The sequence below is a fragment of the Polyodon spathula genome, chromosome 5, assembly GCF_017654505.1.
Source record: "Polyodon spathula isolate WHYD16114869_AA chromosome 5, ASM1765450v1, whole genome shotgun sequence".
Classification (NCBI taxonomy): Eukaryota; Metazoa; Chordata; class Actinopteri; order Acipenseriformes; family Polyodontidae; genus Polyodon; species Polyodon spathula.
Genome location: NC_054538.1, coordinates 31457888 through 31518835, shown reverse-complemented (window position 1 = coordinate 31518835; position 60948 = coordinate 31457888). Strand labels below are relative to the sequence as shown.

General features: G+C 36.2%; 2 protein-coding genes and 1 non-coding gene across 10 annotated transcripts in view; all 3 read left to right on the top strand.

Annotated features, from left to right (window-relative positions):
• The first annotated feature begins 15802 nt into the window (after window positions 1-15802).
• Window positions 15803-19026, top strand: LOC121315841 (syntaxin-11-like). Of its 2 annotated transcripts, none has more exons than XM_041250331.1 (2): window positions 15803-15916; window positions 17246-19026. In XM_041250331.1, exon 2 carries the CDS (start codon window positions 17251-17253, stop codon window positions 18118-18120), a length of 870 nt encoding a protein of 289 aa, XP_041106265.1. In that variant the 5' UTR covers window positions 15803-15916; window positions 17246-17250; the 3' UTR covers window positions 18121-19026. The 2 variants fall into 2 exon arrangements, with proteins under 2 accessions (XP_041106265.1, XP_041106264.1); XM_041250330.1 differs by having other exon boundaries at window positions 15803-15920.
• An 18094-nt stretch (window positions 19027-37120) lies between these two features.
• On the top strand, window positions 37121-37203 carry trnal-uaa. Its single transcript has one exon. It is a non-coding gene; the product is annotated as a tRNA-Leu (tRNA).
• Window positions 37204-50316: 13113 nt separating this feature from the next.
• The window catches only part of LOC121315838 (utrophin-like), a 245099-nt gene continuing 234467 nt past the window's right edge, over window positions 50317-60948 (top strand). For 4 of the 7 annotated variants that reach the window (XM_041250318.1, XM_041250319.1, XM_041250321.1 and 1 more), the window contains exons 1-2: window positions 50320-50654; window positions 52190-52372. In XM_041250318.1, coding sequence (XP_041106252.1) covers window positions 52291-52372 — 82 coding nt within the window. In that variant the 5' untranslated portion in view covers window positions 50320-50654; window positions 52190-52290. Of the gene's footprint in view, window positions 50655-52189; window positions 52373-60948 lie in introns of all 7 variants that reach the window. The other 3 variants (XM_041250320.1, XM_041250322.1, XM_041250323.1) reach the window with 2 other exon arrangements.

The following is a 60948-nucleotide window of genomic DNA, read 5'->3' as shown; positions in this document are numbered from 1 at the left end:
GAAAGTGCAGATAGGGAAATTTTATTTTGAAACTGGAAAAGCACTGGTCATCTAGCAGTGTTTTTTTGTTTTGTTTTGTTTTTTAAATCGGTTGTATAAAATGATAAACTTTTAAAATGATTTGAAAATTTAAAAAAAAAATGAAACTAAAATGAAATTCATGAAAATGTTAGATTACACAGTTGCACTGAGTTTTTAAGGTTATCTTTTAAACTATGAATATTAAAAGTACAAAAAATGTTTTTTTTTTTTTTTTTTTTTTTTTTAATTACACCAAAAGTGTTGTTTCTATTGGTTAAAATATGGTGCAGTTGCTCACATATTTCACATACGTCTCTGATTCTAACTCTGCTTTATCTATGGGTATCAATTCTAATTTGCGCTAATATGGTGTAGCTGACTTTTAAGCAAACTTTCTGGTGCTGTTCATAGTTTCTAAAGTTAATTTCAAAATGTTGTAAACCTTTCATTTTGTTGAAGATAATATTGGTACTGTGCATGCACTAATAAATGGCAAACAGTTACTCTTATTTTTGTTGTCCTGTAAAATTATGAAAATGTGACTTACCCACCTCTGCTTTAGGGATATGGGATAAAGGAAAAAAAGGGGAAGAAGTTTAAGGCCCAAAGCAAGATTAAATTAGGGAAGGGTGGAATAGAAATGACGAGGTTGCATTTAATAAGGCTTCTTATTGGACATTCAGCACTTAAAGAACACTTATATAGGCTTGGAGTGCATGAGAGTAGGTTATGTAGTGTAGTTTCACTTACACTACATTAACACAATGTAGTGTAAATAAAACAGTGGGGTATATGATGGTTGAATGTGTTAGATATAGGGAGATGAGAGAAGGTATTTGGAAAGATTTTAGGGCCTTCAATATTTTGAATAATTTTTTTAGAGATGGTATATGTGATGGAGGTAAAATAGATAAAGGTATTATTGGAAGTATTGGAAAATATTAGAAAAACCAGAAGATTTAAAAATATAAGATAATTTAAATACGTGTTAACAGCAGGTTTAATTGACAAACCTGAACAGTAGGCGACAATACGTTTCGACAAACTTGGTGGCCGTAAACCAAACAGAAGATCGAATCTTGACTGCAAAAAACTGTCTCATTTGATGGTTTAGCCTGGGAATTGCAAATTATGGAAAAGTCAATAAAAGAACACATTTCTATGGGTTCCTTTATTTATCGGTGGGGAAAATACCCAAATGGTTATGCTAGTAGACATCTGCAAATAAGTTTAAGGAGATCTGCAGACAAGTTCATTTTGGAAGGTTAGTAGTAGGGCAAACTCAGTGTGATCGGGTTCACCCCCCAGTCAGGAAAGTGTGTGCTTATAGGGAGTGTAGCAGTTTTGATTGTTGAAATCTAAATACATTTGACCACCCTATTAGTAGTATTGAAGATGGATTTATCAGAAGAAAAAAAATGACTTGTTATTGGCACGTTTTCTCAAAGTCTGATATTTTGTGATGTCAACACAATTTGAATTATGACTGTAGTCTAGATGAAATTGTGGAGCATTCCAGCCTTTATATATCTTAACCTTTATATTAAAAGAAATTATGTTTATAATATATATATATAATTATATATATATATATAATATATATATTATATATATAATCATATATATTATATATATTATATATAAAAGTATCTGTGAGAACTATTTTTGCATCCTTAGCACTTAATTACACACCTAGAATTCACTAATTATCAGTCGACTAGTGTTCAGCGATCTTACAAGGCAACGATTATTATGCAATTTTAAATTTGCAATGTGACACATTTCTGCTGGAGACCGTATTTGTCATGTGCCATACTGTCGCTGCAAAAAATTGTCTCATTTGAAAAGTTGATGGAGACAGTTTTCTGCTCCCTAATGTACTGTAAATGCACTAATTATCAGTACAGTGTTGTCCGATCTTGCAAGACAGTGAATGTTAAACAATTTAAACACTCTAATTGCATGCAGTTTCGTTTTGCTTGAGCCTCTCGCTCTGGTTACGTCGAGCTCGGTGCAGTTTGAGCCTTTCGTCCGCAGCACGTCAGCAGTCAGTCCTGTCTCTCTCATACATGAGTCAGAGTGCCTTAAATGCAGCTGAGTCTACTATTTCATACAGGTGTAAGCACTTAAGCAAACATTTAGAGAGAGGGGTGTGCCGTTAAGTTCATCACACTTCACGTGACATGCACCCCATCCCATTTACAGCAGTTCAGAACAAGCGTTCACCTTAGATCAGTGGTCCTCTGTCGTGCCCGTGGCAGCTGTTATTAAATTATGAGTTTGTGAACACATTTCTGGCGGGTCGTAGCGTGGGAAAATAAATACAGCTTTAAACACGTTTTCCAATAATAGCCTCACAGCAGTCTGATAGCGCTGCTCGCTTATGCTGTGCTTGTACCTACCAACTTTTTTTTTTCCGGAATGGCTTTTGCGATACGATCAACCAATTAAATATCTGCATTGTCTCGCAGTTAGGGGACATAAACTGTGTCTGTTTCACGTACAGGTACTGACAGTAAGTTTAACCAATAGGAAAGTCAAATATCTGCCAACTTTTACGCAGCTGTCCAATCATAAGCAAGCAGAGGCCGTTCACAGTATTTTGCATGATAATTGAAGGCGCCTGAGTAGCCAATGGGAAAGTGAAAGCTCTGAAAGCTGTCCAATCATTCGTAAGCAGAGGCGGGTGTTAATATGCCGGGTTAGCACTGAATTTCGCAGACTGTTATTAAGAAAAATAATACATTTCAGTATTTAGAATTTAATTTTTTATCTCCTATTTTTTTTTATTTCACCAGACAAGGGAAATAACATGGTATATTTAGTTACGAATCCACTTTCTCGGAATAATTGTACTGGAGATGAGTGATCTTTAAAACAGAGTAGTGTTGACAAATGTGTCCAATTGAAACAAAGCGAGACGCTATCTGTACTTTTTTATTTTAGTTTATTCACGGTTATCTGTGTAAACATGCTATTAAAAAAATATTTGCATTGCGTATTTTATGTAAATTATTTAAAGAATAAGCTAAGTACGCACAATTACTACCTGAGACTTGGCCTTATTAGCGTGAGCCAAGAATAACCCACTAAAACTTAAAAATGTATATATACATATGTCGCGAGAAGGCACTGTGTAAGATGAGGACCTATGCAATAGTCAGCGTGCCCGCAAACCTCCAAGTAAGATCAATTTTTGCCCGAGCCAAAATTACTTTGAGGACCACTGCCTTAGATAATGCTGTTTTCTATGTTCCTATGCAGGCCAGGAACATTCTACAGGTAATTGTGATGATGCTCCATTCTAGGTCCCTTGTTGTTTTTCATATATATGCTACCGTTGGGTGACATTATCTGCAGACACACGGAATGAACTTCCATTGCTATGCTGATGATACCCAGCTCTATATATGCCCCTAAAGCCAGGAATTTCTGTTTGGGTGTTATTAGCCACTTGCCTTACAGACATCAAACATTGGATATCACAGAATTTTCTGATGTTGAATTCAGATATAACAGAGGTTATGCTAGTGGGCTCACAGAACCAACTAAAAGAAATGTGGGATTACATGAGCTCGACCCTTGCAGTCTCTCATCAAAACTTAAACTAGAAATTAAGAGTTTGGGGGTCATCTTTGATCCTGATCTCTCATTTGAGACATATTAGGGAAATTGCTAAAGTATCATTTGAGAAATATAGCCAAACTTAGACCAATTATTTCTGTATCTGTTGCTGAGAGACTAATGCATGCTTTTCTTTAATCTAGAAATAATTATGGTAATACACTTTTCTTCTGGTGTCCCAAAACGTGTGGTATCCCACTTGCAGCTTGTTCAGAATACCTCTGCTAGAATTCTGAAGAAAACCAGAAAAAGTGAACATATTACCCCTGTTTTGCCTCTCTGCACTGGCTCCCTGTGCAGTATAGAATTGATTTCAAGATTTTGCTATAGAATGGATTACCACCTAGTTATTTGCAGGAGTTACTGACCTTGTATCTTCCAAACCACGCTCTGAGATCACAGGATGTGGGGCTGCTGGTTATTCCTGTGGTCAACAAAAGCAACACGGGAAGTAGGGCTTTTTCTTGCAGCGCTCCTAAATTATGGAATGCTCTGCCTTCGTTTGTCAGGGAAGCTGGGGCCATTACAGTTTTCAAGTCAAGACTAAACGCACTTTTATGAAATGGCTTTCTTATCTTAGTCTGTTTTAATGTAACTTTTAAAATTGCTGCATTTGTATTGTGTATACTGTTATTTAAATGGTCTAATTATGGCGGTTGTACATGTGACTTGCTATACAAATATATTGTGGTTTGTTCTTTCTGCTATGTACTGTAAGTGCTTTGTGATCTTTTTGTATAAAGAGCGCTATATAAATGCAATAAATAAAATAAATAAATCAAATGAAAGGCTCAGATATAAACAGTCTTTTCCATTATGCATCTGTCTACACACAGCTTTATGTGAATCTTAGAGCCCATCTCTCCATCTTTTATAAATTAGCTAACCTTGTTCAGTCAATATGAAAGATAATGGCAACATTTTAGTGACCTAAATAGTGGCGGATCTAAACGGCATCACCATTAATTATTAAACCTGCTCTTTGGACTTCATTTGTTATATTTTCTGATAACTTGAGATAAACCGATGGAAAATAATATATTGCCATTTATTTTGTCAAAAGTCTCAGCATATGTTTTAAGGCTACAAATTCCAGTTTTTACTGAGGTTGCACTGAGAGAAATAAATATTTTAACAAAGTAAAGCCCTCTGCCTCCCTCCAGTTGTTAATACGTGTACCGAGTTTAATCCTCTGATAGTAATTCATTTAGTAGTTCTATACAGGGCCAGCTCCTGGTCATGCCCTGATCATTGTTTTCCTGTCAGTGGGTGTCCAGATCTATTTTTATGGAAGAGGAAGCAAGATGAATAAAGTCTCAAATTAAGAACCATGCATGCCCTTGGGACTGATGTGTGATATTGTAATGCATTTTAGAGCATCAGATTGAATTCCTTGAAGCAAAGTCAGGTTTTCTTAAGTAACTTTATGTAAAACAGGCTATCCTGTATGAAGCCCTTGCTTCAAAGAGTAAATGGAGTTTGTTGAGTAGAAAGACTTTTTGGCTAATCATTTTGGGGTTGAGTGTTTAAGTTATTGATGTTCAATAGTACTGTGTTTTTACAATCCATTTACAAGTACAAAGATAGAAGGTGCCCACATGACTCGGGATTCCAGAAATTAGATCTGCTGTCTTGTACAGTTTGCTTTCAATTTGTGGCTATGCAGCCTGGTTACAACACTAGGAGCTGTTTTAAAGAATGTTCTGACTTTTTTTTGCAGTTGCCCTCAACCTTTTTATATTTGCAACCATTCTTTGTGGTTATTGCAATTTATCACATACTGTTATATTTTCCTAAGTCGTATTAATGCCTATTCTCCTAAGTTGAGGAGCTGTACTTCAATTCTAGTAACCATAGATACCAGTAGTATAGGCTAGATCAGCCAAAGTCATCACCATCTGTGATCTAACACTGTGGCTCAAGTTTGTTTTAGTTTTGCTGGCAATTCACTGCTGTGGATAAGATGGCTTACTAATATAAAGACACTCTGGCTGATCCACCCCACACTACACAAGTCTGTGGACAGCAACTACAACTGTAGAGTAACTTTTGAACATACCTAGCATTTTAACACAGATTTAGGAAATAAAACACTTCTTTTTTTTTTCTGAGAAATTACCTCTCCAAATGATCAACATCATAGAGGCAAAATTAAAACAGAAAAAATGTAATTTTAAAGCTGTTTATTCTTTAATGATCTACAAAGGGATTCTTCTACTTTCTATATTCCTTGTGAATTGTTCACTAGGTTTGATTCATTTATTAATACAGTATCACTAGAATGTTTTCATAATACAATATATTAGATTGAGGTCAGCACTGTAATTAAAATCTGTTTTAATGTGTCCTATGTGTAATGCAATTTGTACAAGCTCTTTTTTTGTTTAACAGTTTTTGCTGGCCATCCTGTTTCAGTGCACTTGCAAATGTATTTTTATGCATACAGTACTAAATTCAATTACCGGTATGTAGCTCTTTAGTGACCTACAGTGGCTAATGGTGGTTTTGTATAAAACTCTTTTGTACCCTCTTTTAAAACCAGGCTGGACTTCTGTAAACGTACATAAGTTTCCTTGAGAAATTTTAAATTTTTGAAAAGCTTTGACTTCTGTAAAAAATGTTTTATGTGTTTATTTCAAACATTGAACCGGGAACCTGCGCATAGCTTATTTTTATGAGAGGGCTTTTCTTAACTATTTCATAACCCTTTGTATGTGGGCTACAAATCTGTACCAAAAACCGTTCTATTCAATTTGATACTCGCTTTTCTTCATTAGCCGTTTCTGTGAACCTTTGTATGTCCTGTTTTAATTCTCTCCTCATGTACATGGAAGGCTAACCATAACTTTTAAGATTGTATTTTTAGACAGTCATCGGATATTTTTTTTTCCCCCCAAAATAAGGGTTATGCTTTGTTTTATATAATAACCTAAATGTTCCCATAAGCCATTGACAATGTGTTTCTAAATTTAAGATGTCTTGTTTTCCCTAAACTACATCAAGACAAAGACAGCATGAGGAAGTGAATTGAAGGAGAAGGCTGTGTGAAAACGTGGTAGGAAAGCTACCATAAGTTTGCTGCAAAATGTGAACTGCTAAATTGATTAAGCATTTAAGTAGCACTCTACTGAATGTGTATGAATGGCACATGTAGGACATTGTTTAGTAGATGAAGCCAGTTTACAGTCACTTTACTGGTTTTATTTTTTCACATTCCCCAGGTCACAGCAGTATTACGGGGTACAGTCATCCAAAAAGTTACCGTCTCTTATAATGAGGACGAATGATAGTGTTTTTGTTTCCTCATCTGCTTGTGGGTCTGGATTTTGTGCCTTATTGTTGATGTCGGTAGCTGAATGCTGATTAGTTTTGAACAATAGCAGCGGTGGGCCGACTAATCAGATTAACATGAGCAATGACACTGTTGTTAAGAGCACTAGTGAGACGGTAAACAAACCTACTGTAACTATGATGTGATAGGTGTTACAGAAACGTGGTTGTCTGAGAGTGATGGGGACGAATATAATATTTGTGGGTATACACTGTATAGGAAAGACAGGCAGGACAGAAGAGGAGGAGGGGTAGCGCTATACATAAGAAACAGTCTTGAAGCCCAGGTGTTAAACCTGGAAAAAGAAAATAAAACCGAATCAATATGGGTCAGAATAACAGACAAAAATTCAAAGGGCATAATAATAGGAACATGCTATAGACCGCCAGATTCAGACGGTGAGCACAATAATCTGTTATACAATGACATTAGAAATGCGTGTAGCAAAGGAGAAGCCATACTAATGGGGGATTTCAACTTCCCCCAAATAAAATGGGAAAACCCGGTGGGTAGCGCGAAGGATGAAATAGAAATGGTGGAAATGACAATTGACTGCTTCCCAACACAATTTGTCAAGGCACCAACTAGAGGGGAGGCATGCCTTGATTTAGTCTTTTCAAATAACGAAGATAGAATAACTAAAACAGAGGTCAGAGAACCACTGGCAAACTCAGACCACAACATGGTCTCATTTGAAGTGTTTTTTAAATCCCCAAAAGTAATGACTAAAGCTAAGGTTTACAATTTTAGAAAAGCAAACTATGAAGGTATGAAACGGAGACTAACAGAAGTAGATTGGAGTAAAATAGAGAAAGGAAGGATGGTTGTTTTTCAAAAATGTAGTACTAGAGGCGCAAAACAATTATATCCCTAAAGTAGACAAATCTAAATGTAAAACTACATTGCCAAAATGGTTTAATAGATCAATTAAAAAAAAAATATTCAGCGAAAAAAGGCACTTTACAGAGCATTAAAAAAGGACCAAAAAGAAAGTACGCAGAAAGAGTACACAGAACTGCAAACGCAAGTCAAAAAGGAAGTTAGAAAGGCCAAGAGAGAAATAGAAATGAACATTGCTAAGGGAGCTAAAACCAATTCCAAAATGTTTTTCCAATATTACAACAGCAAGCGAACATTCAAAGAGGAGGTTAAATGTTTAAGAGATACAAATGGCAAAATCGTAGATGAAGAAAAAAAAATAGCAAATATATTAAATGATTACTTTTCACAAGTTTTTACAAAGGAAGATACTGACAACATGCCCCACATGTCATCCAGTTCCTATCCAGTTTTAAATAACTTTAGCATAACTGAGGCAGAAGTGTTAAAGGGACTAGGAGCTCTTAAAATAAACAAATCCCCTGGGCCGGATGAGATCCTCCCAGTAGTACTCAAAGAAATGAAAGAAGTAATTTACAAACCACTAACCAAGATCATGCAGCAGTCTCTTGACACAGGGGTGGTACCGACAGACTGGAAAATTGCAAACGTAATACCGATCCACAAAAAGGGAAACAAAACTGAACCAGGTAACTACAGACCAGTAAGCCTGACTTCTATTATATGCAAACTTATGGAAACTATAATAAGATCCAAAATGGAAAATTACCTATATGGTAACAGGGTCCTGGGAGACAGTCAACATGGTTTTAGGAAAGGGAGATCGTGTCTTACTAACTTGCTTGATTTTTTTGAGGATGCAACATCGATAATGGATAATTGCAAAGCATATGACATGGTTTATTTAGATTTCCAGAAAGCTTTTGACAAAGTCCCGCACAAAAGATTAATTCTCAAACTGAACGCAGTTGGGATTCAAGGAAACGCATGTACATGGATTAGGGAGTGGTTAACATGTAGAAAACAGAAAGTACTGATTAGAGGAGAAACCTCAGAATGGAGTGAGGTAATCAGTGGTGTACCACAGGGATCAGTATTAGGTCCTCTGCTATTCCTAATCTACATTAATGATTTAGATTCTGGTATAGTAAGCAAACTTGTTAAATTTGCAGACGACACAAAAGTAGGAGGAGTGGCAAACACTGTTGCAGCAGCAAAGGTCATTCAAAATGATCTAGACAAGATTCAGAACTGGGCAGACACATGGCAAATGACATTTAACAGAGAAAAGTGTAAGGTACTGCACGCAGGAAATAAAAATGTACATTATAAATATCATATGGGAGATACTGAAATTGGAGAAGGAATCTATGAAAAAGACCTAGGAGTTTTTGTTGACTCAGAAATGTCTTCATCTAGACAATGTGGGGAAGCTATAAAAAAAAGGCTAACAAGATGCTCAGATACATTGTGAAAAGTGTTGAATTTAAATCAAGGGAAGTAATGTTAAAACTGTACACTGCACTAGTAAGACCTCATCTTGAATATTGTGTGCAGTTCTGGTCACCTCGCTATAAAAAAGATATTGCTGCTCTAGAAAGAGTGCAAAGAAGAGCGACCAGAATTATTCCGGGCTTAAAAGGCATGTCATATGCAGACAGGCTAAAAGAATTGAATCTGTTCAGTCTTGAACAAAGAAGACTACGTGGCGACCTAATTCAAGCATTCAAAATTCTAAAAGGTATTGACAGTGTCGACCCAAGGGACTTTTTCAGCCTGAAAAAAGAAACAAGGACCAGGGGTCACAAATGGAGTTTAGACAAAGGGGCATTCAGAACAGAAAATAGGAGGCACTTTTTTACACAGAGAATTGTGAGGTCTGGAATCAACTCCCCAGTAATGTTTGTTGAAGCTGACACCCTGGGATCCTTCAAGAAGCTGCTTGATGAGATTTTGGGATCAATAAGCTACTAACAACCAAATGAGCAAGATGGGCCGAATGGCCTCCTCTCGTTTGTAAACTTTCTTATGTTCTTATGGACACTGATTTATTTGTTTTTGTTCCCAGCCTCTGTCCATTACACCCACTGTCCCTCCTCCACTATCCTCCAGCTTCAGTGTGGTGAAGAGCATAAAATCAACCCATTTTAATAAAATATTGGGTGTTAAATTTAACGTCTTGTGTTAAAAGGATACTTTAGACAAAGGAGGCTAAACTGTATTATATCTTGGTTTCTCAATATAAGGTATCTTTTACAAATTTGTCTGATAATTTGGCTCGCTGAACAAGTCTGGCGGTATGACTTCATCTCAGTGTTCAGAAACAATTCTTGCAAAGGCAGCTTATCAAATAGCTTTCATAAAGCAGACTTACTGTGTGTATGTATACATTCTCTCTTAGGATGCCTAGTTATGTGTTGCTGTTTCGGTTTAAAAAACCATAGATGGTTTCCAAATTAAAGGATATATACACACACGCACAACATTTTGACCCTTTGTTCTCAAGGTAATAACAACAATTTCATAAGCAAATAGGAAATAGGTGGGGCTGGATGGGTCTCTGGACTGGATTAGTAATGGGATATGAAGTCTTTCACCTAGAGATTACATCTAATATCGCCTTTCAAAACAAAATCCGTCCCCAACAAACAATGCTGACCTTTTGTTCAACTTATACATTCCTGTTTAAACTGTTATCTGCCATTCTATCTTCTACTTTTTAGTTTTAGTTTTTTTTTCTTAGATTCACATCCTTAAACCTAAGGAAACAGCTAATGAACAGCATTACTATACAAGTGAAAGATCATACTTAAATTGTGCGGAATCTGCAACATTTGCACAATTCATGTATGATCCTTTATAGGGCTGGGACATATGAGGTTCGGTTTTTAATTTAATTTAAATTTATTTATTTTCCACTAAAACCATGTGCTTTAGAATGCATAAGAGCCTGATAGACTTGCAGCCATCAACTTTTACATACATTTTGGTGTATTTTTAAAGTTCAGCTTGGGCAGAGCTACAGGAATGTTTGGAGAGTTCAATACTGTGAGTGACTGCACACTGTGTGTTGCTAAATTTGAAATGTTCCTGCACGTAACTCCTTTTTGCTAAATGAGGTTAGCATATAAAAGGAGTTGTAATGGTGGTAAAGGTTGTATTTTAAACTAGAAATTAGAATGTCGCTCATTGCCGAGTCTGACCTAAGAGGGGTAATAATTAGGGTTTTAAAAAGATTGTATTTCCTTTCATCATAACATCATCCTTACAATTCCCTTGTCATTGTGTTAAGGTTTTTTTGGTTGAAGCCAGTTCATTGTAATCGCACTATAAATTGCTCACTACCTGAGCAGCAGTAGAACCACACTGAACTTCATACTCACTCTGTTGCACATAAGATTCTATGTGGTTTCCCAATACTTGGTGCACAGCAAGTGGGTGTACAGTGTGGTGGAAGAATACATGGATTGCCAATGAGAAAGGCTTTTATTTTATTTATTTATTTAACTTGGGCGTGCACCTTTTTAATTGGCTACTTTTCTGCACCAACCTTTGCAAGCATTTGCATTAGTACAAAAGTAGTAAGGCATTCATTTAATTCTGATACACCTTGGTACAATTTGCATGCCTGATCATGATCTGTACAATCTTGTCCACAGAGACTGCACATTGCACAGTTAATGACAGAGGCCTGCCCACAACTTTACATAGGAAACCTTAGACCGATGCTTTCATTTCCTTTTGACACAAACTATCTTTCCCCTGTCTGTAAATGACCTGTAGTATCGGATGGTATGCAGTAAAGCTTCAAAACAAATTGACACATTGACCCAGTAACATCACCATTTCTCTGTTCCTTTTTATAGTACTGCTCTTTACTTTTCAAACCGGGGAAAAACTGTGAAACTTCAAACTGATAATGATGCAATGCCTTGCTCAAGCAATGTTTCCTCGATTGATTTTTCACATCCATGTTTTGTGAAGCAAAAGACTTAAGGGGCACCAACTGGAAGGAGGTTACAACCAAAATCTTCTCGGAGATTGGCGTCCACATTTACATGAACAACCTTGCTGGGGATTTGTAACAACTGCTGTTAAAGGTAATGTATATATAAAAAATCTCTCTCCCAAAACCATTAAAAAAATGTTATGTAAAACTTAATAGCTATAGCTACAGGGCACATACTGGATGGTGAAATTGCCTTCCTTTCCAGTGTAACATGCTCAACTTTATCTTGGGTTTTACCCACACAGAAAATATGTCAACTCCTCTTCCACAGGTCGTAATATATTGTAACCCTAATACTGTGTTTCTGTTGTAAACATTTTTGGTTTTACGTTGAAACCATTCTACAGAACCTTCCGTTGCTTGCTTTGTAAGAAGTTAAACATGTTTAAGATCCCAGAGAAAGCCCTTTGGGTACTATAAAGGGTCTATAAAGAACACCCAATGCAGGACCTGGTTTACTAAGCTAGTCCAGAACTCATTTTGTGTGCTCCTTTTTTTATTCTTTTGCCATGACATGCAGAAGTGAGTTGGTGTTTTACAAATACATTTTTTTGGGGGCTTTGAAATGAACATGGTTAAGCCATTTGAAATTTAAACAGACTTGCTGATCCTCTTGCTGTCATTATTTTTAAACAACAACAGTACAGTGTTAATATTGTGTTGCCTGGTGATGGACAGCAAGGGTGTGTACGGCACTGCACAATTCAAGTTCAAACAAGATCTCATCTTTTTATGACGCACTTTACAGTATGGTGTTAAGTTGGTTGGCAGAGAAATCACAAAATGCTTGGTTATTAAAGATGAATTGTGAAGTAAATTGCTGCCTGTTGTGTTTATTTGAAGTACAGTTGATTTAAAGTTCAATAAAGCCGTGTCTGTAAAAAATCTGATAGACCTATTCAATGATTCTTTGAATAATTGCCTCGACTGCAGTAACAAAATGCAGTAGGCACTATTATCTAAACTTCCCTGGATGCACACATTTTGTTTTACGATTCAGGTGTCTTGGATAATCGGGGTTGCACGGAATATTTTCAATGCATAAGGAGACATGACATTTGTTTGATAACACTATGTAACACAATTTTTGTTCCTGGGTAGTAAGTGTTATTTCCTAATTGCTTATGCCTCAAAAGTATAGAAAATGGTTATTCCCCACAGACTTTGCTTTTGTGACCAGGACAGTGATATTTCAAAATATCACTATTTCCAATGGGAAAACGGGCAAATGCGTGTCTTTTCATTCACATTTAATAGGCCATGTTGACAAAGCATTTACACTAGAGTAGTTTACATTGATCTTACAAGGGCATTGATGTTTCAAAGCTTCAGAGTAATACCACTGTCAGAACTCATGGACCTCAGACATTTCTTCCAATAGTTTTATAACATTAGCAATTTATTTTTCCTTTTATGCAAAAAGTTTCAAATGTTGATTCATGAAAGAACAATGTTGTACAGCTCAGAATTTCATGTTTCATTCTTGCCCCCAAAAGGTTTGATGGAAGTATCTGGGTGGGGGGAGGGAGTCGCAATGAAGCATGGCTAATGGGTATTACTTATGGGTCCATTCCTTTAGCTCACAGTGTATAATTAAAATCTCTCAGTGAAAATATTATCTCTTCTAGCTTTTCTAATGGCCTCTAGGGCTTGCTTTACTTGATGATTACTTTAGCTGCAAAATGTTCACTATTTAATGTTTTGTAACTAGTACTTTAGGAATAAAATTATTATTTTTCTTTCAGAAAACTTGACCTACAAGTTTAAAAATAGACTGTTGGGCTAATCCAGTTACTCCAGTTTCGATGCCACGCTTCAATAGTTAGTTAGAAAGATGCAATGGGGGTTGCCCCAGAGACTAAATGTAGATCCTATTAAAATCAAGATCCTATGATGCAGTGTCACAAAACCCTGTGTGACATTTTCCAAGGTTATCGTTACAGTACATGTTATTGAATTGAATGAACTATTCATACTAAAATACTCTGGTGGATGAGAAAGGCTTCACCTTCTGTTAAACCAGATCGTCCAAGATTATTGCTTGCTAGCAAACTTCTTAACCAAGGTACCATGGGTCACGCAATTCTGCAGTTTTATTTCGTTTTTACTAAAAAGGGTAAATAGCATATTGGAGAAAATAAGACCTTGATAGCTGTGGTCCAGAGTCACTCCATACTTCCTTGTTAACTGTGACCATAAACCCTTATAGCTAGTTTCACAGACCCTGATTAGCGCTAATGTTGGTCTACCTAATGTAAAGTATTGTAAGATTAGAAGTGGTCAGGGTCTGTGAAACCAACTATTTAGAGTTTTAAAACGGCAAAGATATTGGTGAATCAAATAAGGAACTGAATGTGGAATCAGATTTCAGAATGTCATGCCACGTAAGTTCATACAAAATAACATTTTCAAACGGTACCAATAATGGAAGAATTATTCAGATGAGTCGCAGCAAGTACGGCAGATATACCCACAACAAAATCAGATATTTATGTATTGAATGATGAAACCCAATATAAACAACGGGAACAAGAAATACGCTGTCACAAAGATGGATCAGTTCTTCTTGTTCAAACACCGCTGTTTAAATTATTAAACTGGGCCTGCCCTGGTGTTTTACATTTCAAAGACAAAAAATAATTGCAGGGACTCTCATGCTGTCATTGGTTTTCATAACCATCTTAAAAAATGCCCCTGGATTATTGATCTAAACCAGTGGTTTTCAGTCCCGGTCCTCAGGGACCCCTACATCTTCTGGTTTTCATTCCAACTGAGCTTTCAGTTACTTAACTAAACCCTTAATTGAACTAATAATTAGCTTAATTGGGCCTTTTTAATTGATTTCTGCTTTTAATCAATTGGAGATTTCAACTGGACTATAAAATGTTAACTTAATCTGCAACTATTTTAGGAGTTGATAATAATTTAAAAAGGCCTAATTATGCTGGTCATTAATTCAATTAAGGGTTTAGTGAAGTGACTGAGAGATCAGATGGAATGAAAAGCAGAAGATACAGGGGTCCTCCAGGACCAGGGTTGAAAACCACTGATCTATACTCTGGCAGTATTTAAAACTCTTACTACAATACAAGGAATTTTGTACAGACTAATTCACTGATGTTTAGTAATTTAACAAGTATACACAAGGGATCGCTCTATCTTGATAATAAGATTCTAGATAGAATTATCACTGACAATCTGGACAAAAAGGTTAAAAGTTTACTGAATTTAGTTTTCCAAAAATAAACATCATTGGAATATAAAGTATGCAATGACACTTCTGGCTGGGAGCCACATTAAACCATGGTGGAAGAGTATTGTGTGGTGTTTTGCAGTCAGGGGACGTTAAAGGTGTCCACAACAGGAAAATTAAATTTGCCACAGATATTTAGATTTTCAAAGCAGGCAAACTAAAAAGTAGGTTGCAAAGTGTTTGATCTGGACCACATTTGGTGGACTACTAGATAGGAACACATTAGTGGCCAACACTTTCTATCCATTTCAAAATATAAATCTTAGTGCAAAAATCTTTTCACTCCTCTTCTTTTTTTTTTTGTAACTATCAGTTTTTTTTATTTATTTTAATCTTGTCAAAAAATGCATAATGAACCAAAAGCTTATCTTGTAAACTGAGATATCATAACGCTGTTAATGATAACCAGTTGGAAAACACGGTTTCACAATGATTTTCACCCACTTGCATGAATAAACTTGCATATTTCTGGATCGGAAGTATGTTTCACTTCCCTTTTCTCAGAGTAGCGATCAACATAACAGTTGAGGTTCTTATTGGCAGTCGCAACTGGCAGTTTCAGTATCTTCATGGCTGACAAGCAATACATTGAAAGATAATTGATTCAGTTTCTATCTGCCAAACTATACGCAGAAGTCAGGACTCGCAGCTTGGGTTACACAATACATAACTCCACCCACAGTGTATGAGCAGGGCGCTGTTAAAGAGAGTTCCTACCCTGACGTCAATTAATCCAGTGCTTGGGAGGTGAAGTGTAGAGCAGTTGAGGATGGAATGCTGAGTTTGTCTTCGCACAGATTGTTATAAAAGTGTTCTGCTGATCAGTGTACAGTTCATGGCAGGTATTTTTTATTTTTTATATTCTTTAAAGTTCCAAGTACGCTTTATAGTTTAAGTAGGTAACACTGTTAAATCGTTAGCACCTGCAGTCGTTTCTCGCATGATCTCAGCGAGTTAATGTGTGCTGTAATCTGTTTATGCGATAATTCTAACAGGAGAAAAAAATAATTTATTATTATTATTATTATTATTATTATTTTATCAACAGTATTAACTAATTCTGAGTATATTCAGAAGAAACGGGTATATTCAGTAGAAAATAAATTGAGGTAATTACCCTAATAACCCCATGTGGTTGTGTAGGTTTCAAATTCTTGTATTTCAAGAAAGCTTTCAGTACGAATATGCGGGCTCTGGGAAATCCGCACCTCTTCTTGTAGAGATTTATACTCATCACTTTAAGGGGGTGTTAATGGTGCACCTGCTGTATAATACATATATTAACATATGCATTCTCTGAAAAACCCGCAAAGATTTACCATTACAAAAAACTGAGTAAATAGAAATGTAATTGTCAGTTGCCTCTTCAACACTTAATCACTTAAACGATTTCAAGTGAAACTTGAAAGGTCAAGTGAAAGATTTATTTTTATTTTTTCTTGTAGATAACTAGTTGAGTTTTTGTTTTTCTCGCTGTCAATTCCAGTTGCACAGAAATCCACAACACAAAAAAAACCGGTTGAATTAAAACATGACTTCCTCGTTTTGGCATGTATGGCATTAAGGAAATAATCACGTTACACGAAGATACGAATTGGTGTGCAGTCGTATATTTTGCATTAAGACTGTGTAGAGAATATTTTGCATGTATTTTTACGACTGATCCTTCTTGAGAGTGTTCTCCATCTTGTTTTGTCATGGTTGTATTTTTAGAAATTGAATCATGCAATTAATTGTCGCTTTGAAACCAACCCATCCCTTTGTTGGGCTGAATTTGTTTAAATGCCAGCCTTTATGTGGGGGAGTGCACAGGTGTGTATTTTCATTAAAAATAATGTCTTGCTGAACAGGCACAAGATCTGAACATAGTATTTTTAAGGCATACCTCTGTCAATAAATTATAATTATGTGCATTTAGATTTTACTATATTTTGGTTGTATGCATAAGGATTACAATTAAATTAAGGAATAATATTAAAATGCCTCCCTGAGGGCTACGAGTATGATCTGAATAAGGGGATACACTCTTTTGGATGATGAAACCATTGTTTCTAAGGGTTTACAGTAAGAGCCATTTATAGACTTAAATCCCAGATTAGCACAATTTGAGAAAGCTGTGTTTTTTTGAGGGGGTGAAATATAACATCTTTGCCATCTTCAATTGCAGGGAAAATGAAAGACCGATTTAATGATCTGTTGGAGATCTCCAAGAATTCCTCTCTGGAGAAATGTCCAGATGAAGTGGACGATAATGTGGAGGTGGTGCAAGAGACCATCGTCTTCGATGAGGACCACATCTTGGAAGAAGTGTATAAAGAGGTGCAGTCAGTGCGCCGGGAGAATGAGATGCTCAGAGTGGACATCAAAAGGATGGGCAAGCAGAACAACCGCTTCCTGACTTCTATGCGGCGCATTAGTAGTATCAAGCGAGACTCCAGCGCCGTTGCCCGGGATATCAAGACCAGGGGGGAAGGCATCTACAAGCGGCTCCAGAAGATGGAAGCCTTTAGTAAGGATACAGAGGCCAGGTATGGTGTCAACTCTGCTCTGTCACGCATAGTGCGGGCACAGCACCTTTCCCTATTGCGCGGCTTCCGAGATGCTATGTTTGAATACAACGAGGCTGAGATGCTACAACGGGAGAACTGCAAGACCCGTATCCAGAGGCAGCTGGAGATCATGGGCAAGGATATCTCGGGGGAACAAATCGAAGACATGATCGAGAATGGCAAGTGGGATGTCTTCTCTGGAAACCTGCTGACGGATGGCAAGGTGGCCCGCTCAGCCCTTAACGAAATAGAGAACAGGCACAAAGAGCTGCTGGAGCTGGAGAGCCGCGTCAGGGATGTTCACGACTTGTTCCTGCAGATGGCCTTGTTGGTGGAGGAACAAGGAGACAGGCTGAACAACATTGAGACCAACGTATTGGAAACAGTGAATTACTTGGGGGAGGCCAGGACTCAGATCAAGAAAGCTGTGGAGTACAGGAAAAAGAACCCTTGTAGGAAGCTATTCTGCTGCTGTTTCCCTTGCTGTCAGTGAGTGAATGGTCTGTGGATTTTGTTTTTCTACATGAGGGTACCCCCATATCTAGTGGTGACTTAAAGTGGGCACAACAAAGAATGTGTATTGCTGTGCACTCCTACCAGGAATCCTGTAAAAAGGGGAAGCTGTATCAAAACCGGAAGTATGTTCATTGTTTGGTGGTTCTGTGCAATGGTACTGACAAAGGGGCAACAGAAAGTGTTTAAATGTGTTCATAGTAATGTTAACAGACTACTAACAAAATCTGAATGATAATACAGTAAAGTGCACTTAGTTGCTTGGAACTTATTTCTAGACTGAAAGCTACAAAGGAACCTGTTAAACTCTGTTTCTTCAGATTACTACGTTTGTTGTGATTTCCAGTAGTGAGCTCTAGAAATGTTTATCTGCCTTTCCGTGCCATGTAAATGGTTTCATGTGTGTCATTCAGAAGTAATATTTAATATGCAATTATTTACTGTACTATACATAGTAGGACCTTTGGCATCCAGATGCATTTCTAACTACAGGAAGTCAACTGTAGAAAGGTCTTTAATAACGTCCTGCTTTTTTAACACTGTACTTTCATAAATGTAAAGCTAATTAATTTTTTTCAGACAAATAAAAGCAGCATAAAGTTAACAACTAAAAAAAAAAAAAAGTAGTTGATATTTTGAAGATGAACTTGCTTGTGAGAAAACAGTACAAAAATTGATCCCTGATGGGGAAAATCCATATCCATTTGATAGCATGGCTCATTGATACAAAAAAGGGGTTCAAAGGACAATTTTCTCTGAATGTTTGACTTGTTTAATACATTTTAAATGTGCATTTTGTAAATATGCAATTGTGTTAAATGTTTGCAAGGTTTTATGTTTATCCCAGACCCTGAAAAAAAGGTAATTTAATAAAATTAGTTTCTGATGTGTTTGCCCACTCATCTAGTGTTTGTTAAAAATAAGGGAGTTATGAGTTGGTTCCCAGCTCCTCCCAGAACTACATTTTGATGGCCCTTGGAGGAAGCGGTAGTGACCAGCCAGTGCAAAATATAGAGTCTTCAAATGACCTGAGCAAGTTAAACCTAAACACATATAATTCAGCCAGTGTAGTATCCTTTTTAGCAATCTGTTCCTGTCACATAATGCAGTGTCAGAAGAGACAACCAATGGCTTTGATAGACAGTACTACAGACATTGGGCATACGAAGCAGCAGGGAAAACAGGTATGATGCTGTACAAGTAGGATGGAGCATGTTAGATTATCTTATAAAACCATAGCGATGATTCCCAAAGAAGGTTCTGACTGCAGCTATAATCTCAATCATTTTGAATATTACTGGATTGCTCCTGGCTTGGACTCAAACCCTTTAAATGAATAATAAAAAAAAAAACCCTGCATTTTATTGTTATTATTTTATTGTTTTATTCTTACATATTGTTATTATGCGTGACAGCAGGTAACAAATAAAACAAAAGCAGTGTGGGTGTGTGTGAGAGAGAAACTGAGAGTTTCTTTCCAAATTATTATTACCTGATTTTTTTTTTTTTTAGCCTTCTAAGGGATTACTATCACTATTTAAGTTTAAAAGGTTACAGATAATGAATAATTGCATAAATCTTACCTCCTGTGCACGTGCATTCGATATGTATTCCTCACATGCAGTATTGACAGTACCTTAAAAGAGAAGAGAAAGTAACCAGGGTGTTTTAGTCCTTTACAGTCATTGAATTTGAAAGTGTATTTTTGACATAATAACATGTTAAATTCCTCAGATTTTCAGGTTTTCTTTACTGGGCATTTGAGGGCATATATTTGTTTTGACTTTGGCATTGTTTAGATCAACCTGTACATCGCCAGGAGAAGCGACAGTTAGCGCTTTTTACAGCATTGGGAATCGACCAGGATTACACTGACTACGTGGTTATCCTCGGATTACCTATATATATATATAATATATATATATATATATATATATATATATATATATATATATATACACACAATACATACACACACGGTTGATGCAGTCCAGGACGATTCTGTGTTATGGTGAAGTGCTGCAAAAAATTCAGCTGCAGTTTAACCCAGTTGGGTAATGATCAAGCCCTACCCTCAAGTGTAGTTAGTTTTAATAAGTAGGGAGTCTGCAGCACTTTTATTAGCCTTGATGAAGTTTAATCCCATGGTGATGCCAAGCTGGGAAACAAGACTTGTCACTTTTGCCCCCCAAAGCTGTAACAGGAAACATTTTTGAATATTTTGAATGAGGTAGGAGTCCCAAAACATCAACAAAAAAAACCTGCTGAACTATTCAAAGGAATAAGAGACTATACACTCTCGCCCTGAAATAGAAAAGCACAGGTGATTTGTTTTTCTTTAACCTGGTTAAGTGTCTAGTATTCTTCTACTACACACAGTTGTGAGGAGGGTGGTACTAGATAGAAACAGGAATTTTGTGTTCTCTGCATTGTTGGTGATCTCTTGATAGGAGTTGTCAGAACACAGGCAGTCTAAAATATCCAAATAGACAAACTGGTACAATCTACTGTTCTTGTCTTGTCATAGTAGGGAAACGCAGAGATGCTGTTTCCTATCATGATGTCATCAGATATCAAAGTACACTTTTTTAACCTCCACATTAGGAGGACTTGCTAGCAAGTGCAAACACAGATCAAATTAGAGGTAATTATGCAAAACATTGGTATGGACCCAACATTTTGAGGTCATTATAGTCCCGCCCACCTTTTTTTTTTTTAACTGACTAAATAACAGTTACTGATAATGCCTACTAATGTACATACTTGGCTAACCCTTCTGATAGCTTTGGATAACTGGACCCTTTTCTAAATGATGACAGAAATACATGCGTGTACAGGAAATGAGTCACAATGAGACACCTCCAAAATTACCACAAAGCTACAGTGCTCAGAATGTGGGCTGTGTTTTTACAGTAAACACATGCAGTGAGCTTGCACTCCTAGAACTGGCAATTACTAGAACCCCATATCATTAAAGTAGCCAACACAAAAGTCCAGCCCCCCCACACACACACTTTGGATTTTGAATTACTGAGCATGTCTGTCACACAAAATGTTCATGTTAAACGTGCTGCTGTTTGCTCTGTTTCAATAGTACACTGTATATTCTTCCAGACACTGTGTCTTCAGGAGCAATCCTCCAGTTGACAAAGGATATGCTGCTAAGAATGTCTAAAAATAATTTTGCAACAACACAGTTGACTTCTACTGGGGTAAAACCAAGTAAAAACTTGATAACAGTAAGCAGAGAGAACATTGTAAAGGTCAATGTGGTATATTTAATTGATCATAACCAGTACTGAATCTAAATATGGCCATTGTTAATATGGGGCACTTGTGCTCTGAGTCTCCTAGTGTACAGCACACTGTTGCTTATTCCACTCATCTGAGGCCACACGCAGCGCATATTAAGGATTTGTTCATAGTCCTAATCGGAATTTGTACCATGCTAAAAATGTCTCGTCTAGCATTTCTTGTGTGTTTTTGATAACTTCCATTTTATAATTCATACACATCAGTAATAAAGCTGTAAGAGAAAGAAATAGACAAAGTTGTAAATGTGTTTTGTAACATTATGCTCTTAAAGATTTAAGAGTAGTTTGTGATGACCTGCACTGTACTATGCATGCACAGGTCACCGTTTGCAGTAATACAGTTTATATCATAGCGTGATTGTGATTGCTAAGTGTGCCTCCATTCCAAAAGCAAAAATGAATAAATACAGCCCACACTAATACACTTTTAAAATGTGACTAAAGAACATGCTAGCCTAATAGCCACAGTGATTAGGCTACATCCCTACAGTAACTGCCAGTTTTATACAGAAGCCAGACAAATACTGACAAAAAAAGACAAGCTGCTTTGCTTGTCTGCTTAAAATGTCATTTATGATAAGCATATACATGCAATTGGAAGAGCCTGTTTTTTAATTTATTGCTTTCATTCACCTTATCTCAAAAGCTACTTGTTTATATATATATATATATATATATATATATATATACACATACACTGAGTGTACAAACCATAAGGAACACCTGCTCTTTCCATGAAATAGACTGACGAGGTGAATACAGGGGAAAGCTATGATCCCTTATTGATGTAACCTGTTAAATCCACTTCAATCAGTGTAGATGAAGGGGAGAAAGGTTAAAGAAGGATTTTTAAGCCTTGACACCATTGAGACATGGATTGTGTATGTGTGCCATTCACAGGGTAAATGGGCAAGACAAAAGATTTAAGTGCCTTTGAACGGGGCATGGTGGGGGTGCCAGGCGCGCCAGTTTGAGAGTGTCAAGAACTGCAGACGGTCAGAGCAACAGACGGTCTACAGTTAGTCCCAGAAAGACCCATAAAAGAATGCACAACTCGTCGTACCTTGACACGAATGGGGTATGGCAGCCAATGACCTAACAAAGTTCCACTTCTTTCAGAAAAACACAAGAAAATGTGGTTGCAGTGGGCTAAGGAATGAAAACACTGGACACTGGATGATTGGAAAAACATTGCCTGGTCTGATAAATCCCGGTTCCTGCTGTTACACGCTGATGTGGAGGACTAGGGTATGGATAAAACCACATGAGTACATGCATCCTTCATGCCGCGTGTCAACATAGCAGGCTGCTGGTGGTGGTGCGATGGTGTGGGGTGTGTTTTCATGGCACACATTGGTCCCTTTGATAAAAGTGGAGCAAAGTTTGAATGCCACAGGAGATCTGAACATCATTGCCAATCAGGTGCATCCCTTCATGGCAGCAGTGTATCCATCTGCTAATGGATTTTTTCAGAAGGATAATGCCCCATGCTACAAGACTAGGATTGTCCAGGAATGGTTCCACGAATATGACAGTGAATTCAGCTTACTGCAGTGGCCTGCCCAGTCACCAGATCTTAATCCAATTGAGCATCAGTGGGATGAGATGGAATGAGCTATTCGTAGAGATCCACTACCAGCCAACTTGACACAACTGTGGGAAGCATTGGAGTCAACATGGGCCATCATCCCTGTGGAATGCTTTCGACACCTTGTAGAGTCCATGCCCCAACGAATTGAGGCTGTTCTGAGGGCAAAATGGGGGTATATATATATATATATATATATATATATATATATATATATATATATATAAAAGTGTGTGTGCCTAGCTCAACTGGCTGTAGCAACTATGCTCCATACACTATAAAAAAACAGACTACATAAACCCGTGAACTGGTCACACCAAACAGACAATCAGATTCCAATCCGCATTTTCAATGTTAAGACCTTTATTGAGCCACAAACGCAGAGATGTAAATGTGCTTTTGTTCACTAATAAGCCTGGGGACAGTACAAGGACACTTTTACTGCAATTACGAAAGAGGAACCAGGGACTCAGTACTGTGGTGTTGATAAGATCAGATAAAAAAAATGACAGCCCGATATGCTCTTCTTGTTCCGTTGCTCAATGTAAACCACACCTCACAGCTCTTCTTAACAAACAGCATAGCTTCTCGGCCAAGCTGTGGAATCAGCATTGACAGTTTTCTTTTTGAGCCAACATGTATTTCCGGTTTTATTTGTTATTTTTATTTTATGTATGTTATAGAAAGTGTTCCATAAAATATATTTTGACAGTACTGAAGCATACACAACCATGTTCCATCATGTATGTGCCTGCACCACATAACATGATAATTTACGATCTTGTCAGAAACAATAGATAGGAAATAATCGCAACGAATATTTTAATCCAGAAAAGTTATCAATTACACCTTAAAGGGGATTAAAAGGTTATTTTGACAATTCCTAACCATCTCTTAAAAGAAAAGAAAAAACGTTGTGTTCTTCTGTATTTGCTTATCAGTGAGATTTATATTTAGTTTCTTTTCTTTATGTGTATCACACCTACATACAAAAATGTATGATAAGTCATACTTGCTAATGTGCTGCTGGAGTTAAATATATAAACAACTTCAAACTGACATAGAGAATGTGTCTATTTCTAAATGTATGCCCCAACCCCCTCCTTCCAGAGAAGTGGTAATGGGCAAACACTTTTGCTTTTTGTCCCGTCAATAAATCCCAGTTTGCCATATTTGGTCAATGGCGGGTGGTTTGTTGACCAGTGTCAGAAGAATCAATAAATTCCCATTACCAAAACATGTGATTGATTCAAGTTTATGTTTGGAAATTCAAAATTGTTAAAAGTGGCAAATTAAGAAATAAAGCCTACAAAAAAAAACAGTTACAGCTGAATTTAAGAAAACCACAGTAAACATGCTTTGGTTTTAAATATTTTTAAAAAGTCATATTTTGTGTGATTAGATTTGATTGAGCGAAAGTTTTGCATCATCCTATACAATTAACACGTTTTGCTTCATAAAGTCGAATGAATCCTGTTGAATAATATTATGTTATCATATTGAATTACATTTCACTTTGTAGTTTTCCATATACTCTAGCATGACATGCTGTTATGGCTTCCGGCAGACTTTTGCTATTTTGTAGTTTCTTTGATTAAAAGAGGTTAAATAAAATATCTAATAAATAGGTTAAAATATATATAATATGGTCTTCATATATATATATATATATATATATATATATATATATATATATATATATATATATATAATTAAGATGTCGCAATCCTAAAATCTAGGCGATTCAAAACTTTGGCATAGCAGTAAGGAACTGTAAAGCTCTCGTACTCTTTGTCTTGTCACATCAATCCAAAAGCTAAAATATACTAAGCAAACTAATTTAGAACTGTTACTGCTGGTAAATTTTGACATATGAAATATATATACTATATATATAAAAAAGTATATTTTTGAACTGGACTAGACAAGCTGTCTGGTGTCAAAGGGCCTAAAAAGGGACAGTCCTAATAAATAACGGAGGGTTGTCAGGTTTGCTGCAGAATGTACAAACAGAGGACAGCTGCGACGTCTTACATGTTTGTCATTTAAATCATGTAGAATAGAAGAGGCACTACATGTGTCATATGTCTTCCAGGTTGAAACATGCGCTAACTGATTGTCTAAAGGATCCTAAGCAGTCTATAATCTCATATATAATATATATATATATTATATATTCGATAGTTTTATATATATATATTGTGTGTGTGTATATATATATATATATATATATATATATATATATATATATATATATATATATATATATATATATATATATATATATATATATAATATATATATATATATATATCTAAGTGTGGAGGCAAGGGAGGCAGTGCCTCCTGAAAATTTCAAAGTAAAAAAATTCAATAAAATAATAATTATATATATACATGCAACAGAGGAGATCTGTACTGACTGTTTGGCGCATGTGTGGTTCTGCAGAAAGAGGGCAGCAGCCTCGTAAGATCCGCTTGTCAGTCATGGCGATGACATGGAGAGGTGGGGAAGAGGGTGTGTTGGCTTTCCCGCTCTCTGAGTGGCTGAGAGACTGGCCATGTGGGATTACTCAGCCCATAAGTACTGCACTTTGCTATGCATTGGGTTGGTCTAACAGGGGATAACCCGTGACGCTTGTTGGAAGACATCAGTGTAAATAAAGATCAGCCAGGAACGCCAGTGGTTGAAGAGAGGACAAACCCACCTTAAACAAATAAAATAAGAATTAAAATAAAGTATTACATACCCGAGGGGACGTGTGTAGATATACAGGGAACTCTGGCCACCCCAGCGTATACAGAATAGCCAAGCATAGGACGGAGACCCGAGCTGACTGGCATAGCGGCAGTGGGGGCACTTCGTAAGCAGCACTTTTGTTTTGTAGTTTTATTACTGTGTTTTATTTTCCCTTTCCATTTCACTTTTGGTTTTCATTATCATTTTTGAGCACCTGCGAGTGCGCCAACACGAACCTCCATACATACCTGTGTTGGTAATCCTGTGGTCCTGATTACTGTTGCTGGTATACAGCCACAGTCAACAGCACCCTCTGAGGACTAAATTAAATCTAAAAGAAAATAAATAAAACTGGGCACCTGTGCATTGTTTTCAAGTACCATCTTCTGTCTCCCCTGGCAGTGAATACCCATCACCCTATATATATATATATATATATTATATATATATATATATATATACACACACACTGTTGTGCAGCATTTTGCAGCATTTTCACCACGTTCGAGAAAACTCATAGACAAGCTCTTTTTAGTTATTGAGCCAGTAGCTCAATGTATTAATTTATGTTACGGACAATACTGGTTTCTTGTCTGGGCCTCGTTCCGGATCCGGCCTATGATTAGAAGCAGTCTTCTACGGCAGCAAGTTTGTGGGTGGTGACAAAAAAAAAAAAAAAAAAAAGTTAAGTAAGAAATCTACATTATGTGTGAAGCACTGCTCAGGTGATGTTTAGCACTAAGGTAAATGGCATTGCACTGCAGAATCCCATCCAAACACGCTCTTTTGCATGGTGTGGAGTGATTATAGTAAATTGCATTTGTTCTGTCTATTATGCCATTCTATAGAGAAAACTGCTTTATGGTTGACTTATGTCATCCATAACAGAGACGCAAAGTTTCAAAGACTGATAGACAATCATGGATTTTCACTGTCAGAACAAGTTCATAATTTAAACATATGAAGACACTATTAACACAGGTGAAGCTTGCGAAAGTGCACCCAGTGAGATAGTGCATACCCTGCCAGTCACGTGATCAAATATATCACACGCACAGAACGTCACACGGTTATGTATGTGTGTCACAAGGATGACAGCGCATTTACTAACAAAATAAAAAGGTTGAACAAACCAAAAGGCGCGGTGGCCAAAACAAATCGAAAAACTAACAAACGGTGGACGTACCCCAAAGCAAGCATCGTGCGAGTCCTCCCGTGATATATATATTTTTTTCCCTTTGTCTCCACGCCGGTTCTCCACTCACGAACACACTAACCCCGAATGAGTGTAAAGCGCATCTACATATACAGTTGTGCCAGGATTCAATTACTAATTAATCATTCACTTGATTCCCAGCGCGTGAACTAATTTGTACACTCCCTGGGGTCACATAATAATACACATTTTATCTGCACATAAAGTGATTGTGCAATCCCTGTGCCTAAACATATATTACAACACCCATGCTACATAACCAAATTTGTATACCATGCACCTGTTACTGTTGTTTTTGAACGGCTTTTGCCATTCAAATTTAATTATCTCTTTGTATGTGAATATCTCATGCATGTCCGTTCTTAAGTGTTACTAAATATTTGAATGAAATACCCATACGGTGTTTCAGCTACAGAAAAAATAAAAATGAATAAGTTATAAGTATTTGCTTCTTCAACCGCCAGAAGCGCAGTTTATGCGGCATATTATAATCAATACAGTATAGCCGACAATTTAATCTGGGCTTTGTAATAAAATCAAAGTAATTGTGAAATAACGTATTATAATCCTGTTGAGTGCTTGAAACACTGATGAAAGTCATTCTATACATCACATATTATTATTATTTACACTACATTTCACAGGCAGAAAGACTGTGCCACCCTGAGTGTGACGGTGCAATTTTTTTTTTTAATTACGTATTCTAAGATCTCTTCACAGTGCCCATCGGGACTGGTCATTTTACAACGCAACGAAGTACGGTGTGGATATACTGGATCAACTAGCACGGCTGGATTCTGTCAAAGGTGGTGCTCGCAGGTGGCCTGCGGCTGTTTTTAATGTTTTGGATCTGGCAGCATTTAACTCTTTTGTTTTGTAAATGGAGTGCACCAGCAACACAATCACTCAGAGGGACTTCATTTTGCAACTAGTCCTGGAGCTACGGCAGAAACGTTTTGATAAGAGACACTAAAGCCGGATGCCCCTCAGCTTTCAGCCAGCGCTGCACCCACTGGCACACGGAATAAAAGACAATGAGGTTGCTAAATGCAATAAAAACAGAACTTTTGATGCCTGCGCCTATTGTGAAAAGGCAGTCTGTGGCAAATGCACCGGTACAGTTGAAAAGCGCGTTTTCTGCGTAGATTGTAGCTGCAATAGAACAGAGCCTTTAAACTGTTTCACTCAAAGCGCTTTCACGTTGCATAAGTTATATTTTAGTTTTGTGCTATTTTTATAACTAGATATTTGTTTTATAATTTTATATGTGCATACAGCTTTGTACACCAGTTTAGAGGTTTATTGAGTAGTTTATTAGTTTTTCATGTTTATATATATGTGCTCTTTTAGAAAAAAAAAAAAAAAAGTTAAATTTTCAATGTAAATTATGAATTTCTGCTATGAAAATGTTATGTATGATGTTCATAAATAAAAATATGAGGTTGTATCCGATTGTGTGTTTTTCATTTTTATATCGAAGCCGTTTAAAATGGAGGCGCACATTTTGAGGGTGCGGCGGTTGTATGTAATCCATAATCTCGGTGGTTCCAGTGTTATGATTATTATTATTATTTTTCGCCATATTTTCAAATGTCTGTATAAAACGGATGCCGTTATACGAAAACTGATTAACTTCACACGATGGTAAAGGCCTGTGGGAAGCTGTGCCAGCCCAAAAATGAAGGTCATAAGTCACATGTTTTGGCGGCCATATTGGATTTTTCAAGAATTTTGGACAATGAACACGCGTCCGATCTACGCATGCCCTGTTAGCCAGATATGGCGAAAAAATTGCACAAGGTAAGCAAAGCACCGAGTCAATGTGTTAGACCTAAAATAAGCCGTACTTTTCTACGTTAGGTTTAACGTAAGCAATGTTTCATATAACATATATTTACTTTATGGATAAGTGTAACGTATATCTACTTAATTAAGGCCAAAAAGCTGTGAAATAACAGTTTTTATGCATTGCAATACATTATGTTCGCGGGCTACGTTTCAAGGCATATATGAATGATAGTTAAACCTTGCATATCTTCCCATGTGAATGGCAAATGTTGTTGTAATAGGTTTACTTAAAAATAGAAGGGTTTTACTAGAGGAGCACATGCACATCCTCACAAGACATTTTTTATGTACTTAAACTCAAAAGGTATTTCACAGTTGGTTGGGTTGGAGAAACCTTATTCCATCCTGTACATGAGGCATCCACTGTGTGTATTCTCAGTACCACAGTAATGCCAAGTATGAGGTTGAATGAACACCCATATGAAGTGTGGGTGCAGTTTGCAAGCAAACAGCAGATGCCATGGGAGGAACAATAATGAGTGCTTATTGCACATATACTGCTGGGTAAGGATAAAATGTAAACTTTATGAAAACATAAACATAATCTTGTCATAAGTACAATGATTTCAGGAAAATATTCAACTTCAGTAATTATAATATGTTTCAGCTTTATTACTACTTAATTCACACATAATGATTATATTAAAACTTATATCCACAGGTTAATGTTCATAATATTTATGATTTTTATATCAGAATATGTTATATTTCCATCACATACATATATATGTAAATCCATATTATTTTTTTTAGATTGCATGGTACTTGAAAATTATGTTTGTGGATTGCTGTTCCGGGTTGAGGCAATAATGAAAAGTGGACTGAATATCCCAACAAGCACATCACAACCATGTCAGTGGAACAAGCCTTCAAACGTCAATGAAGACGAGGTCAAGTTGACGGCCCGCTGTGTGAGTGGGGGGTACGAGGAAAGAAAAGGTGAAGGACTGAAGAAGGGGAAGAAATCCATGCAGCAGAGTGGTTAGGGTTGAAGGGGTAGATGTTGAAGTCACCTAATAGAACAACAGGGGTGGAGGAAGAGGGGAGGAGAGGAGGAAGTCAAGCTCATCAAGAAAGTGAGTAAGGGGTACAGGAAGGCGGTAGAGAACAATGAGGAGGAGGCAACATGGGGAGAGAGCAGAAGCCCTGTTCCCCCATCCCATCCAGAGGGGCGAGGAGAGCGGGACAGGACAGAGAGAAAAAAAGGGCAGCCGGACTGGTAGTGTTATCAGGGGAGATCCAGGTTTCAGTGAGAAGTCAAGACTTTGGTGGATGCAAAGTGACAATTCCACAGGGTGCCAGAGAGTGCGTGGGTGGATGAGCAGAGGAAAGGGGGAGCGGCAGGGAGATGAGGTTAGAGGACTTAGATTTGCAGCGGTGGTGAGAAGTCAGAGGACAGGAACGAGAGGAGAGGATTACAGGGATATTAAAGTTAGTCATCATAGTGAGCAGTCGAGGAAAGGAAGTAGAAATGGCTATGAGGGAAGGTGGTGCCGAGAAGGAGTTTAAAGCAGACAGGTACAGCAGGACAGAGAGCATTGAATTATAAAAAGAAAAGAAAGAAATGTATACAAACCTGGTTTGGGGTTGGAGCCTTCAGTTTCAAGCTTGGATTGCAGCTGGTCAAAGTTGGCCTTTCAACGTGTGGACTACCACAGTGTAGACTCCTGGCCCTTTGTGATAAGGACCTTCGGTGCCACTCTTAATATTGATTTTATTGAGAAATACTGTAAATAAATTAATTGATACACGTTTCAACAAACACATGTTAAAATATAAAATTCAACAGATTATAAAACCTATTCACGAAAGTAAAACTGCACACAATACAGAAATCTACAATGACATAGTTAAGGCACAGCATGAGCTGCAGTACCTATTGTTGCAATAGTTATTTATATCATCCAATGTTTTAAACTGCAAATTCATTAATATATATATATATATATATATATATATATATATATATATATATATATATATATATATATATATATATATATATATATATATATATAGATTATTATATATTTTGTTAACATTTGACCTAACATTGCAATATATTCATGAAGTGTTTCTCCGTGGTTGGAAACCCAGCAGTTAAACCTACTGCTGGATGGTCTACAATAGACTGCAACATGAGTTTAAATTAAGCCACTGGTGACCCGTTGAAATTGAAAAACACTTTATGACCCGTCTTTTTGATGACATTTTCAGGTTTATTAAATATGTTTAACTAGAATGTTGCAATTCACATATCAATTGGACTAAATTATTTATTGCAAATATTTAGTAAATATGGTACGCTACAATTAACCCTTAGGTTTTTTTCATCGTCTCTCCGGTCTCCATTCTCCCTGCCTCTGTGGAATAAAATTACAGTAAATGGAGGCAGACCCTGCTGGAAAAACCATTAGAAACCATTAGAACTACACTAAAGACCATATTTCTAAAGGTCTGTAGTAGCCTGTTACGGTCTGTGGTGGCAATGGTTCATAGTAATTTATAATATGTTGTAATGGTGTTTTACAACACAATGAAAAAAACACAGTAAGCATTAAGTAAATAAAATCTCACCAAAAGGCATACATGACACAAAAACTAAATCTAATACTACTATAAACCTTTAGTTAATAATTCAGTTGAAAATAGGCTTTAATGTTCAATAAAAGCTGACTAACAATTCACAACAGTCAATCCTTAAAAAATAAAGGTCGAACAAAGAAAATAAATAAAAACAATATTTTGGTAAGAGTAAGGGTTTGAACTGCTGTATTTCCCAGATTAAAGTGTATAAACAGAATATTCTGGTATATTATTGCTTATAAATTAACTCGCCATTTGCTTGACTATTGCAACTATATTTTTTAAATTCAATAAGAAAGTGAATGCAGTCTGTTGTAAGCTTAGCAAATGCATTAAAAAAAAAAAAAAAAAAATTTTATAGAGCACCTTTCATCACAAATGTTGTGCAAACAGAAAATTATGAAAAGAAAATCAGATTAAACAAAATGAGCAGTGCAGGTCATATTTATTTACACAATGTACTTACAAAATCTAAATATTTACATATTTATAATACACTGAAGTGAATACTTTGATAAGAATTTTAAAACTTTAGGTGAAGAACTTTTTCCATACACCATTAGAAAAAAGGGTGATTTGTCTACTGTATATACCAGTGTATGTAGAACCTTTAAAAGAGGGTCCCTTCGATACTGTGCTATGTGGCAGGGTGAAATCCCTAAATGTAATGTGTGGAGGTTGGGAATATAGGTTTTGCAGAGAGGGGGTTAATTTGTATCTCTGCCAGCAGTCACAGGTGTGGCCATTCTCCAGTTAGTGCTACTGCCAACTGTATAAAAAGCAACCAGAAATCCTTTGTCAGAGAGGGAGGAGGTGTGTGTGTGTGTGTGTGTGTGTGTGTGTGTGTGTGTGTGTGTGTGTGTGTGTGTGTGTGTGCGTGTGTGTGTGTGTGTGTGTGTGTGTGTGTGTGTGTTAAATCATCTGTGTGGTGCTGTTTAGTTTACAAATTTCAGTGAAGGTGCTTCCCAGCCTGGACAGTTTTTGTTGTTTTCATTTTTTGTTTTGTTTTGGTATTTGGTTATTTCGCAACAGCTCTAAACTGCAGCTTCAAGCCTCAGAGTCTCATTACTGACTCTACTCTGCTACACACCAGTAAAAGGTTCCATATTTATACCAACATATAGGCCTAGAAACTTTTGGACCATTTTTTTGTTTGTGTACTACCCTAATATTCCATCTTATTGTCTCTGAATTTAAAAACCTTAGAATTTATGAAAATGAAAACTGTTGCTGTGGGGAACACTGTCTTCAGGCAAAATATCTCCGTGCTGCTGGCGGATACAAGCTGTGCTTTCTTGATGTGCTAATGACATACAGAATCAGCACTTTTATCAGCATTTCTGATAGTAAAGTGTGGAATCTTTATTGTCATTCCCTGGTTCCAAATAAAGCTTGTATCTTGCACACACCTCTTGGGCATTCTAGAATAAAATGCACACTCATATAAATGCTAAATATAATGGATAATTGTTTTAGAGAAACATTTTTATTATTTACAAACATGCAAAAGTAAAATACAGAATACAAGTTTTACAAGTGATCATTACTATAAAACATAATACATATGAAGGGTTAATCAGTCAGTCTGCAAGTAACTCTTAGTGTAATTCATAAGTCAAAGTTAGATGGCAATTTCAAGTCAAAAAGCTCTGAATGCCATCTCAAGCTTGAACCAAAAATATGTTTAGTCAGTCATGTTAATCAATCAAAATAGTATCCAACATATACATTTAATACAAAGTGTTCAGTATTTCATACCGGTTTATCTTTATTTTCCAAAACGGCTTAATTAATGACACATACAGGAGCCAGCTCCTCATAAACACTGTTGAAAAACAAGGAAACACTTCACTTCCAATTTCAAAACTTTAATCATTTGAATTGTATATATTTATTCTAATGTGTATCTGTGAACAGGATGGCTTTGTAGGGGTGACGTCAGACCAGAAGAAGGACGAAGAACAACAAAGGTATGGCGGTGAATCTGTGAATCTACGGCGTCCAGAGTTTTATTGTAAATAACACTAACAAACAAAAAGATTTAAACAAAATACACAAAACAAAGGGTGCGTTGGTCAAACAAACAGACAAACAAATGGATGTGGACGAACCAAACAAGTACCTTGCTGGAGCTTCCAGCATGAAATAGCAATCGTTAATTAAGTATATCCTTCTCTCTCCTGTTCTCTACTCACGAACACACAACCCAGAGTGAGTGAAAACATTCAGCTTATGCAGCTGTACAGAGACTCGATTGCTAATCAGTCATTCAATTGGAGTCGCGGTACAACTGCATGTGAATTACTAAAGGTGCAACTCCCCGTGCTCACATATTATTTTACCTGCACGTCAAGTGCTGTGCAATCCTCGTGCCTAAATACAAAATATACATTTTAAACACTTAACCCATATAGCTTGTAACCCATATTTATATCCTGTGTATAAACACCAACATTAATACAATACAAACAACATAAAACACTGATAAACATAAAGGGGCGGGACACTCCACCACAGTATCATTTTAATACAAAATGAATAAGCCTAAAGTATGGTAGAGATCTCGGTTCCCGCAGGCTGGCACATCACACAGGGCGAGACAATCCACACACAGGTGGAGGGCGGGCGCGAACCCGGGACCTCTCGCACTAAAGCTTAGCGTCAATACCGCTGTACAAAAGAATCGGCTCCATTGTAAGGTACCATGCAAGTTACACTATTATTAGTTACTGTCAGATTAAATGTTTTAATATTTTAAATGTATATTTACGTATGCATTGTGCACAACTGTCGAGTTACAAAGATTTAGTCTAGCACGTTTATTGGTAGAAATGTTGCATGAAAACATCATTGATGTTGAATAAAGTCAGCATACGTAATGCTAGAGGAGGCTGCAATCAGCGCTGGGACTCACTCAATCGCCCAATCACCGAGCTCGCTGAAGGCCCAGATCTGCTGGCTACTTGCTTCTTACTCACCATCAAGGCCATGCACATTACAATACAATATATATAACTAAGAATACTTATACTTTATTGGTTTATTTTGAAAAATCATGCGGTTCATACTGAGAGGGATTTTAAAATTGCCCTGACTATTTTTATTGTTGTGAGTGGTAATTAAGCAACAATACTCAATTGCTATATGGTCACCCTAATTATAAGTGGACTAACAATATAATGATACCTGTATTTCAAGTACATAGCATATGCCTAACCCTAACCCAGAAATTGCATATTACAATGATGGCAAAGTATAACGGAGTACAAAGACTGGAAAAAATGTACTGAAGAAATAATTTTTCAGTGTGTCTTAATAGAAGCTGATGCTGTTCGGAAGAACTCTCCTGTATTTTTTTTTTTTTTTGGCGGGCTGGGTTGCCTTTATGCATTTTAAAAAGGTAGTAACCCTATTCAACATGATATGCAACATAACCATGATTATTAGATATCTCAATACCATAGCCTACATTATTGTCAATGAACAAACTTACGCGCTAACCAAAGTGTGTGAGGCCTTGGAGTGATATGTGAAACCTCTGAGAACCATGTAATCGCACCAGGATCACTTGAAATGGTGGTCTCAGTTAGCTTAAAATGCTTTGCTGTGTTTTAACTTTTTGCAATGTGAAACAAAACATATTCCTAGCAAATCGTGGACATGACCTACACCAAGTAAAGTGTCTCCCCTTGTGGCACATACGCAATGCAGGGCTTGTCAAAACACACACCAGACAAGAACACCATAATGTCACATGTATACAACAGCACATCACTTATATATATATATATATATATATATATATATATATATATATATATATATATATATATATATATATATATATATATATATATAAGGTTGTCCTGGAAGAAAACTTGCTTCCTTCTGCTCTGACAATGTTCCCCAACTCTGAGGATTGGTTTTTCCAGCAGGACAATGCTCCATGCCACACAGCCAGGTCAATCAAGGTGTGGATGGAGGACCACCAGATCAAGACCCTGTCATGGCCAGCCCAATCTCCAGACCTGAACCCCATTGAATACCTCTGGAATGTGATCAAGAGGAAGATGGATGGTCACAAGCCATCAAACAAAGCCGAGCTGCTTGAATTTTTGCGCCAGGAGTGGCATAAAGTCACCCAACATCAATGTGAAAGACTGGTGGAGAGCATGCCAAGACGCATGAAAGCTGTGCTTGAAAATCAGGGTTATTCCACCAAATATTGATTTCTGAACTCTTCCTAAGTTAAAACATTAGTATTGTGTTGTTTAAAAATGAATATGAACTTATTTTCTTTGCATTATTCGAGGTCTGACAACACTGCATCTTTTTTGTTATTTTGACCAGTTGTCATTTTCTGCAAATAAATGCTCTAAATGACAATATTTTTATTTGGAATTTGGGAGAAATGTTGTCAGTAGTTTATAGAATAAAACAAAAATGTTCATTTTACCCAAACACATACCTATAAATAGTAAAACCAGAGAAACTGATAATTTTGCAGTGGTCTCTTAATTTTTTCCAGAGCTATATATATATATATATATATATATATATATATATATATATATATACACACACATATAGTATACTGAGGCTGAATTACTAACTGACGCACCCCGTGGCTATTCAATGAAATTATGCTAATAGTGTTTGAGATTTAATTACTATTGCAGCGGTGTGTTCTTTTAAGCATGATGGCAAAACTGCCACAAAGGAACAGTATGAATTGGCAAATAGAATACTGATTTAGCACATGTACTCCGTCTGGCTTTATTATAATCGTGCCATCTACACTCGCAGAGAAAACATTGTGCCAAGACAAAGTGGTACAGTGTGTACAGACAGTCACGTTTGCATTGGCGCTGCTCTGTCTGAGTTTAGTAAACCAGCTCCTGTGTTGCAGCTGTATCTCACCACACTGTCACGCATACATCATTTACAACAAGCGATTATTATTATTAGTAGTAATAATAATAGCTACATTACAGTTGAATGTACAGGTACATCTTTTACCTACTCTGCTAAAAATGCAAACCGGTAACCACCAGAATATTATCATCTCAGACCAACGTAGGATGGCCGACGCTTGACGTCCTTCTCCAGGGGTGTGTCGCTTCTAGTGTTCTAATATATATAGTTCTGTGGCTGGAATGTTGCTGTGGCGTTGTAATGTAACGTTATTGTAACATTCTTACAACCATGTTAGGACATCCACATGACATTTTCACAACTTTGTAATTACTTATTTTATTTAATTCCAACAACCCTATTGTTACTTCTATATGACATTTTTATTAACATGTGGGACATTTAATTAGATTCAACGGTACTGTTTAGCGGTGACTCAACAAAAACGTCACTATTGTCACAACACTTCCGGGCATTTAGGAACGCTTCGTTGCATTCCCAAAATAAACTGCAAAATTTTAAATGAACGATTCTGCATATCGGCCTGCGGCTACAGAATCTAAAAATAATACACAATCTTAAATACATTTGTATTAAATATATTACATTACTTCGTTGTTCAATTATATAATGTAATGATGCAAATATATTCATATATATATATATATATATATATATATATATATATATATATATATATATATATATATATATACACACACACACAAAATTATATACATACATACATACATACGTATAGTCATACGCACACGCAACCAGGATGGCCGAGTGGTTAAGGCGTTGGACTTAAGATCCAATGGACTAATGTCCGCGTGGGTTCGAACCCCACTCCTGGTAGATCTTTTTTAATTAAAAAAAAAAAAACAAACCAGTAACAACAAGCATAATTTTCTACAGCGTTTGGTAAAATGAATAGTGATTTTCAATTAAGAAATAACGTGTGTTTTAAGTGAAATACAACTGCCTTGCCATTTCCTGCATACGTCCCACCTTCCATTTGCAATGCACTCTGGGTGATGTAGTTAGTAAAGTAGACACCCGTGGACAAGCGGCGCGGCTATCTGGGCTGCCATATTGACGGTTTTCCAGCCAAATGTGTCTTGTTTTTAAAACATCTAGCCGGTAAATGTTGTCTTTGGAGATTTTTACTATGCGTGTTTTTTTTTTTTTTTTCTATTGCTTTTGATTGACGAGGTGAGCACCAGTGCAGGACTTCAATCACCACAATGTCCTGCATACTCTACCTCGTCTCTCCCCCCTCCTTGCCGTGGGGCGTAACATTGTTCTGAAGCTCAGCAACCAGTACAATGACAAATCACAGAAATACCCAGACTTGAATTCAGCAAATCCGGCTGAAAACATGGTGAATCTGCCAACTGTTTTCTCAGGATTGGGGATTCCTGCAGGTGATTGAAACTAGTATGCATTTGACCGTACAAATACAATTAGAATTTAGTATTTTATGTGTTGTTTTATAGAATATACGCCGACAGTACAGGACAATTTAATTGTACTCTGAATAAAATAAAATAAAGTCGAACGCATAGTGTAAACTGAGAAAAACAAAAAAAAACAAACAAGCAAAGCCATATATAAATGAATGCATCGTTTGTAACATTACTTACCTGGGTTATTATTTATATAAATAAATTTGTAGTACTTTTGTAATATATATTTAAGTCTTAAACGTAAGTATAGGTTTTTGGCTGGTTTAAAAAACACAAATTGGCTACGTTTTGGCTGGTTACTTCCAAAATTTGGCGGGTTGTTGCAAAAAGAAATCTGCAGCAGTGCTCGGCTTTCCGAACCGAAACAGGTAACTACAGACCAGTAAGCCTGACTTCTATTATATGTAAACTTATGGAAACTATAAGAAGATCCAAAATGGAAAATTACCTATATGGTAACAGTATCCTGGGAGACAGTCAGCATGGTTTTAGGAAAGGGGGATCATGTCTAATTAACCTGCTTGATTTTTTTGAGGATGCAACATCGACAATGAATAATTGCAAAGCATATGACACGGTTTATTTAGATTTCCAGAAAGCTTCTGACAGAGTCCTGCATAAAAGTTTAATTAGGTCCTCTGCTATTCCTAATCTACATTAATGAATTAGATTCTGGTATAGTAAGCAAACTTGTTAAATTTGCAGATGACACAAAAATAGGAGGAGTGGCAAACACTGATACAGCAGCATCATTCAAAATGATCTAGGATCAATAAGCTGCTAACAACCAAATAAGCAAGATGAGCCGAATGACCTCCTCTTGTTTAAAAAATTTATTATGTACTTTGTAACAGAAAACTTGAAACTGTCATCTTGTATGAAAATAAAACTTTACCCATCACCATACCCATTACGTTTCATTGTAAAAGTAGGTTTAACTGGGAAAACGTTTGTGAATATTAAGCTTTACCTCCAGACTGGGAAAGGGGTATTTATATATTCAGAGGAGAGGCAAAATCTTAAAGAGCATTAATGTGGTGATACTCCTGCCCATGGTTGAACAAACCACATTTTCTTTTACATTTCTAATGTAGGAAAACAAGGGTCGTATACATTTTTTAATGCGTTTTACATGTTTTTTTACATTCTGGGTTCAAATTAAAGCTTTTTGTGTGTAGTTACCAGTTAAGCATGAATTATGTAAATTGAACACTTCCTACTTTTATGATATCATAAAACTATTACTGTATTTAACAGATTTTTTGTCCCCACTTTGATTTAAGTATATGACAGGCCTCCTTGTGATAGAAAACTCCACAGCCTGCTTTTTTTTAAATAGTAATGTGTCTTGCAAGAAAATCGTGGTTGCATAAAATTAAAATGTGTTTACAAGTTGATTTTTGTGGTAAATGCCAAACACTAGCTCCAGATCCATATTTAATAGATCACTTATAACATGTTTTCGTTTGTATATAATTGCTCTTAAGGTATCAAATTGAGTTATATGCCTCCACATTCAAGGCACCTATGTATTACACAAAATAACTTTTCCCTTTATGATCTGTTACTTCATAAAGCAATTAAAGTACAAAAATAATGTACTTCACCTTCAATTTCCAATCACCCTTTGTGAAAAAGTGATCATTTCTGATAGGCGTAGCTCAATTGAACAGTTTATTATCTTTCTGACAATACCTACTATGTGGGCGCATACTTTATCAGCCAGTTAGTTATATGGGAAGTTAAAAATCATTTCATCATAAAATCTTCATCCCTCACTCTATGGGGAGTGAAACTTCCAGGCAAATAGGCAAATTGTAACTGACATTCCATGAACATTTACTTTGGGGAGAAAAAAAAAAAAACCTCAAAAAACCTAACCCTAACCTACTCCTAAAACTAACAACCAGCCTAAGGGTTACTATACCCTGGGATTATATTTCAATTTTGATACATTGTCCTTAAAGTGGTTTCTAAGAGTATCAATAACAAATCAAAATATAGCTGCAAGCAGCAATGACCGGGGTCCAAGCACAAGACCATGTGACCTATGACCATATTTCACACGTGGCATAGTAGCCCGTTAGCCTATACTAATCTTTGTAGTATATTGTACCATATGAACATATATGGGTTGTTGTATGTGTTTCATGGTAATGGTTAGCCTAGCTGTACTTTGTAAGGGGTTATAAGCTAGTTTTACATTTGACCTTAGGGAAAGGTCAAAGGTCATGGTCATGGCAATTTTTGAATAGGGCATATAGGTCTGCTATAGGTGTACCATAGTAACCATTACCATATCTGCACTGTAAGGAGTTATAAGCAAGTTTTGCATTTGACCTTTATATATATATATATATATATATATATATATATATATATATATATATATATATATATATATATATATATATATATATATATAGGGCTCCCTTGAGAAAGATATGTACAACATATCGAAACGTTGGGCAGCTGGCTCTTTGAGCTAATATATATATATATATATATATATATATATATATATATATATATATATATATATATGTATATGTATATATATATATATATATATATATATATATATATATATATATATATATATATATATATATATATATATATATATATATATATATATATATATATATATATATATATATATATATATATATATATATATATATACAGGTAGTGGACAAAAAATGGAAACACCTGGGTAAATGAGGGACACCAAGTATGCGTTAATTAAGCAAATAACATCCCAGCATGCTTAGGGTCATGTATAAAAATGCTGGACAGGCCTGGTTCCCTATGGCAAGCATAGCTGCAAGAGGAGACTTCAACGACTTTGAAAGAGGGGTGATTGTTGGGGTGTGTTTGGCAGAAGCTTCAGTGACCAAGACAGCTCAACTTGCTGATGTTTCATGAGTAATTGTGTCTAAGGTGATGCCGGCATGGAACTCTGAGGGAAAGACATCATCAGCAAAGGGCAAAAGTGGACGGAAGCGCATACTCCAGGATCGTGATATCCATGCATTAATTTGAAGTGCAAGGCAAAACAAGTGAGCAACTGCAGATCAATTGACTACAAATTTCAACCTGGGGCGCGAGCAGCCAGTTTCATCAAAAACAGTCCACCGAGAACTCCACAGAGCGGGATACCATAGTCGGGTTGCAGTGCACAAACCGCTCATCACACCTGGCAATGCACGTTTGCAAGTCCAGTGGTGCAAAGAGCACAGGCAATGGACTACCGAGCAGTGGAGAAATGTGATATGGTCAGATGAATCATCCTTCACCATGTTCTCGACAAATGGATGAGTGCACGTGTGGTGCCAACCTAAAGAACTCTACAGTCCTGAGTGCTTGGTTCCAACAGTGAAGGGTTCTGGTGGTTCTGTAATGTTGTGGGGTGCATTTTCCTGGCATGGTTTGGGTGCACTCATTCCCTTAGAAGGCAAGGTCAATGCTAATCGCTACTTAATGGTACTGAGTGATCATCTTCACCCCATGTTGCAGCATTTCTTTCCTGGGGGGGGGGGGGGGGGGCAGGATGACAATGCAATGCCTCAGTCACAGAGTCTCGTTCCGGAAGAGTCAGTGGTCTAGACATTGTGTTAGCTTTATGGGACCTATAATACCTTACTGGGACAGCGTCTTCCACCTCCATCAGGTAGGTGTGGTTGATTGAAGGCGTGATTTGATTGACTTTCTTGTGGAAGAATGGTGCAAGGTAATATATGTAAATTGGCCATAGCTCAAATATGATTGGCGAGTGATAGTCATGTTTATGTTTATGTAGCGAATGGCTTTGAATAAATTTGATAGACAACATTGCCAAGGCTATGTATGCAAATTTTCGCTTAAGTTGGTTTCAGAGAAAGACATTTGAATATTATTTTAATATATTATTTTTGACAAATACAATATGACTATGTGACCAATCAACTTCTATTGAACAGATCTAAATATAGGGCCTAAGGTCAGCGAATGGAAACCCAAAAAAGCATTTTACATGAGACATTTTTATCGAGCAAATGTCTCGAGCTAAAAAAAAGAAAAAAACCTGCAGGGAAACTCCACCAATGTTACAGCCCTAGAACTATTAAGCATATCATGTAGAAAAACAGATAAATAAGGATCTAGAGCTAGCATTAAGTATTTACTACAGAAATCAACGTATACATTTTAAACACATATTCATTTTATGCAATCGTGATTTACTTTCAAAAGAAATGGCTATTTCCAAAAAAAGTAAGTTGTGGATTGTTCTACCACAAGGAGGCTTGTCATATACTTAAATAAAAATGAAAAAATACATTTGTCTGTTAAATTTATGACAGCATAGAAAAAACCACCAAATATAGAAATACTTATATGGCAACCATGGCAACTGGCTTGTAAACACATCTAAAATGCATCTACATTTTATACAACCATAATTTAACATATAAGAACCTTCAGCTTAATAAATATGTCACAGCACTAATGTCAGCTACCTCCCCCTTTTGGCCATTTTAGTTATGGCCCTTGTAGAGGCATCTTGTTGAGAGTTTGATGGACTATAAATCAGAATGTAGAACAAATACTAGGGATGCAAGTTGGACTGCCCAAAACCGGTCTGATATCCGATTCAGCATCGTACTGTGGTTCGTATCGTACCATCCTTGGAAATTAAAAAAAAAAACAGAAAAAAGGAATTGGATTTCTACATCAGCGGTCCGTACTGGTGTTTCTCTATTGAGGTTCCCAGAGCGGTCGCAAATTCAAGATCAGGGGCAGGTGTAACGTCAGAAAATGCCTCCCGTTGAAAAATGCATCCCACGGTTATGTGCTCTGTCTCTCATATGCGCATGTGCAATATCTGTTTCAGTAACCTCCACCCTGCTCTTTACTCCCGTCTGCTTATTTTTTACATTTGCTCTATTATTTCTTTAGCCGCTACATTGTCTCTGCTCTCAGGTAGATAGGGGCTGGCTGGATACATGGGTACTTTTTAATGTATTATTTTGTATTATTTGTGACCTAACACCACACTGGTTTAGAAACAAAACTGAATCATGCTGGACCGCCAAGTATAATACTGACATGTTTTCTTTACCTCCATCTCCAAAGAAAGTTACGGCACACAAGATAATCTATATCCATTGGTAATTACAGAAGTATTTGTGTTTTAACAGTTAGTGATGCAGCATTTGTTCAGTTAAACATAATTCTGGAAAATGTTGGGCTATATGTATTATCTTTTTGGCAAGTAATAGAAAATTAACTGCTGCTGCCCAGATTCTATTGTATTCATTGCTGTGTTTCGACTTTAAGTTTTGTCTGCTGTCAATAAAGTATTTGTGTATTTCTGAAATGCTCCAGGTACAAAAATATACTCTTCAGCCAGATAATATAGTTTTACAAAAACGACCGTTATATTGTAATGCAAATATTTATTTAGCTCTTTATATTTAGCCCCGTGGTTATGCGCATATTACTCAGACACCTACCTGGCTTGTTTAAAAGTACAGACTCGGGGCTTTCCAATGACGTATTCAGTGTGTGTATGTGGTACTCCTAGAAGGAACTACGATTGCCTGAAGTTAAGCCCCTCATCATGTGACAGACTTCACAGCTTAGGTTTCGTTTTGAGTCAATTGCTCTTATCAGTCATTGTTAACGACAAATAAATTTAAAAAAAACAAACAAAAAAAAGTTACTTGCATAAAAAAAAAAAAAAATACTAGACTAAGTCAGGGCTACCATGACAGGTGCTGCAGCTTGAACGCCAAACCTGTGCAAATGACGCACGGCTCAGGTCTCGTCATGTTCTAAATGCTGTGTTGATGATTTAAAGTTGAAGCAGGGTAATAATGCAAAAGAGTCATGTGCCGTGTGTCGTAAGTCGAAGCGTCGTAAGTCGAGGATCACCTGTAATTAACGATTAAATGACCTTTTAATTTCCAGAATGTATTACTGTACTTTAAAGCAGTGGAGTAAGTCACTAACTAGATTACAAATGGGAAAAGAAAATATGTACAGTATGGTACTTAAAGTATTGAACAGCAGTCCTTGCAGTTTATGGTAGCAGGAAAAGGATACATTATTTATTGTCCTCTTGTTTAATTTGGACAGCATGACTTTCTGCCATGTTCGCAAGCAAAAATAACCTTCAATTGCCTCTCTGACACACATCTCAAATATCTCAAATTCACATTCTGCTGCAAGATTTCACTTCTGCAAAGAAAGTTACTTTTCTTTTAAAACTGTGAAGTTATCTGTGTGGCCATTTTAATAAATCTGAGGTGCAAGTCTCCCTCCTGACCAGAAAGGGTGCTGTGTAAGGTTGGTGGTATGCTTTCCCATAGATAGATGTGGTAACCAAGCCGCAGCATTGTTTGTTTGATTTTGTTTCTGTGTCTTGCAGATGAGTCAGGGAGCTGCAGCCAGGGAGCTAGCACAAACCCAAGAGGACCACACGTACCGCACAGCACAGCACAGCACAGCACAACCTTCACCACACCAGAGTGCACTTTGCCATGCACCGATTGGAACTGTACCATTATTGTTATTTTGTTTTGAGACTGCAATCCTGCAGTCTACCTCCCAATACTATTGCCGGTAGAGGGCCAGACTTATTATTTATATTTATATTATTTATATCAATCAATCAATCTTTATTTTATATAGTGCCTTTCATTTTGGACCACCATCACAAAGTGCTTTACAAGATGCAGTAACAACAAGAAAATCTGTAATATATAAATACAGAGAAATGCATAATACATCCTATGCAGTAAAAAAAAAAGCATAATACATTAAAAAGTGCATAATACATCATAGTAGCAATTGTGTGCCACCCCTAGGGGTTTTGTCATTTTTGGCAATGCCATAGCCAGGATTTGAACTGGTCATAAGGTACATCCTGAACTCCATGTGGAGCACCTTTACTGGATGTGTCACTCAGAAATCCCCTTGGTGTACCACTTTTTAATGTGTACCACAAAATAACACAACACCGTTACTGTATGAAGAGTAAGTACTGTAGTGGGCAGTACTATGTACAGTAGCTCTCGTTCAAGCGTGCCATAATAATTGACATGCACAAATGTAAATTGGTCCCCCATCTGAAAAAACCAGAACCAAGTTGCTGTCAAAAAGCGTGATTTTAATTTGAGTAAATACAGTATTTAAAAAGTGCCTTCAGGAGAGTTCTGCATGGCCCCTCTGCTCCAACAGCTGTAAAAAAAGAGCAGGTCACATACATTCATGAAGTTCTTTTGGTCCATCTTGTGTAATTAAAAATGATCAATCCCTCTGGCAAATTTAAGACGCAATAAAAAGGAAAACTGTCTGTTGTGCAAAACTAGGGTGTGGTTTTTGTACTGTGGTCTGCTGTTGACTGACTGTTAGGTTAAGAGCATCAAATTCCATGAGAAGTAATCCATCACGTCTATTTCCATTACCAGTGGGGAAAGCAAAGGAAATACAAGACAAACAAGATTTGACTGATGGTAAGTGTGTGGTTCAAAAAGGTGGGAATAGAGATTGCTGCAGAGTTTAACAAAGCAAAACACAATACAATGCAGAAAAACAAAGTACATGATTTAGAACTCTGAGCATGAAGGAGACACAGTTAGAAAGGCTTAGCTTGTAGAATGGCCAAATTACATGGTGAATATATGAGGGTGTTGCCAGCACCTTCTGCATCTTGTTAATTTTGTCAAGATTCATTTGCATTCTGTATTGCTACTTGTTCTGTTGTAGAAGCTGACTAGTTCTTAAACCTGAAATATGACACCATTCTGTAAAGACTACTACAAGGGCTCACAGTAATAAAAGAAACAACATTTGGTTTAGGATTATATCCTATCAAATTCGTTTAACCAATGCGCTTCTCCATTTTGTATGACCCAGTTTGAAACGTTTTTGTGCTTCAACAGTTCACCATATTGTCTGCTCTCTGAGTTTCTAAAAATACCATTTGAACAATGGAAAGTGTCAGATAAGAACTTTCCCTATATGTCAGCAGCTTAAGTATACCTTAACTGTAAAGAACCCACTTCATGTGATGAATATTATGCAGGTGGGTGTTTTGAAAACAACTGTAAACCCACCCGCTCTCGGCCCATTTATTCAGCACCTGTCAGGTACGTCATGGCCAATTTATTTTCAAAGTAATTTTATTGTAAGTAAAATAGGTTTCAAAGGCGCTGTATATCAACAGGACACTCAGTACTGCATCTCCAGCCCCACCCCACTCCTTGTTTGCTGTATTTATCACATACCTCTTCATAGTTGTGCATACTGATAAATCATCTCCTGATCACTTGTTTTATCACCAAACTCCTCAATAATGCGATCCAAGTCATTATTTTATTACTATAACATCAACAACAAATGTCTGTGATATTCTTTGATAGCTGGATGCGGAAGCAGCTATCTTGTTTGTTTGTGTCCATGTTATCTCTGTGGTCCAGGGAGTATGTGTATTCCTCAGATCCGCCTTTTTTTTTTTTTTTTCCGCTTCTCTCAGCTCCTATCGACATCAGACCAGAAATGGAAAATTGTAATGTTGGACCTGGTCCAACATAGGCCTGCAAAGGGTTAAAATTCCAATATAACGCATTGTAAAAATGCTATTACCAACACTGTTGTACTTGCATTTACAAAAACAGTTAAATCCACACGTATACTACGGTAACACCAATGTACTACCCTAAATACTAGCAGAACCAGCAAATCACAATCACAAGCTAACGGCAACACATTACATTTAAAACTAACACCAACATTTATGAATGGAAACACATTACCTCTATAGAATGTTTAATACTTTATGATATACCAGACCCTATTTATAATACTGTAATTTACCAGTTATTTAAATAAGGTTTTTTAAAGTCTGTTTGGTGGATTAAATAAAATCTGATATTCATGAAGCGGTTCTAGGCTGCTGTTGGTTTTATTAATGTATATACAACTTTACTTAATCTCTCAAAACAGACTTGAGTTAACTCATGAATTACAGCTTTGTGAATATAGCCCACCAATGCATATGAAAATAGGAAAATCGTACTGTACCACTGTGGTGATAACGATTCGAACAATGGCATTTGGTAAGGGTGGAAAAGTCCTGGTGTAAAACTGTTAGAGTTCCATGATTTGAACAATTAAAAAAATATGAATACCTTATGTTATGTTCCTTTTTTAATGGATTGGTTGTGCTCATGTATCTCCAAACCAATACTCGAACTTTGGCTCTTGTATGTGTTTTCCTTTTGTCTATTGCCTGTTGTCAGATATTTTGATGGCAGTGTGAATGTTTTAAGTGGTGTGTAAGATCACCTGTTTTTCCTTTGATCTGTATGTGTTGTTGGGGTCAGCATACAATGAGAACCTGTGATTAAAAAATCAAGCTGTGAACCAACTGTTGCCGAGGGAGGTGAGGGAAAACTATTTTTTGGACAGTGAAACGCTGCCTTTCTAAATCCCAGTTGGGTGTTGCAAGGAATATACCGTCTCTCTGAGAAAGTCACTACAATAATGACTGACTGAAGGAATCTGATCTAGGGTGGAGTGGCTTGAAGCTATTTCCCCGTCATGTTGCTTTGAGGTAGAATCAATTTTAATTCTGGATATAAATCAATAAGCTAATGGTGTTTTACAGGTAGGCTTGCAACTTTGCAACAAAAAGTTTACAAATGACAGTGCTTTCAAAATGTTAATGCAAGTAATTTTGAAGTTAAAGCCCCTTTACATTTTCAAATAAAAAATACACTTTTAATAGATTCACCTCACATTAAAAAAAAAAAAAAAGTTTGTCAATTAGCAATGAAATGGATGACTGAGTTAAGAGTGAACATAAATAAGGGTGTCATTTTGGAAAAGGGAAAGGCTGTTTTCAGTAGCCTGTTTGTATAGAGGTATGTATAGGGCAGTAAAGGAACAGCCTGCCTTGCATTCCAGCCCTTTGACAAGCGCTCCATTCTCAGCTTTCCTGCATTGTCACCCTACACCTGCTTGAGCAAAGAGCATAGCACTAATTTGTGAAAGTAAACCAAACCCTTTGTACGGCAGAAAAGCAACACACAAAGGCCAGTACAAAGGATAAAGAAATGACCTCACTTGCAGATCAGCATAACTTTTGCCCTGTTCTGGTGTGCTATGAAATTGTTAGGAATTAAATATTCCATACATACATACATACATCAATCTTTATTTTATATAGCGTTTTTCATAGTGGACCACCATCACAAAGCACTTCAGAAGATGAAGTAAGAACAAGAAAATCCATAATACTTTAACTACAGAGAAATATATACAGTAAAAAAACAAAACAATGCATAATGTGGAAAGTGCATAAAACTTGATAGTAGCATACATACATACATACATAACACTGCATGTTTGTACATTATTAGGATTTAGAAATACCTTGGTAACTAGTTGGTATAAAGAATATTGACTTGAAGTTTAAAACATGATATATATCATCGTTAAATTACTGAATCATTCACTCTGAGGCAACTTTTTTTTTTTTATTTGTTGGTTTAAACCAACAAACAGATATTTGAAGAATATATTTGCCAAAGAGTAAATTTACCTCAGAGCATTTGTATTTTTATTTTACAGACTAAAACAAATGTACCACCACATTTGTCACCATCAGAAACAGCACTTCTATCTATTTTATTTATACCCCTTATCTAGTGAACATTGAGTGTGCCATAGACCAAGACAACACTCAGTTGAAATACAGTAGTGTGGATGAAAATTCACACTACTGTACATCAGAAAATGCACTTGTTTACCTAACAATAAGGGTTCAGTTACAATTTCTCACCACAAGGTTGTATGAAGTCATAAGGGAAACACAATCAAATGTAAATAATACCACATTGTAATGATGATAAAATAAATAAAGACACACTTGTTAAAAATAATAGGTCTGTATGGAAGGTAGGATTTGGAGTACTGATAATCTCAGTTTATAAAATTGATTGTAACAAACAATATCCTTTTAAAGCAAACAGAGACTCTGGCCAGTGAGTTATTAAAATCATGTAAATAAACAGCAGCTACAAAGTTCAATTATAATGGTGCAAGCATTGGCCGATATTTATTTAAAAAAATAAATAAAAATACAACAAAAACGTAATGTCATGAAACTAGTAGAACACATTTTTTGCTAATAAAATATAGCGGGTGAATCTCTCGTCTCCCAATGAGACTAAAAAACACAATGCGATCATTTAGATTTCCGATTGCAATGCATTAATCAATTTACAATTGATAGATTGCTTGCACTTCAGAGCCATTTTTTTATACATTATAAAAAACCAACACTATGTAGACCTTGGTATTTCTAAGTCCATTGAACTCCCTGAAAAAAAGTATTTTTTTTCTAAAAACAAAGCTGGTAAGTCCGACACACTAAACATTCATCATTTTTAAAGTCTAGTTCCTGCTTTCAGTATTGCCACTAGAGGGAAGCGGTGACTGAACAGCTTGATATATGACAATGTTATGGAAATAAACACAATTTAAGATTTAAAGAAAAATGAAAACGTGAAAATGGAAAAAAAAAAAAAAAAAAAACAAAAAAAAAAAAAAAAACTATAGTTTATATAAACACTGGGGCCGCTGTATGTCTAATGGGATTGTGAAACTGCATTGTCAATTTAGTAATTTTCGTAAAACTAAGGGTTTCTAATATATAAACAACGGTGCAGTGGTAACAACTTCGAGTTTGTACTGTTGAAGGGTTTAGTGTCAACCTTTTGTAATGACTTTAACCGTCCGCGAAAATAAAAAAAACTGGGGCCGCTGTATTGTACTGGAAAAAACTGGCAATGTCAGAATTTAGTAAAACCTAAAATGTGGGTCACTCAATATATAAACAACAACCAGCATGTTTAGTTATGTTGTAACAACTTCAGTCACTATTTATTTGTAGGCCCTGTCAACACTATTCCTTAAGTTTATGTCAATTCATTTTCGAAATTGTCTGAAAGTTTCATGCTTTGTAATGGCAAGGTATTTAAACAAATCCATAATCATTGTAAATAGCCTGTAAAATACTTGAATTTTCTTTTCCTTAAACAGAGTAGGCCAGGTTAAGGAAAACAACAGTGAAACAGGTAACATCTCCCAGACTAATTAGAACACAATGTACGGCATACGCATAATGCACATTTTTTTGGTCAAGATTTAGTGGCACAATAATACGTCATGAAAATCACTGCTACAGTATCCATCCACGTAAGTTTTACATTTTGTATGCATGAATTGTATGGGTAAATATACTTGAAAATTCACCTTGTGCCTCCAGTTCTCTAATGTCAAAGCACGGAACACAGCCTTGGTGTCTGTCTGTCTGTCTGTCTGTCTGTCTGTCTCGTTTCCCTTGGGATGCTTGGCTCACCGGGGAGTTGATTGACAGGGCGCGCAGTCACGTGACATTGACCGCGCCATGTTCCCAGTGCTGAGTTCTGGTTACACAGCCGCCAGCACTTCGGAAAGAAGCAACAGGAACAAGAAGTTTGGGGCGAGCTTGGAGAAAGCGACCAAGAGTTTTTAAAACACGTCGAAAGCCAACGCACAAGTACAGATGCGTGACAAGAAACATCAACATATTTTTGCAACTAAAGACGAGTACTTACAAGAGCTGTTTTGAAAAACAACAGTTAGGTTTTTGCATCGTATTTGTGAAAATTCTGTCCGTTTCAGTTGCTTTTGAGTTGCATAGTTTATTTGTGAAGGTTATGCTGCATTTTTCGAATTTTTTATTAACGTTTTTAAAGTAAACAGTACATTTTCACGGGACTAAGAAAACACATTGGAAGATAACAGGTGAGTTTTTTTTTTTGTTAATTGTATTTTTATTTATTTATTTTATTTTTTATTTATTTTGTGTTTATTTTATTTTTGTTACCAATCAGGAAATTGAATGTTCTTTCAAAAAAGACAGACATGGTTAATTGGGCAAAACTTTGTATAAAAACAAAACAATACAAACTATGTGACAAGTACTTTGTTTTGTTTAAATCAACTAGTGAATACTGAAAATGAAGGAATGACATGTAAAGTTTATAAGAATACAAAGCATAATTAGACGGGACGATTAACAGTACATCATCTACTCAACTGTAGTACTGTATCTGATGTGGATTTTTTTTTAATTGATCTTATTCCAGCAAAATCCGCTATGTTGGTGACACAGCAGTAGGCTACGCCGATGGGTTTTGTATATTACATATGTTAAACTAGACCACCAACAATAAAGATTATCGACAACTCTATCTGTGACCTGTGTATATTATTGTTGTTGCGACAGACTTCCAAAATGTATCACAATTTGAACATGAACTTTGGCGTTTTTGGTTTGACGTGATACCAGCTAATAAATAAATCAGTTTTATTGGCGGTGTTGTGTTTGCTTAAACTTGTGAAGAGTTTAAAAATAAATCGGATCAGGGTATGGAGCAAAAAAGGATACTGTACGTACTACTTACTGTAACACTTCACCTTACTGTATCTACATGGGCTCAGATGTTATTTTTGACCTAACTGGGGAACGGAACAAATCTATAAAGTTGTGTGTGATTGATTTGTAAAGCGTTGTCTATAGTATTGATACCATACCACAATCTCATTTAGTATTTAAACTATGTGTACAATAGATCAATTGTCAATATGTTTTAAAAAAAAAACGTTGACTGAGAAAAACTATTTAATATTAGATTACAAAACGTGCGGCCCCTCCCTTGTTGAAATCTTACAGCCTGAGGAATGTGGGAATTAGGTGATTTTGTTTCAGCTTTTGTGCGTCTTTTTGATATGAGGTATTTTGGTAATTTAAAGCCCCCCCAAACTACACACACGTTTTGCCAGCAAGACGCAACTCCTCCTTGCCCTGTGGGAAGTTGTATGCAGTATATAGAATTTCAGGATAAAAGGTTAGTTTAAAAAACAAAACTACATACTCCTAATTTGTGTTTAATTTGATTACCCGGGATGATGAAACATTTTAAGAGGGTTACTGTGACAGCACAAAAACAAAGAAAAAGCCTGTAAATAAACCTTCAAGGATGAAAATATACAGTCGATTTCAAATCATGTTGGCAGTCCACGCAATTCAGCCCCAGGTGTGCAATTTTAGCCAAGGAAGCCAAACTATGCAATGTTTATAAATTGCATTTGTAATATGAAAGAGTTCAGTTTGTTTTAAATGATGTCGCAAAACAATCATTATTGACTGGAAAATGAAACCGGAAATGAGCTTAAAAAGCATTATGTGAAACTTCCTATTTAGTTTGAGGATTTGTTGTGCTCTGTAGGCTTAAGATAAATATTGTGTTGATTTAAAATGGTGAATTCTTTTTCAGGTGAAAACAACGTGTGTTACATGAAGGGATATTAATCTGAGGAAGAGTGCTTGGATAATTAAAAAGGATTACCATTTTACAGAGGGCAAGGCTTTTTAATAATGGCTAAAGTTGGGACTCAAGATGCAAGCCCTGATGAGGCCCCCAACAGTGAATTCAGCAACATCATCAAGTCCAGATCAGGTGGGTGCCATATTAAACAGGTTCCATCCATCACTACAAAGTATTTAAGAAAGTATTAACTTTACTCCCGTTTTAGGGCAACAGTAGTTTTGAAATGTGTGTTAAAGGCACTCCTGGAACACATTTTTCAGAATGAGTTAAAGTAAAATTTCAAAGGACACAAAAAAGCACATATACAAGAAACCAGGAAGTGAAATGAGAAATTACAAAGAGATTGGGGTGGTGGGTGCAGTGGAACGACAAAAAAAAAACTAAAAACACATGCTACAGTGATATTTATTCTTGCAATGTAGCTGCTATTGGTGTGATTTTGTTTTTCTTCTATTTATTATTTTCCTTTTTTCTGGACAACTGAGAACTCCAAATGAATGCTACAATATATTTGTATTCCAGGCAGTATACAGGGCGTTTATATTCGAATTAGATTGTAGCTCTGTATGATAAAGTAGAATAAAAAGTAAGAAGACATAAGATTAAAAAAAACATACATACCTTTTACAATGTGTCTCTCTGCACCGACATAAAAATAACATTATGGTATCCTGTGAATCCAGTCCCACGCGCCATAGGTGGCTGTAGTTTTTTTCAAGACCCATTTTTTGCTAATCCTGCAGTACAACCATGAAAGCGTCAAAGGGATGTACTGTACTTGGCAAAAATTAACTTTAACTAAAAAGTTAACAACAATTATTATACTACTACTAATAATGAACATGCAGACCAGGTCGGTCAAGTCAGGTGGTAAAAATTGAAAGGCGCTAAAAATGTCAGTGAGCGGACAGCAGAAAATACTCAAATTTATTACAAAGCCAACTGAACAAGAAATACATTTATTGTTATCTGTCTTACATAATTTACTGGTAGGATAATAAAAGGAAACAAACCGTGTATAGCAGCTGAAGCTTGCATTGTAAAATGTTCTATAGTATTTATCTTGTTGCCACTATGTTAATACCTCTTATTAAATATTGATAGCTCTGTGGCCCTTGGCATTGTCTCTTTTAGGGTTCAGCAATGCAAGTTTTCTATGTAATGCATTCCAATGATGCTCAAACTCATTTATAGTTTAACAGTCGAGCAAACATGTTCATTATTTGTTGTTTGTAGATTATTTGGATTATATTTAAATGTTTAACTAAGACAGGTTCATCAGTTGTGGAACTCTCAGCAAAAAGTTGCAGTTATCCTGTTAAATCATTTGAATAGCTGTGACTAATTTTAAAGTGACAACATTGATATATTTAAGCAGCAGGAGGTTGTTTGTTAACCTGTCTTGGGCAATGCCTGTCATTTTGTAAAGATAATAATATAGTCAAGGCTACTCTACTTGGCTAGATACTGTAGGGGGTGGGCTACTCTACTCTAGGACACATTTTGTTTCTGATTTTTGAAGGGTTTTCTGTACTTCAGCAGGCTTTAAGTGACCTGACAGCAAATTGTTACAAGGTTTTCACCAAACCTAATTTGTGTAGTTTTGAATTTTAACCTGGATTGAAATATCCAGATTTAAAAACTGTCTTATCTTTCATCTGGTTAACCTATAATACACACACTGGGGACAGCAGAACTGGCAAGTGAAAAATAGCCTGTATTTAATCAGTTTCCTTTCTAACAAACTGTTTTTACTACTTCTTTGAGTAAAGTTTTTTATTTAATTATCTGGATTTAACTCTGAGCCTGGACCACTTTCAAACAATGGCTGAATTGCTGTCTTGTATTAAATTGGTTTGTGTGTATTTGACAGGGTTGGAAAGTTCACCAAAGACTTGTGCTGGTTCCCATCTGGACCAGTCTAAATTGGTTTACCACTAATAAGCAGTTTTTGTTGTTGTTCTCTACCCACATAAATACATTGTTTCAAAAGGTTATTAAAGTACAGTATGTCCTTCCAGCTGAAGTGACTGCATTCTGGGTGGGTGCTTCCTCGATCTGTGAATGATAACACGTAAACAAGGCTACATGTGATGAGGTTTGGAGCGCAGGTAAAAGAGCTGTCTAACCTTTCTAACATGGTGAGAACTTGTCTGAAATTTGCATTTTTCATCTTGAGGCATGACACAACAAAAAAATAGTTCAAGCAAAACAATATGAATGTTTAATCTATAGCTTAACTAGGTTTTTTTACATACTCACATTTTTTTTTAAATATTCACAGAATGTGATTTAACCAGATACTAACTTAATGTTGAAGTGGGACTCAAAATAAAATTTATACAATGCATTTTTATAAGCGGGTCTAAAATGGCTTCTAATAATCCATTAAAATTAAGAACAACAAGTACTGCAAGATTATGTTTGTAACAGCTATTTTTAAACCGGGCTAGTGATAGATGATTATGAAGAAGTTTAAATCTGAGGTAATGGTTGGTAGACTAGTTAAATTGGCACACTCTCATTTTGAGCTCTTAATCTTTGTTTGTTTTTACAGCTGACATGTTTCTTGTGAAGCATGCCATTTGATTGATTTGTGTGATAACTAGAGCTGATGATGTGTTCCAGGTCTGCTTCACAGGCAGAAATATTTTTAACTTGTTGTAATTTGTTAAAAGCATTACGTTAGTGGGACCTTGTAAAGAGTAAAGCTTTGTTAGCAGGTGTTGTGCTGACTGGAAACCATCGTAAATAAATGTTCAACAATTTCTTTTTCCCCCAGAACTAGTTCAACTAACAGAAGGTGGCAATGAACATACAACTCTTTCATTCAATTTAAGTAATTATGAAGTTATAATTTGTGTAGCGCTGTTTCCACTGTTTGCTGTCCACAAACACACAGACTTCAGCTGCTATACTGTATTTTCCCATATGGTTCCTTCCTTGGCTATGCATTCTTGAGTTCCCTCATTTAAGATCAATAGATACATTGGCTTGCCACATTTTGACACATTCATTTTCAATTCTGTTCAGCAGCCACAAGTTTTGCGCAGACTGACGATTCTCATTACTCCATACTTTAGACCTTTGTGTGTTGTAATGACAATTGAAAGGAGCCCAACATGCAGTGAAGGGAGATGGTTGCAGTTTCTTGTACTATGCTTAGAGTAGGGTTTTCAACCAGGGGGTATGTCTAAGGGTCATAGGGGGGTATGCAGGACGGCTCAGAAGTGCAAACAAAAACGAAGGTAAAAAAAAATAGATTTTTTTTTTTTTTTCTGACGGTATTATATAATCTGTATAAACCACTGGGCATAAATATTTCACTTTTGTTTAGCAACTTAAAGTGAACCGCAGATGAAAAAAAAACAAAACAAAACCCCTCCCAGAAATATCACATAGCACCTGGGTGGATTTCCATTCTGATGGGTGGGTGAAGCAGAGGTCTGGTGATTCTGCCTATGGAGAGTGCTCTGTGCTGTTTTCAACTTGCCATACAATTGAATACTAATCAGTTAAGCACATTATTTCGGCATTTTTTTTTTAGAAGTATAAATACTCTGGTAAACATAAATAATAAACACAATACTTGTACTTAGATGGTGTTTGTTTTATTTATTAGGCACGGCTGCATTTTTAGTGACAGCAATAACGGCTAGTTGAAACGGATACATGTTTTACTTGCAAAATAAAAATGAAGGAAGAAAACACGAGTACAGAAAGTGCAAAGCGACAAAATCCCTTTGGCTAATAATATTGGCTTTAATAAAAAAAAAAAAGTTTCAGTGTTAGTTATTATAGTTTTATCTTAAGGTTAATGTTTTAGATATTGTAAACATTTTACATGCCACACATAATTAAGCAGCAGTGGGAAGTAAACGGTAACATGATAAACATTTACAGTGCAGTTTATTTTGTATTAGTTATAATAACTTTGCTCATTAGAAAGAAAATGTTAGTGTTTCCAAAGAGATTCCCAAAAACTATTTATAGTTTTTTAAAACTAGAAAAACAAGTTTTTCACTTAGGTTGTGAGTTTTAGTGTTTGACCAGGCCTGTATCTCAAGTGGTAACTGCTTTAAGAGTAACAGAAGAGCCAAAAGACTACTCCTTCCATACCTGTACATTGATTAACATTTTCATTCAGAATGTATCTTCATTTTTTGTGTCAGCGATTGGGGACAAACTGCTGCAGTTGGAAGCACTCTTGCTTCTCTGTCAGTTATACAGTAACTAGATTGTTAACTAGAGGGGTATATCATACAGTTAAAAACTGGCCTCGACAAGGGAAATGTTGAGGTGAGAAAATAAAAAAAACCTGATGGAAATCGCTGAGCTCCTTTTAACAACTGCCAGATGTTTGTGTTTACATGGAGAGCTAGAGCCCACATGCGTGCACTATCGTTTAATAACTTCAGTAAACCCAGGAGTATGCTTTTATCTTCTGGCTCAGGCATGAAAATCTGTGTTTCTGTGATTCGTGGTGTGCTGGACAGAAGTGCCCCCGCTGTTGGAGTGAGTGCATGGTCCTATGGTATACAGTACTGTAATCCCTATCACTAAAGTTTCTGTATAAGGGTCAAGTTTGCTAAATGAATCACACAGTGGCTGGGGACAATTCTTAGTGACAAAGGGATGTGATGCTTGGCACTTTCTGATTTATATAGTGGGCATGATTTTGTTTGTAGTGGTGGTATTTGTGAGACTTTAGAGAGGTGCTTGGATCTCCGAATTATATAAGAGATGTCGTCTTATGCAGTTCTGGCTATTCAAACTGTATGAACTGTCTCTTATATAAGATACACATACACAATGTATTCACTTATTATAAATTGCACAAATGAAGATTGTATTCAGGAATAGCTTTAAAACGAAAAATACCGTATTACTTCAATTTGGCGCCGCCCTCGAATTAAAGACGCCCCCGTATTGACGCCCCCAGTCATATATCAGCTTTATAACAGAGGCAGCCCTCAAAAATGCCGCTGTCAATAAAGAAACATTAAGGTATTTTTCTCCCCCTACTAAAAAAAACACACAGTAAACAAATAAATACGCTGACTGTACATGTAATTTCCCCCAGAGAGTTGGGAGCCTCAATCTAGCACGTAAATTACAAACTAATGTACACACACATAGTAAGCACATTTTATTTTATGGTAGTACAGTTCTGAAAGAAAATGCAAGATAAACTACGTATAGAACACCAGTCCTTCTGAAGTTCTTATAGGTGGTTTTGTTGTTTTTAGTTCAGTTGTAATCAATCCTGTACAAATAAAAACAATGTGCTTGCTATCTGTGAGAAGATTTAGTTTTGGCTTCTCTTGCAGTGAAATTACAAACAAGCAAGTTACAGTAGAAAAAAAAAACGAGTAGGATATTGTAGTTTTTGCAAAAATCAATCTGATATTCTTAAGTAATTTTTGGTGTAGAAAAATAACTAAGTCACAGTCTTGGATTTAACTGTCACACCAACATTGTCCCTCCCCTTAACAATCAATACACACTCGTGATTCGCTAGTACAGTACTCCCTGACTTTCCAACTTCCACCTAATAGGCTCTCGGTAACTGTCACTGATAAATGTACTGTAGTCAAAGTAGGTTAGCCACACATGCTGCTACATACAGGTAGGCTACTGTATTACTGAAAATAAGCAACTGCAATACTTCTAAAATGTCATAAATCATTTAATAAAATATTGCAGCGTTTGAAAATTGTTGTATAATTAATAAAGGCAGCTCTCTTTTAAGCGCCGCAGTCATTTTGATCAATTTAAAATAAACACAGCGGCGCCAAATTATAGTAATATGGTATTTGTAATTTTGTAAAATGTTTGAATATTGAAATTAGGTATGGTGTTCTATGCACGGGTGACATCTGTACACAGGATTGGGGGTAATGGAATTAAGCCAGTACTGCTCTGCTATTTATATACAGTAAATCCAGTATAATTGTAAATCTCCAAAAACTACTCACTTCTAAATCTTTTGTAGTCATTTTTGTATTACTTTAGTATAAATTCATGTTAATTTGGATTCATATGTTGTTTTTTTCTGACTTTATGTGAACGAAAAGACACACATTTGCCCGTTTTCCCATTGGAAATAGCAATATTTCAAAATATCACTGCCCTGGTCACAAAAGCAAAGTTTGTGGGGAATAATAGCCATTTTCTATACTTTTGAGGCATAAGCAATTAGGAAATAACACTTACTACCCAGGAACAAAAATTGTGTTACATAGTGTAATCACAGTATGTGTTTATGCGTATTTGTGTTTTTTTTTTTTTTCCTTTTTTTGTGTGTGGGTGTACTTATCTGTATACGTTTTGTGTGTAAACAGTCAATAATATTACTAGACTACAGTTTTACAGCAACTGATTATGCAGCAAAAGATCTAACCGGTACATCTTATAGCTCATATAGTGATATTTTTTGTTTTAATAACTTTTCTGTACGGTTACTGACTTGGAAGCTCGAAACTGATTGGTCCATCACGATTCATAGTGTCCATGGAAACATAAGCCCGGAAACTAAATGCCCTCAGAGGAAGAATGTTTTACTCGACTTACATACGTAATGAATTGTGGAAATTGCTGCTGTTTTACTGAAAGAAAATAAACATTTTGAATACTATTCACTGGAACATACGAGCACTGTAAACTTTTTTGTTTGTTTTGTTTTTAAATAACTATTTTAGGCGGCTCATCTGGCAAAGCAGATGGCAATTTAGCCGGCCCCCAGACGGAAATGAGAAAACTGAACATGTATTTAATGTGCTTTCTTTTAACACCAGTGTTTTTTTAGGTATGGTTTTTTGTTTAGTTGTAATTGTGAATTTTTTATTTTAGTTATAGTTATTAGTTTAATTTTGGTTATAGATATTAGTTAAGTAAATATAATTGTAATTATTATTACAGTTAACAGAGTGATGATGACCTTGAAATCTGTCTAGGTAAAAATAACTTGGGTAATGCCAGGCTGTACACCTCTTCACAGTACATTCCTTAGAGCCGACCACAAAAATGTATTGATCAGAGATTACCATTTACTAGCCAAGTCTTTCTATACAGCCTTCCACACACTTTAATACTCACATGCTTTCTTAGAGATCTGGAGAAAACATACTGTAGGGCCATATTTATAAAGCATTTGCCTTTTTTCCTTATTAGAAAACGACACAAAGAAGTTGTAGTCTCAGATAAATCTTTCTTTCATGTGCTAATTTAACAGTCCCTATAGGCAGTTGAGGTGCTTATGTTTTGATTTTGGTTGAAAATGCTTTATGAATATGGACCATATTGAAACAAAAACTCATATTAAATTGTACATTTTCTATAGGCTTGCATTACCATTCCATATTCAGATAACAGCTTTGTTGCAAGATAGATTTTCATTCCATACATGTAATATAGCACTTGTTTTGTTTAACTTTTGATTAAAGAATTTACCGTTTTTTTCAATCTTTATTTTTCCATTCAAGCAGAGAATGGGTGAAATCAATGTTTATTCTTTTAAAAAAATAAATAAATAAATAAACTGTGCCATTGAGAAACATCTCATTTAGCGAAACCCCATTTTCATATTCAGCATGCAACAAAGCCCTGGTTACCAACATTCTAATTGAAATAACATTTGGTCACAGTGGAGCTATACGTATAGATAAAGATCCTACACACATGTAAAAATTGTCTCAAATAAACTGCAGAGACCACAGCATATAAAAGTGTATTACACAGACTTTTTATAGCACAAATTTACAGGTAAAATAATATGCACAGAACAAAACTAGAGAGCTGAACAGACTAACTGGCAGTTATGTAGTCTGAGGTCTACCCCAATCCTAGTTCAAGCACAGCTGAACTCTGTCACTGGAAAGCAAGGCAGATGGGCCTGCTTCGTCCTGCCATGGATACTTCAGCCGCCACAGGCATTCTAGCGCTGCTTCAGTCAATGAGATCTGTCAAAGGATGAAATGGCTAACAACGAAACTGCAGTAGCCTATTAAGGGACCACTGAGTTGACTGACATGGACATCTAGCCATTAAGAGCGGAATGGGACAAACCACAAGTATAAAAACTACACAAACTAACGATTTCTTAATTATTATTTTTGGTAAGAAAATAAAAAATAGCAAGTGGTTTTACAGACGTATCTTCTATAAATTTATTTAATAAGATTTCGTTTAACAAGCTTTACCGATTTACAATCAAAGTAGCAAGGCTAACTAAATTTTTTTTTTGTTACTATTTCGTTATCATTTTAAATTTTTTTTTAATAGTTACTATTAACGGATATGATTTATGTTCATTAGACATTTTAGTTATCGTTATCATAACAGGAATGTGCTTCCCCTTTTTAAATTAACTCATCTTGGTGTCTGAACACTAACATGTAATGTTCTGGTTGTAAATTGAGATTTTTACAATATCCTTTTCGTTAATTTATATTTAAACACAGCTGGGGTTTTGGTATTATGAGATGTTATTATCTGTTACCCCTGAGCACATTGTTTAAATATTAGAAGGATCGGTCTGCATTTACACTGTGGGCAGGTACAGTTGTGTTAAACACAACAGGGCAACAACTGCAAGAGCTGCAAATCAGGGTTTCATGCTTCTCCACAACTGTAAACCGTCTTCCCTTTAGGTTTTACTCTTATCAAGGTTATGCAGAGGTATATCTTCTGCACAAAAGGCTTTG